Source organism: Saimiri boliviensis, chromosome 9 (assembly GCF_048565385.1).
Source record: "Saimiri boliviensis isolate mSaiBol1 chromosome 9, mSaiBol1.pri, whole genome shotgun sequence".
Classification (NCBI taxonomy): domain Eukaryota; kingdom Metazoa; phylum Chordata; class Mammalia; order Primates; family Cebidae; genus Saimiri; species Saimiri boliviensis.
In genome coordinates, this window is record NC_133457.1 from 125,802,444 (window position 1) to 125,871,513 (window position 69,070).

Here is a 69,070-nt window from a genome sequence, read left to right on the forward strand (position 1 = left end):
ACAAATGCGAATCTTGACTTCTGTGAATCACTTAAGTAACAACCAGAATGTCAAAAAGGGCCCCTGGCCCTCGGAACGTCCGGAGCCCCTCACCCCATCTTCGCCCAGGAATCTGCTGGAATGTCCGGAACCCCCTCACCGCCACCCCCGCCCCTCTCCCTCACGCCCAAGGTGATTTTTTATGAGTATAAAGGGGTCTTGACACCCTCCTTTGGGGGCCACGGGTTGGAGAGACGCGAGTCCTCCATGGCCGCCGGCAATGAAGACCCTGCAGTTTGGCACACTTTTGTCTTGGTGTTGACATTTATGCTCGGTCCAGTACAACACGTCCACCTCTGGTGACTGTCAATATTGCTGCCACGAGCAGGGGCGGGCGAACAGTCCTCCTGTCCTGCTTTCCATTTTGGGAGGTATACACCCAGAAGTGGAACTGGCTTTTGAATTTTTTGAGAAACAGCCCTACCGCTTTCCACAGCAGCTACGGCGTCGTGCGTTCCCACGGTGCGCAGGTGCGCTTTTAGGAAGTCCCTGGAAATGCGAGCCCGAAGCAAAGGCAGCGCAAACAGACCCCGAGAGTCATCAGATCAAACAGCTTCACACGGCGAGGCCACAAGCGGGGGGAGAGGGGACCGCCGGCGGGGCGGGAGGAAATGTCTCCAGTCGTATCCGACAAGGAACAGACACCCAGGTAGATGTGGGATCACACGGCGAGAAAACAAGGAACTCGATTTTCAGAGGGGCCCGTGGCCTCCACAGGGATTTCTCCAAAGAAGAGAGGCCAGCGCGCAGCAGGCGGAGGACGAGTGCTGCCCTCAGCTCCTCAGGGAAATGCAAATCACAACCAAATGGGGGATTGCCGCCCGCCTGTTCCGAGGGACAAAAGGCAGCTCGCCGGGAGGGCATGGAGAAAAGGGACCCTTGTGCGGTGCGTGGAAATGAAAATTAGGGCAGCCATTATGGAAAACACCATGGGAGTCGTCGAAAAGTGAAAACGACGCCTCTCCTGGGATCTGGCAGCCCCTCCGCTGGGGGCGCGCCCGCAGGAAGTGGAGTCTGCACCTCGCGGGGACACCAGCACCCCGGGTTCATTGCTGTGCTGCTCACAACAGCCGAGACGTGAAAGCAACGTGAGCGTCCGGCAGCAGGTGGCCGCGTCTCCCACGTGCGGCGTCTCCCACGTGCAGCATGCACGCACGGCGGAGGCCTGCTCGGCCGCGAAAATGGACGAGATGAGGCCGGGTGCAGGGCTCACGCCTGGAATCCCAGCACATTGGGAGGCCGAGCGGGGGCCTCACCTGAGGTCGGGAGTTTGAGACCACCCTGGCCAACATGGTGAAACCTCGTCTCTCCTAGAAACACAAAAACCAGCTGGGCGTGGCGGCGCGCTCCTGTAATCCCAGCTACTCAGGAGGCTGAGGCAGGAGAATCGCTTGAACCCGGGAGACGGAGGTTGCGTTGAGCCGTGATGGTGTCTGGAAGACAGAGCGAGACTCCGTCTCAAAAAAAAGAAAAAGAAAAAGAGAACAGAATGAGAGAATGAGGCTCAGTCGTTGGCAGCAACGTGGATGAACCGCGAGGGCGTTATGCCGAGTGAGATGAGCCGGGCACAGGCCGACAAATGCTGCAGCAGCTCACTTCCACGTGGACTCTGAAATTCAAGTTGAACTCATACAGCAGAGAGCAGGAGGGTGGTTACGGGGCTGGAGGGGCAGGAGAGAGGTGTCGGCCGGAGAGCACGGAGTTTCAGTCACAAGATGAGTCAGTTCTGGAGCTCTGGTGCGCAGCGTGCTGATGAGAGTTAGTAATGTATACTTAAAAATTGGAAAGAGTGGATTTTAAATGTTCTCACCACAAAAAAATGTTCTTAAGTGAGGGATGACCGTGCTTATCCCTTAATCTAGCTGTTTCAGAGCATACGTGCTTCGAAACACACGTTGAACGTTTTATGTAGCATTTTTATTAGCTGATTTTTAAAAAATGAATTAATTCAAATTTGAAACCTTAAGTTCCCCGAAGGCAGGGAGTCGGGGGCCGTGGGGGCGGGCTGGCGGCTGCCCTCACTGGCCCCTCTTCCCAAATTCAGGCTTGAGAGAGGCTGCCGTGGGGCCTGGGAACTCGCAGTGCCCCAGCACCGGCCCCCGCCTCTGCAGCTCTGGCGCACACAGCGGCCACTCACGTCATTTCCTAAGACCAAGAGAATGTGCGGTCAGAACAGGAGGGGAAGAAACCAAGACCCTCGCAGCTCTGTGGACAAGTGGGAGGGGCTTCCGGGCCCAGGGAAGGGCTCCTGGGGGAGGGGCAGAGGCAGGGCTGGGGCTCCACCGAATGCCAAGTGTCCCAGCCTGACACCTGGGAGCAGCCCAGGAGAACGGGAAGTTGGCTGAGAACAGCGAGGCCCGGCCATGGCCCCCAGCCCCCACCCCAGCATACCCCCTTCTTCTCTCCCGGAAATTGTCCCATGTTGCCCCGCCGGCCCAGTGCCCCCCGATCCTGGGACCCCACTCCCATCCAGATGCCCTGCCTAGAGCCGCAGTGGGAGCCGGGGTGGGGGGGACGCCTTCTCTGGGGGCTCCAGGCCTGGGTTGGTGGGAAGCAGGGGTGCTGGGGCCTGGAAGAGAGGGAGGGCGGAGGCCTGTGTTGGATGGTGACATCTCTGATCGTGCGGGGGGAGGGGCGGGAGACAGAGAGAGACAAAGGCGGAGCGTGAGGGTGGAAGGAGCTGTTGGGAACCCCTGCTGGACCATCCCGGGAGACGCCTGGCGTGGCTCAGGGCAGAGGTGCCCTGGGTGGTGACTGAGGTGATACCTGCTGGGTGCCAGGGGCCACTCAGGAGGCCGGCACCCACCCAGGAGGAACGTACCCAGCCTGGGGACAGTCCTGCCCAAAGAGACGCCGTCTCCCAGTGGCCTTTTTGAGACAAGGAAATAGGTGCTCTCCTCTGGGTGCTGCATGGGGAGTGGGTTTTGACGTTGGCACGGGTGGAGGCCAGGAGACTGGTGGGGACACGAGGGGACGGGGTGGGGGTGGGTGACAGAGAACGCAGAAGTGGGGAGCGCAGGGCTGGAGGTGCGTTCTGGAAGCAGACTCGACTGCAGCCACAAAACAGATGGGGCGCTGGCAGAGAACGGGGAGCCCCGGGCTCCGGGCTCACGCTCAGATCGTGGGGCGAGATGGGACAGCAGGAGGAGGAGGCCCGGGGCCATGTCCTGGATGGGGGGGTGCCCAGTTCAAGAGGGCAGCCCCCGGGCACACGGCAACTGTCTGGCACGGGCCTCCGAGGGCAGAACTGGGAGGACGCCTCGTTGCAGACGCGGCCTGGGGCTGGGCAGGGCACAGATGGCCACAGAGGCCAGGGTGCGGCCAGGCTGGGCCTGCCCTGAAGCTGGTCTCCCAGGGTCCCTCCGAGGAGGCAGAGCAGATGGGGCAGGACAGACTGAGGTCTCCACATTTTAGGATGGGGACCGGGGTTGGGGGCTTGGATGGGAGCTCAGGGAGCGGGATTAGCCCTGGGGAGGAAAGGGGGGTGTGGCTGCCTCTTCAGGGCCGAGGTGGGCGTCTGCCCAGGACGGTGGCAGAGGAGGGGAGGGTGGTGTGGGCACGAGAGGAGGCAGCCGGACACGGGGATGACCAGGTTTTGTGGCAACCTCAGCGGCATGGTCAGAAGGCCTGGAAGGATTTGTGGGAGCATATCTGGGGGAATCAAGCCTCCGTGACGGCACGGAGGGGCGCAGCAGGCCTGGCTCCAGCCCCCAGCAGAGGAGGGGCCGGGGGATGGGAAGGGCCAGGGAAGCACGCAGGAGGGCACAGTGCAGAGGCCACTCAGCCCAGCCGCGAGCAGGGGCCACCCCCTTTCTGCAGATGGAGCGAACCATCTGGGGTCAGGAAATTGAGCTGACTCTTCTAATCTCCTCTGGAGCTCCACGTTCCTGGGGTTTAAGTAAAACATCCAGGCCTCTCTGTGAGCCAGAAAAATCCCATTTCTACCCTGTGATGGGAAAATGAAAATTCTCGCAAGTGGGAAAGGGTCCGGCTTGCCTGCAGGATGCTGATTGCGTGGCACCTAACCACAGAAAGTTCTGGAAGATTTCCTTGCTCCTACGTAGGCTTAAGTATTGTTCACTAGCTCTGACAGGTCACACAGCCCCTGGCAGCATGTTCCAGGGTAGAGCAGGTCAGCACCAGATGGACGTGTGGTCATGGTGCCTTCCGGAGTCACGGGCCCTGTGGACAGCAGTCACCAAGCAGGAAGGAATCTCAGGGACCTGCGGCACCCCTGCTTTTGTGCCTCTGGGTTCTCTCGCCTGGCCTCCCCCTTTAATGAGCTCTACACACGACCAGGGAGCTCTGAAAGGGCAGGGCAGGTCACCCCCAAGTGAGTGAGGCTGCTCAGGGGTGTCCAAGTCCTCAAGCTCCAAAGCTCCTAGCTCCTCTGAGGTGACAGCTTGGTGGGGAAGGTGCCAGGACACTGGATGGGGGACAGGGACTGCCCACTGCCATTTGCCGAAGTCCCAGCAAATGAAGCATGAGGGAATGAACACCCAAAGAGGGCTGCAAACGATCGCCAACGATGCTCACGTTTGTGCGTAATGTTTTTAACATGAACACCCTCAATGCAATGTAGTCCTGCCAGTCACACTGGGCGGGCCGGGACGAGAGCCAGCGGGAGATCTGATGGGGTGTGTGCCCCAGCAGGTCCGGACCGCACGCACAGTCGTATTGGAAGCTAAGGTCATCACTTACCTAACTCAAGGCCCTTCCAGACGGTGAGATCCCAGCCAAGTGAACCCTGTGAACACCTCCACCCCCAGACCAGGGGGCAGGCTCAGGAGCCAGGCAGACCTGGGCAGCTCCAGACGCCCTCAGGCCGCCAGGCGGTGCCTCTTCGTAAGAGTGTGGGCAGAAGACCACACAGGCAGAGCCCCCCAGTGAAATCCAGATGACCCTTCTAGAGAGGCTGTGGGCAGCCACGGCTCTGCAGGTGCCGGGAGCCAGCACGTCTCTTCCTGCAGCTCCACGTGCCCGTGCCACGGAGCCACTGGCATTCAGTAGCCTTTTCCCCAGTTGGCTGATCTGTGTCCCCTGGAACCTAGGGCATGCCAGGTGTCCTCAAATCACATCTCAGAGCTCAGACCATCTGCCAGGCAGGGAAGTCCAGACTCCAATTTTTTCTACCCCAAACCTAATCTCTAGTAGCAGCCTCTGAACACAAAGAAATTAGAAGGTGGCTTCTAAGACAACATGATAGCGTAACGAAGCTGCCTGCCCAGAAGCTGAAGGCTAAGCGTCAACGGGCCCTGGTGCTTGTGAATGATGGTCTTTGTTCTACCGGATCAAAACTTCTGTCCCCACCACCAAGAAGGCCGCCCTGTATCAGCAGGTGAAATGCAGCTTACTCGCATGTGATTTATCCGGCCGTCTGTAATCCCAGGGAGCATTCCCACCATCCGCCAGCATTTTGGAAGAATGCCTGAGACCGGAGGCCAGGTGCAACGGAATCACACTCCCTGGTAGCCACTTTCAATGGTGACAGATTCTCTGAAACAAAGATTGAATTGAGTCTGTTTCCCTGGAGTCACTGTGCTCTGGGAGACGCAGAGGGAGGACGTCAGGAGGGAGGATGGTGGGAGGGAGGATGGTGGGAGGGAGGGAGGAGGGCGGGAGGGAGGGAAGATGGCGGGAGGGAGGGAGGATGGCGGGAGGGAGGGAGGAGGGCAGAAGGGAGGATGGCGGGAGGGAGGATGGTGGGAGGGAGGGAGGACCGCGGGAGGCAGAAGGGCAGGAGGGAGGAGGGCGGAAGGGAGGAGGGCGGGAGGCCTCTGTTGCTCTGGATTGCTAGGCTACTGTTCCCAGACGGCGGACGGCGTTTGTTAGGAGCTGGCCCAGCTCAGTGGGGCCAGTGCCTCAGGTCACGTCTCATGCCAGCAAAGGGGCGTGGATGGAAGATGGAGATCTTGGTCCCACGGATGGCTTGCCGTATGCCCCGCAGGACAGATCACCGGGAAGAACAGGAAGCGAAGCTGGGGAAAGTCCGTGTGTTGCCTGCAGCATGGCCGGCAAGCTGGGCTCTCCAGCTGCACCCTGCTCCAAAGGGGCTCCCCACAGGATGGACTGACGATTTCCAAGAGAGAAAATGCTTTTTATCATCCATGGAATTTTGCTACCAAAGAGCCTCCCAGCCACCAGTGGCCTTCCCTAACCTGACAATCTTAATTCTCCCACAAAGGTTCTCCATCCCAGACAACTGTGCAGCTCTGGGCTGGGTTTTTTCCTGAGGCCACTCTGACCTTGTGCTTCTCTTCTTTCCAAGCTGTGTGCCAGCCGCCAGCCCACATGTGGGCGGCACCATGATCCGAACTCCTCACCTGAACACAGAATTTAATAGACTGAACCGTGTCTCTCTGTAGCTGGGGACTTCAAGCCACGTCTCGCCTGCCTGCAGCCCGATCGCCTTCAAGCTTCAGCAAAACCCTCTTTCTCATGCAAAACAGTGCAATCATAACTTTAAATATTTTTTAGAAACTTCCTCTAGAGCCTCCACCGCATGGCCACAGCCTGAGACTTTGAAATCTTCATTTCTGAGACTTGTCCATATCTGAAAGGGCCATTTGTTTTGGTAAGTCAAGGAAGAACAGGTAGTCTCAAATGAGTCAGCTAATACATATGCAAAATTCATAGAAAATAGAAATGAAATACGACCACATAACAAAAGCAAGCAGAAATGCGTGAGCAGGATTTTAGGTGTTCTAAACAAGTGCGAATCGCTAAGTGAGGTCAGTTTTTGGGTGCCGTTCCTGGTCAAAGCCGGGAATGATGAGCTCCTGGCTGGACCCCCGGGCAGAGATGCCGGGACCCACCTCTGTTTCTTGGTTGGCCACTGACCGGCCCCCGACCTGACCACGTTTCTCTCTCTACACTTGTCTTCTGTTCTTGAGATTGATTTTCCTCCAAGTGACAATGTCCATAAAGAGAGAGGGCTGGCACTTCTCAGCTATTTGGGAAGCCCCTATGGAGGATGTCAGGGAACAGCCATTGGCGGTAAACACAGGCAGCATGTGTTCCGAGTCTCCTGAAGCCACCCAGACAGGCAGCAGTGCGGCCCCACAAGGCCACAGGGGAGCCAGAGGGCTCACTCTCTCTCTCCTTCCTTCCTTCCTTTCTTCCTTCTTTCTTTCTTTCTGAGATGGAGTCTCACACTGTTGCCCAGGCTGGAGTGCAGTGGCATGATCTTGGCTCACTGCAACCTCCACCTCCTGGGTTTAAGCAATTCTCCTGCTTCAGCCTCCCAAGCAGCTGGGACTACAGGCACGTGCCACCACGCCTGGCTAATTTTTTGTATTTTAGTAGAAACGGGGTTTCACTATTTTGGCCAGGCTGGTCTCGAACTCCTGACCTTGTGATCCACCTACCTCAGCCTCCCAAAGTGCTGGGATTATAGGCGTGAGCCACCTTGCCCGGCCCCTTTCCTTTTCTTTTGTTTTCTCTTCAAATAAAAGAAAAAGAAAAGGAAAAGAAAAAGAGCCCTCCTGGGATAAACTTACTGAGTTCAGAACATTTCAGGGCACGTGCTCAGGCAGGCCTTGTTCCAATACACTGCTGTGCCCTGAAGCTGACCCCGATCCGCTAGGGCAAGACGGAGGACAGAGTCGGCTCCCGAAAGCTGGTACCGATGAACCCCACCATGGGCCAGACCTGCAGACAGACCCGTGGATGCCCTGCACCAGGACCCTTCGGGCAGCTCGCACAGGTGTGGCCTGGGTCAAGCCCTCCTGGCGCTCTTGGGGGCCTCTTGGGGATCCTGGGCACCAGGCTTTGCCTGTGAGGACAGGACTGGGGACCAGCATTTTGCATTCATGTACCTGAAATGTTTGCTCTGGATTTACTTTTCCAGTGGTGCCTACGCAGGAATCCCACAGAATGCCTGGCGGGGTCTGAGGCAGGGAGGCCGGAAGCCTCCACGGGCAGCAGTATTTGGCTGGAATTCAATACTACTTTCTTTCTCTTTCTGTGGTAACCTCTCTATAGTAACTGACACTGACCCACTGACCTTTTTAAAACTAAATGTACCCTTTTCATAAAATACATGAATTTTTTTTTTTTTGGGGGGACGGAGTTTCGCTCTTGTTACCCAGGCTGGAGTGCAATGGCGCGACCTCGGCTCACCGCAACCTCCGCCTCCTGGGTTCAGGCAATTCTCCTGCCTCAGCCTCCGGAGTAGCTGGGATTACAGGCACGCGCCCCATGCCCAGCTAATTTTTTGTATTTTTAGTAGAGACGGGGTTTCACCATGTTGACCAGGATGGTCTCGATCTCTTGACCTCGTGATCCACCCGCCTCGGCTTCCCAAAGTGCTGGGATGACAGGCTTGAGCCACCGCGCCCGGCAACATGAATGTTTAAAGGAAAAGCATTGTGTAAATAACGGTTTCAGGGGATAGAAAGCAGAAGCAAGTTCTGAAGAGTCTAATCCTGCCTCTGACCTTTGGAGTGCTTCACCAGCATCATCACCAGAAAATGGACGACCTCTGCTTGCATGCCTCCTGTAACAGGGAGCTCACTACCTCCCAAAGGCACCTGCTGCCAGATCCGCTTGGAAATGCTGCTCCCTGCAGACTCTGCACTGAGGCCAGGTCTGCAGCGAAGCCCGGCTCCCCCCTCCCAGGGGAAGCCCTTCCAGTGTGCGTCTTCCACTCCTGGCAGGCCTTGAGCCCCTGTAGCAGCGCCTCACCCTCTGGGAGGGACCCTCTCCATCCTGGAACAATGGCGGCTCATTTCTTTCTCTTAAAGGACAGCGTCAGGAATGGAAGTAGATACCCAAAAGCAGTGGGTGAGAAGTGGAGGGTGGCCTGGGGACAGCGGGAGCCGTGAGGACACAGCAGGGGGGTCCCAGGACCAGGCACGAGTGGGCGCCAACCCCAAGCCCGGAGGACAGAAAACCATTTCATAAATAACCGCGTGGGGTCGTGGGCCTTTTCCATAAGCTCCAGCACCTCCGTCTCCCGTCCACGGCGAATGCCCCCCATGCTACAGGGCCAGGCCAGGTCCTGCTGGCACCGCCTCCGTGGCTCCATGGGGACCTCCTCACCAGCCTGGGGCCGTTGAGGGGTCCTTGCTCCTTTATCCGACTTATCTCGGGATTCACACATACACACACACACACACACACACACACACACGACTTTCGGAAACTTTTAAAAAATAAATAAATTTCACTGACGCTAAAAGGGAAGCTTCGTGGAGGGTGATTGTGGTGACCTGTGAACACTCAGACAGTTACGAGCTCTGACATGAGCTATCATCTTCCGTCTCATCCGTCATTGCCCTCATTTTACAGACAAGGAAACTGAGGCTCGGAGGCCTGGAGCAATGTGTCGGGGTCACATGGCAGGGAGCCGGGCAGGAATTCAAACGCGGCCCGCCGCAGAAGGGAACGTGGCCAATGTGGCCGACACCTCCCTCCCCTCGGGCCTGAGGGCTAAAAGCGAATAAGAGGATGGTGTTATGGAAACGGCCACAGGCCAGAGATTCCCTGGGTTCCCAGGCAACCGCGCCGGCTTAGCCGAGCGCGCACAGGTGGGTCAGGCGGGGCCTGGCGGGGACCGTCACCAGAGCTGCCCGTGGCGCCCCAGCCCCTCCGCCGCCGGCCCCACGTGGCCCCGACACCGCGGCGACCTTTCCGAAGGGCGGGGCCGAAACTCGGCGGCTCCGCTCCACCTGGTCCCACCGCGCCCGGGAGCGAATCCCGAGTCCGCCCGGAACCGCCTCGCCGCGTGGCCCGGGGCGGCGTCTCCCCTGCGCGTTCTCGGCTTCCCGGCGGCTGCGGCGATGCCGGCCCTGGGGCTGGAGCGGGGATTCAGGAAGCGGCGACCGGTGCCCGCTCCGAGTGGCGGCGCCCGGGAGGGAGAAGCCGGGTCCCCGCCGCGCCTCCGCCGCGCCTCCGCCGCGCGTTCCCGCCGCTGCGCCCTCGTGGGCGGCCCGGACGGCTCAGCCATTGGCTGTGGGGTGAGGCCGCGAGCCCCGCCCTTCCCTCTGCGTCGGGGGCGGCCCGGGCGGATGAATGAAGCGGCGCGGGCGGCCGGGCGGTCAGAGCGTGGAGCGCAGCACGGCGGCCGGGCCTCGGGACGGGGACGGTGAGTGCGCCGGGAGCGGGAGCGGGAGGCCGGGAGCGGGGAGCGCAGGGCCGGACCGGCTGGCGTAGGAGCGCGGCAGGTGCCCCCATCGTGGCCGGGGCTGGCGCGCCGCGGGGATGCGCGCGGGGGCGGGAGGCCTGGGCACCGGCCGAGCGCCTGGAGCCTCTCCGCGGGGGAGGGCAGGACCGGGCGGGATCGGAGGCGAAATTCGCCGCCCGCCGCTGTCAGCTGCGCAGGTCGGGCGCTCCCCAGTGGCCCGCGGGCGGAGCGAGGCGAAGGCGCCCCCGCTGCACGGGTGCGGATCGGGGGCGGGTGCGGATCGGGGGCGGTGAGCACCGGGGGCCCAGCGGGGCCTGTCGGGGGGGCCCTGGCGGGGGACCTGGGCAGGTGGCCGGGAGCACAGTCAGGCGCAGGCCCCACGGGTTCGGCCGGGGACGAACGCGTTTCCCCGGCGTCACCCACCTGCGGCCGCAGACTTGGGGAGGAAATCCTCAGGCGCGGAAGTTTCTCGGGGACGGCCGGGCTTTGTTTGCGACAGAGGCGCTCAGACACCTCCGGGGGGAGCGGGGAGGAGCGCGGGCCGAGAGGCCCCTGCGGCCGGACTCACCCGGCTGGTCCCCGGCAGCGGCGGCGCCCCTCTCCCTGCGCCTCCACGCGACGTCCTGGCCGTGGCTGGGGGGACCCGGGCGCCCCCCGGTGCAGGCAGAGGGTCGGGTGCCGCTGGGCGCCCCCGCCCAGGGAGGATGGAAAGGAAGGCGCGGGCAGCTTAGCTCCCTAGACCGGGAATCCCGGAGCACACCCCGCTCCACTTGCCGGGGAGAAGCCGCCTCCCCCGGCGCCCCGAGGGAAGAGAGAGGCGCAGCGAGGTTTCCGCGTGGTTGGTGAACCCTCGGGCTGGGGGTCCCCCGCCTGGCGGGCTGGGCCCTCTGGAGCCGCCGCCGTGGGAACTGGCTATGCAGCCCGATTCAGTCTGGAGACGCTGGAACGCAGTAGTTTTCCACAGCGAGGCAACCGGCTTGTCGGCCGCTGCTGCTCAGCTGTGATGTCTGGAACTCGGGTTACCTCGTCTCATCAGAAACTGGCTCTGTGCAGCCCGGTGTCTGCCAGGTTTTCATTCCCAGCAGCGTGGGGCGCGTGGATCTCCGGGGACTGCCCCTTGGCCTCCGCGGGCTCCGCTTGTGACTCTGGTAACAACAGCGAGGGCAGTGACAGCGGGGGCTGGGGCTGAGCTGGAATGTGCCCCCCAGCAACCCAGGAGGTGACCGCTGTCACTCCCACTTCATAGATGAGTAAACTGAGGCACGAAGAGGTGAAGTGACTCGCTCTGGGCCACACAGCTCGTGAGTGCTGACAAGGTGTGACTCCGGGTTCGTCAGATCGGGGCTTGGGCTCATCACTGTTCTACGACTCTGTTCTTAAAGAGGCAAAAGGCAACTACGGGGGGTGGAGGGGCAGGGCGGCTGCGGTGACCGTCATGGTCACGGGGCCAGAGTGTCCGTTATGGGTTGCAGGTAATCTCAGGGCACCAGTAGCATGTCCCTTGGGCAGAGACCACCTAGCCCGACTTTCCCCTTGCTGCTGGAGGGAGTGAGAGAGAGCCCTGGACGCTGACTGCCCTTGGCAGGCTGTGCCCTGCTTTCCTGCTGGGCAAGGTCAGCAGGTGGTGCCTGGAAAATTCTTCGTGAGGGAGCCTCCCTCCCGAGTGGCCGTGACCTAATCTGTGGCTCACCGGGTGTGGCCCCTGAAGCAGGTGCCTTCCGCAGTGGAGAGCCGGCTGGGCACGAGGCGGGCACAGCAGGCTGGGCCGGGCAGATGGACGTGCTCTCCTTGCTGGACCAGCTGACTGCAGTGACGGAGCGCAGCGAAGGGCTCCTCCAGGCTCTGACGCATCCCTTGGCTGATCAAGCCCCGTTACGGTTTTGGTTCCAGGTCGGTCTGACGGCCAAATAGCAAAGCTTTTCTCAGCCCATTGTAGAATGAAAAGTTAACTGATGGAGCTTAGTACTGTGCCTACACATCCTTGATCTAGCTGTCTCCATGAGTGTGAAACCGTTTCCCGGTGGATGCTGCTGATGGCTTCGTGGACTTGTAGACTGAACGTGTCGGGTCCTGGTGCTCTTAGGTGGTCAGAGACGAGCCACAGAAAGGCCAGCGTGCAGCCTGGTGCTGGCGGCAGGAGGGAAGGGGCCCTCAGAGCACCCAGCCAGGAGGGAGCCACGCCAGGCCAGCCCTTCTGCTTCCTCCGGTGGGATGTGGACAGACCACAGGACGTTCTGTCACAAGCCACTTGACCACGTCATTCGTAAGAATGGCAAGGTGCACACTGTTGGCTTTCGGACAAGGACATGGGACAGGCCTCAGACCCTGCCACAGCTCTTGTTCTGGGACACAGGCTTCTGTCTGGCACCCTCGAGCTTGCTGAGTGTCTGCCAACTTTGGGCAAGTTTGGGTCTCACCCACTTGTTGAAACCACGGGCACGTGGGGAGTGCACTCCCCGAGCAGGGAGGGAGGCGCCAGCGGCTCACATGCCAGGTTAACAGGTTCTGGGTGACTCAGAGCCTTGGCCCTGCTCGGGGTGTGTGGAGGAAACTAGCCCTGCTTCCGGGACACCAGACTCCCAGCGTGTCCTCCCGTGGGTCGCCGCAGAGGCCGCAGCCTAGGGCTGCAGAGAACGGCCTGGTCCTGGGGACTCCGCTTCCTCCTCTGGCCCCTGCCGGCCCTTCAGCCTGTCGGCTGTCCTCAGATGCGTGTGTCTCCGGCTGTCCCGCACCCTTCGGTTCTTTTCAGTAGCCTTCTTCCTGCCAGCATCGCACAGAATAGGACCCTGGGACCGTATTTCTGGGGGAAGGAGATGCTTTTCAAACCTCATGCCTTTTACAAAAGCCCCTCCCCACGTTGCCCAAGTGCAGGGTGAGACTTGCCACCACTGGCTGGTGCTGAGGGTGCTGAGAGCCCCGATTCCTCTCCTTCCTGTGTGTGCCCGGCCCCTCCTGCCCACAGGCCCTACCTTTTCTTGGTGGTTTTTAGAATCTGGCAACCTTGGGGGGCACCTGAGGCATCGCCCCTCTGGCCCAAGCCGCAGGGAGAGCTTGGGATCCTCTGGGTGGCGCGTGGCAGTCATTCTGCCTCAGGCTTATTTGGAGCCCTTCGTTTGCCACTGGGCTCCGCCCTTTGGGAGACACTGTGGGCCTAGGAGGCCACCCGGAAGGAGACGGGCCGCAGGTAGGTCCCTCATTTGGACGGAGCCGGCCCCCCACAGCCTCTCAAGCCCCCCGAGGACCCTTCTGGGTCATGTCTCTCCCACAGGCTGGGGGTCAGGTTAGAGCCCTTTTGCTGGTGGCCCCTCTGAGCCGCCCACTCTTCCCTCCCGCCGCCCGCCCTGCCTCCTGGGGTGCACAGGGCCCTCCTGGAGCGGGGAGGTCGTGGCTGCCGCCTCCTCACCTTTGCCCTCACGAGTCCCAAGGCCCTGGCTGCTCTGCACAGCAGGCAGGGGAGCAGACCCTGTGCCCACGGACTAGCCTGAGAACTGGGAAGGTCCCTTCTCTTCCCCAGAGGACAAGGAGAGCCATGAACACCATGGTCTGTAACGGACCCCCCCAGGCAGGAAGGCGTGAGTGTGGCATTACTTAAACCTTCGCTCACCAGCAACCGAGGCACCGTGGGGTCCTGAGCACGGGCAGGACAAGCCACTTTCACCCCAACCGTGGGAGGAGGCTGGGGAGGCCCGGCCAGCCAGGGCCTGCAGTGGGCAGGGCGGATTTCCATTCTGAGTCTGCCTCCCATGAGCTCCCGGTGCTGGCTGGTCCCCCTTTGAGTAGGACGCTCAGTGGCTCATTCCATTCCCGTGATCTCTCTGTTATGGGGGAAACTGAGGCAGAAAGAGGCCTGTGACCGGCCTGGCTTGGAGCCAGCCTCTTCTTCTCAAGCACAGCCTCGGATGGCAGCAGAGCTTTCGGCTCCACGGATGGGACGATGCGTCTGAGGGAAGAGAAAACCACACACGCGCACTGCGTCCATCCTCCCCACGCCCCCGGGTTCAGTGGGCGAGGGCCGCGGCCGCAGGCTGTGCGGGCGGAGGGAGGGCCTGGTGCCGCGCCCCGGCTCCGTTCTGCTCAGACAATCCTTCACTGTCGGCCCCATGCAAAGCGGTAGCTTCCTGCCTGCTCGCCTGTGCAAGGTCACCAGGTATGCAAATTGGGTGCACCAGGCAATGCTGCTCCCGGGGTCTGTGCCTCAAGCTGAAGAAGTGAAAGCTCCCTTCATTCATTCACCTGCTCGAGGAAGAGACCCCAGGGTGAATTTGGAGACAGAGGAGAGAGTCCCAGGTGTCTTGAGGCAGGCAGGTGTGGCTGGTAGGTGGCTGAGGATGATGTGGAGGGCAGGTGGGCGCTCAGGGGGGCTGGGTGCCAGGCAGGCACGTGGTTGTGGCTGGCAGCCTCAGAGCCGTCAGGTGCCAGGAGGAAGGACTCGGCTTTCCCCAGGCAGGGCTGGGACGTGAAGAGAGAGGAGAACCGAGACCCCGGGGTCCCGCCTCCGAATTCTGCGTCGGGCCTGGGAGCCAGGCCTGGGGCGTCCCCTCAGGTTGAGGGAGTGCCACCCGGGCAGCCCGGCTCCAGGCCTCCCTGCGGACGCTTGCTGGGCCACAGTAGGTCAGGCAGGCCAGGGGCTGGCAGACTCCAGATAGGTCTCTCAGAGATCCTGCGTCCTTTCTATGCAGCGCACTGAGAACCCGCGCTTTTCAGAGAGCCCTGCTGAGAAGTGGGTAAGTGGATAGGGCCTAGGGAAGTCGGTGGACGGAAGTGGCACACGGGAGGCAGGCTGGCACCCAGTTCCCACAGGCTGGGCTGTGTCAGCCGCCCGCACGCGCCCACTGGCTCCTCCCAGGTCCCTGTCCTGGCTTGAGAGCAGAGGAGGCCAAGGGTCAGCTGGATTTGCCGCTAAAGGACCTCCTGTCCCGGAGACGCAGCCGATGGACCCGGCCAGCACGAAGCGCTCGGAAGAGAACTCTGGGCCCGCAGCCTCCTCCTAACGGTGGCGGAGGCCCAGACGCAGGTGCACACGCACACGCACACCTCCCCGGCCTGCCCTCAGCTGGAGGCTCCAGGGACGCGTTATCCCCCAGCTGATCGCCTTGGCCTCATTCACGCCCCGGCTGCCAAGGCCTCTGGCAGCGCCTTCACCCCCCTCCCCTGCGGAGTTGTTGTGGGTCAGAGCAGGGACAAGGCCGGAGGGGGCTGAGCTCCCAGAAAGGGCAGCTCGCGCTCTCTCTGCACAGGAGGAGCCGAGGGGTTCGTGCTTTTCTCGGCTGAGAGACACCTGTGGCTTCGCTTCGCTTCTGGACTCAGATGTTCTCCCAGGGATGGAGGATGGGTGGGGGGAGGATGGGCCCGGAGGTGAGTGGGTGCCCGGGCCTGGAGTGGCTCACAGGCAGGGCCACCAGCCAGGGCTCTGGGCTCTGCTCATGGGCTCCTTCCCGCCTGCCGGCTGCATGGAGCAGTGTGGCCGGAGCTCCAGGGGAGACTTGTCCCTTGTTCTGGAGCAGCCATCAGGAGTGCCAGGCCATGGGAGAGGGCCCTGCTCCGTGGAGGTGACGGACCCGCCTCCCTCGATGGGGTGCATTTCAGTGGCTGTGTGGGCACAGGAGAGCTCAGCTGGTTCAGGCCTCCAGAAGGTTCCTGGACAGCAATGGCAGAGGTGTGCAGTCAGAGCCTCCTCCCCGAAGCCCGGCTCCCGGGGCCCTGGACGGTGACTGGTGTTGACTCTGAGCTCCAGGCCTCTTGTCGCTACTGGCTCTGCAGCCCACGCCATTCTGATTCGCAGCCACCGGCAGCCTGTACCCAGCTCTTAAGTGACTGCCCTGGGCATAGGGGGCCGTGGGATCCTCATGGGTGAGACGGTGCCCTGGGAGTCCCTGAAGCTCAGGACCCTGCAGAGGCTCCCACACAGCAGACGTCAGGAAGTGGGTGCCTGGGAACCGAAGGACGGGCCTGTGTTAGTCTGAGTTATCCAGAGAAGACACGGATGGTAAACGCCTGGCTCAAGCGCCTAGGGAAGCGGCAGGTCCCAAGGTGTTGCTGGCAGGCTGCAGGCCCAGAAGAGCTGCTGGTTTGAGTCCAGCCTGAGTCCGAAGGCTCAAGAACTAGAGAAAAGCCACTGCAGGTTCCTGCCGAAGGCTGAAGACCCAGGAAGACCTGGCATTTCAGGCCATGCCCAAAGGCAGGAAGAGACCAGGTCCCAGCTGAGGCAGTCACAGGAGGAAGCCTCTCACTCGCCTTTGGCCCTAACCAGGCCCCCAGCTGATTGGACGAGGGCAGCACACCGGGCAGGGCCGCCCCTTCCCGTGCTGATCTCACTGGGAAGCAGCCGCAGCTCACCCAGAACCTCATCCAGAACTGTGTCTGCCCGATGTCTGGGCACCCAGGGTCCCCTCAGGTTGGCACGCGAAATTCACCAGCCCCATGCTCTTGGCCTGACCCTGAGGCCATCGCGTGTGGCGGGAGAGGCCAGGAAGCAGATGGTGTTAGATACAGTCAGGTGTTTAGATGGGGGTGACCCGGGGTGCTGACAGGAGCCAGGGTGCCCTGGGGGCCGGCTACTGGCCTGTCCCTCCCACAGGGTGCAGTCTTCTGCACCCCACAGCTGCCCCATCCCTGCCCCGGGTCGCCCACACCCTCCCCTGCCACGTGGCTGCTGCGGCCTGGCCTTCCATAGCTGCCTCTCAGCGTCGCCCCCACCTGCAAATTCAGTGCCCACCTGTAGCGCCTCATCGGCAGGTGCAGTCTGATCTGTGTAGAAACCAGCCCACCCCATTCAGCCAGTTTGGGATGAGAGGAGAGTCAAGACGTCGCTGTGGCCCTTGGAGGGGGACCTTTGGAAGAGGCAGGTCCTTTGAATTTGGCCTGGGGCTGAGGCCGCCTGCAGCTCCTCCTCAACCCTGGGTGTGGGCTGCACCCATGCCTTGGAAGAAGCCACCGCGTTTGCTGGGCGGCTGAGGGTGTGGTTCTTGCATGGAGAGCCACACGTCCCTCACCACTGCAGGGACCAGCTGGGGAAGCTAACACACCTTTTTGTCAAAACCAATCCAAGTGGGAAGAAACTACGCACACGTGCATATGTACGCAAGTATACACAGCAGACATGCACACGGACACGCAAATACAGCAGATGTGCACACGGCAGACAGATGTGCACACGCAGGCACACAGCAGACATGCACACACAACAGACATGTACACAGACAGCAGACGTGCACACACACAGTAGACATGCACATACAACAGACATGCACACACAGGCTCACAGCAGATGTGAACACAGTGGACATGCACACACACATGGACATGTACACACAGCAGACATGCACACACAGGCACACAGCAGACATGCACACACAGCGGACATGCACACACAGCAGACATGCGCACACACAACACATGCACACACTCAGGCACACAGCGGACATGCACACACAGCAGACATTTGCACACAGGCACAGCAGACATGTACACACACAGTGGACATGCGCACACACAGTGAACATGCGCACATACAGCAGACATGTGCACACGGGCACACAGCAGACGTACACACCTAGCAGACATGCACACACAGTAGACGTGCACACACACATAGCGGACACGTACACACACAGCAGACATGCGCACACTCAGGCACACAGCAGACCTGCGCACACACACATAGCGGACATGCACACACAGCAGACATGCGCACACTCAGGCACACAGCAGACGTACACACACACAGCAGACATGCCCACACACAGGGTGCCGGAAAGAAGAGTCAGAAGGACGGGCCTCCTTCTCTGAGCCAGCTGCAATGTCCTGTTCCCCTTGGCGGGGCCGGTCCAGGAGCCAGGCGGCCCCTACCTGGGGTTTGTGAGGCTTTTCCAGCCCCTGAAACGTCCTTGCCCCACGAGCTTACCCATATGGGCCTGAGCCCAAGAAGCTAAAGGAGGGGACCACCGAGCCGCTGGCCTCATCATGGACCAGACATCACTACTGAGGTACCATTCGCAGCGAACACAGAGGCAGCAGCGTTTACCTTCTCACTGAGCCACGTGGGCGTCTGCCTTGGCTGTCTCGGAAGCTAGTGGATCCCAGAAGGAGAGCTGCGTGTGAGTGGCCTGGGTGGTACTCGTGGGCCTGGGCAGAACTGTCCTTGAGGGAACTGGCGACTGAGACCAGAACAGGGGCTGGCTGCACCCCCCACGTGCATCTGGCCGTCCACATCGCTGGACTCGGCAGCTGCGCTCAGACGCTTTCACGTCCCATGTTGGGCTGGCTTTTGCGGCAGACGTTAGCCCTGAAACCTAAGTCCTGCCCGGCACATTCGGCAAGGCTTCCTTCAGGTCCAGGCCAAGCACGGACGTACCTGCTGGGCGCCCGCTTCTCCAGGCAGAGTTCTCATCTCCCTGGCTCACCAGCTCAGCACGGCACGCTAAGTAAACGTCACTGCTTGGGACGCATCCACCTGAGGTCTTGGTACAATCTGGGAAACTTCCTTTGGAAGTCTGCCTGAATGTGGGACCATCCTCGTCGCCCTGAGAGTCCAGGGTGTCGCCTGCCCAGCCTCACTCAACAACCCATCTGTCCCCTGGCAACGGCAGGACCCCGGCCAGACGCCCCCCTGGAGCCAGCTCTCATACTGCCCCCGTGCGTCAGCCCCTGAGTCGTGGAAGCCCAGCCTCCCCTTTCCAATCCAGGCCCCGCTGCTTAAGAGGGAAAAGGCCTCCCTGAGAAGATTTCCAGCTTCGGAAGAGAACCCGGAGCGGAAACCCTCGGGCATGGTTGAGATGAACAGGCACCGTCACACGCGTGCAGCTCACACGAGGGCAAGTACAGATTCAGATACGGGGAGGCTGGCTGGGTCCCAGGCCCCGACGGAAGCCCCTGGAGGCAGCACAGCTGGTGAGCTGAGTGGCGCCCATGATTCTCATCGGGTACGGCCGTCTGACGGGCATGTCAGAAGGCCACATGGCTAGTGTTTAAAACAGGATTTTAAATTAGCTGATTTAAATGTGCACGATAGGTAACTTTAGGCGGACTTTACGTCTTTACGTCAGACTTGTAAATTCAGGTGAAACGGCCATCAGCTTGGAGCTGTGTGGACGCCTAGGTGTACCCGTTCTTTCTTAGCTGCGGCTTTCATTTTCAAGTAGGAAGTCCCTCTATGTCTCTGCGGCCATTGCTGACCACGAAGCTTAGCAGTCTGGCTTCCTTTCAGAGCTGTGCAGAAGGGATCCTCCCCTGTGTCTGATCCTGAGGCCAGGGCTGAACAGACAGCGTGCGTGAGGGAGTGGAGTGGGCGTTTCATGGCAGCCAGGGTCTTGGTCCGCGATGTTCTATGTGGTTGCCTAGCACTGGGCGTCCCAGGGACCCAGCACAGGCAGCCTTTGCAGAAGCGCTGGTGAGTCCGAGGCTCCTGTGCGCAGAGGTGGGGCCTCGGAGCACTCCCCCGCCCCGCTCAGGCTGTTCTCGGCCCCGTGGAGGCTCATCCCTTGATGTTCTGGCTCCGCCCTGAAATGAGGTCACGTTTCTGCTCAAGTGTGTGCCTGTGCATGTGTTTGCGTGTTTGTGTTTGCACGTGTGCACGTGTGTGTGTGTGTGTGCATGTTTCCGTGTGTGTGCACCTTGACCTCCAGGCAGTCCTCAGGGCACTTCTTGGCTCCGTGTTCGTGCCCTAAGAAAAACCACGTGAGGGAAACACACCCAAACGCAGCGTCGGGGAGTCCGGGCAGCTCTGAGCCTGGCCTGTCCTTCTCCAGGTCTCTGAAGTTGCTTTGTTTCAGCAGTGACGGAGACCCTCCGGGCAGCTGAGCGCAGAGCCATGCCCTCCTCGCCTGCCCCGCCCCGGGGGCTCTTGCTCTGCCCTCTTTTCCGCTTGCTTCAGTGGCAAGCCTGTGGCTTGTGAGTGGCAGTGGGCTGCCTGTGCCCCGCGGGGAGGCGTGGAGCACTACTCTTAAATAGAAAAGCCTCTCCTTCCCCACGCACTGCCTTTCTGATATAGCAGGTTCCAAACCAGCCTGGCCTGCCAGCTTGCAGAGAGGTGTTGGCGCTGTAAATAAAACCCCACGTGTGCTGTCCGAGGCCTCCAGATATGGCCTTAATCAGCCTCACCACACCGGCCTCCAAGGTCAACAGCGGCCGCACCTGAGCGCCACGTGTGTGCACGGTTCTTTCAGTACAGATGTCCCCAAACTTTTTACACAGGGGGCCAGTTCACTGTCCCTCACACCGTTGGAGGGCCGCCACATACTGTGCTCCTCTCACTGACCACCAATGAAAGAGGTGCCCCTTCCTGAAGTGCGGCGGGGGCCGGATAAATGGCCTCAGGGGGCCGCGGTTTGGGGACGCCTGTTTCAGTGTGTCAGAGGCAGCTGCGAAGCAGTCACTTGGCTCTGGGCAGACTGCAGGGACCGCATGCTAATTGCCACCGGTGGGCTGTGTGGCCTTGAGCAAAGCACTGACCCCTCTGGCCTTCGTCCCCTTCTGTGAGACCCGGGACAGTGCCTGGGACGCGGCTGGTGCTCAGTGTGCACCGTGGGTGTTGGCGCCCCGACACCCAGCGGGATTCTTCACACACGCTGCCTGCATTCACGCCAAGGAGTCTGGGGCCAGGGTCCCCATCCGTGACAGGGCGAGACCCCTGATTCCACAGAGGAGCCGTGCGGGGCCTGAGCTTCGGTGGAGAACGTGGTGGGAAGAGCCGGAGCTGGCTTTGGGGGCTCGGTCCTAGATCCGCGTGGCCCCGAGGAAGGGATGCTGTGCTGCCAGATGTCCTCAGACGTAAAACAAACGGTGCCTGGACCTGGGGGGGGGGGGTCCCACAGCCTGGTCCCGCCCGGCCGTGCCAGGTCCGGCCTATCTGCCCTCACAGATGAAGCCATCCCCTTTATTTAAAGAAAAGAAGGAAAAAGTCCGCAGTCTGTCATTCCCAAATGCGGAGGTGTCTGTCAGCATAGGCCTGCCCCGGGGGCTGGCGCCACTGAGGCCCCGTGTCCCCTCAAAGCCCCGGTGGGGGGATCAGCAGCTGCGCCTCCACCCCGCCCACCAGGCGCCCCTCACAGCATGTGTGTCCAGCTCTAACTCTGCCTCCACCCCAAGGCCATCTCTCTGGCCCTTCCCCAGCCTCTGTCATCTCTCAGATTCGGGGTTGCATGCGACACCTCTTTGCCTCCGTGGGGATGCTGTAAGAAATGAGCACACACCAAGGGGCTGAATAAATAGAAATTGATTGCCCCAGCTCTGGGCCCAGAAACCCCAAATGCACACGGGCCATGCAACCCCCGGGGCCCTGAGAAGGGTCCTTCCTGTCCCAGTTGCTCCCGGAGCTCCAGGTGGCCCTGGCAGCGCCATGCCCGCCTCTGTCTGTCTGCAGGTGGTCTTCTCTAAACACCTGTCCTGGGTTCAGGGCCACCTCATCCAGGACGAGCTCTGCTCAGCTCGCTCAGCACTTCTGCCAAGACGCCCTTTCCAAATAAGGTCACGTGCACAGGTTCCGGGGGAACGTGAACGGGGGAAGGTTGGGGGCTCTGGTCCACCCACCCCAGCCCCAGCGCGGGTCCAGCGAGCACTCTGTAGGGAGCTGCCAGGAGGATCCTGGGTGTCACCCAGCCCGGGTCCCCATGGAACCGTCTGCCGTCCCTGTCTCTGCGCGTCTCTGTGTGTCGCCAGCTGTGGCTGGAAGGACACCCTGCGGCCGGACACTTGGGGCTTTGGACTCGGCAGAGCCCTGAGCACTACTGTGTGGCCCCGGCCCCAGGCCGACGCCAGCGGGAGCAATTCTCACACTTGGTGTTTTTGGAGCCTCCCAGGGTGTGAGGTTTCATGGACTGAATGAGCTTCCTGAGGCACCGGGGTCCCTGTTGAATGTGATACAAAGTGGCTCAGTAGGGACCCGCCACCTCCCACCCCACCCTAGTTCCACAGTGAAGACAAAGGACCCCAGACTTCAGACTTAGACAGCAGAGACAGCGCTCTCTGACCCCTGAGGACGGGAAATCAGGAATCATGGTGTCCCAGGCCGGCCCCGTCGGAGGCTGTGAGGGAGGAGCTGTTCCCGGCCTCCCTCCGGGGCGCAGGATGGCATGTCTTGTGCACACAGCCTTCTCCCTCCTGGAGCGGGTGTTCGCATCCCCTTTTTATGATATGGACCCCAGTCTCATCGGGTGGGGGCCCACCCATTTCCCTGTGTAACCTTAGTCACCTCTTTAATGGCTGAGTTTCAAAACCTGCCACATTCGGAGGTATTGGGGGCTAGGGCTCCGAGACAGCTTCTTTTGGGGTCACAATTCAGCCATAACAGGAGAGCCCCCGATGGGAAGCACCTCGAGGCCTGTGGGAAGGACCCCCCCAGGGCTGGGGCAGCGCAGGTGCATGGATCACAGCAGCCCGTTTACTCACCAGTTTATTTCTGGTGGGAAACCCCTCAAGATGCAGAGAGGCTGCAGCCTCCAGGGTCCCCAGAAGGCCTTGGGCAGTGGGGGGCTGTTTATCTGGGAACTGGGGTGGGTAGTGAGGAGGTGCCCTGCGGAGCCTCGGGCTGGTGGGGAACGGGCTGGGGAGGGCAGCGTGGCGTTCAGGAGGAAGCTGGCACGTGGCACGTTTGCCTGGTAGCTGGTCCACGCAGCTGCCGGCCATGGCTCCTGTTAGCCACAGGCAGCAGTGGCAGCAGACCCAGGCCGACCCAGCACTGGCCAGAGCTCAGCGGCTGGGGCGTCTCCCCTGCTGGGGGCTCACGCACCCGGGAGGCCGTCTCCACCTCATTCCTGCACCTCCCGAGGTCAGCACCAGGAGAAGTCCTTTCTCATGCCAGAGGGTCCAGAAAGCTTTCGGGGCGTGAATTTAAGGAAGAATAAGGTCAGGCTCCAAAACCAACACGCACACCCCCTGCGGAGCCCGACAGGGCCGCCCGGCTGCAGATGGCAGAGAACAAGGCTGACACTGTGAGCGGGGGCGGGGTGGGGGGCGTCAGGGTGACCCGGGTCTGGCCTCTGACTCGGCCTCTGTGTCTCCGCCCCTCTCTCCCCCATGTGGACCCGTCCCGGTGGGCCCTGCAGCCGCGTCGCTGAAGCGCCAGCTTCTCCTTCTAGCAGTCATAAAAGTGCAGCAGTCGGGTCCCTGTGACCAGGCCATGCACAGCCCCCACCTTCCCGCGGCGGAGCCCGAGTGTGGGTCTGGCCAGATGCCGCCTGGATTTGGGAGACTCTTGAGACAAGACAGGCAGAGCTTTCGGCCACCCCCATGGGGGGTGTGTTGGAAGGTTCCTGCCTGGACGTGCCGTACCCACGGAGAGACGTACTCTTGCTAACCAGACATTCTTCTCTCAGGACTCACAGGCCCCTCGGACCAGACGTTCTTCTCAGGACTCACCAGCCCCTCGGATACCACTTGGCCACGCCCGCTGTGTGGCTGAAGCCTGGAGGTCCCCACACAGAGGCACGGAGATGCCCCTGCACCCGCTGGGGGACAAGCCCTTTGTCCGGGGGCCACCACTCACCTTCCCCAGCCCCACTTCAGCCATGGAAAACGGATTTGACCACACCCCGGCCGGCAGGAGGGCGCCCCTGGCCACGGCCCTGAGCCCCGGCTCCCTGCACTCCGCTGCCCACAGCCCCCTGGACACCAGCAGCCAGTCCCTCTGCCAGCCCCGGGCCGAGAAGCGCGGCGCCCGGGGGGCCCACGAGGCACGGTACGTCTCGGCCAGGCAGAGCGCGGTGTGCGGCTGGTGGGCCTTCGCGCCACGGTGCCTGCAGGTCCTCAACACGGCCAAGGGTGTCCTGTTCTTCCTCTGCGCGGCTGCCTTCCTGCAGGGCATGACCGTCAACGGCATCATCAACACGGTCATCACCTCGCTGGAGCGGCGCTACGACCTGCACAGCTACCAGAGCGGGCTCATCGCCAGCTCCTACGACATCGCGGCCTGCGCCTGCCTCACCTTCGTCAGCTACTTCGGGGGCGCCGGGCACAAGCCGCGCTGGCTGGGCTGGGGCGTGCTGGTCATGGGCGTGGGCTCGCTGGTCTTCGCGCTGCCGCACTTCACGGCCGGCCACTACGAGGTGGCGGCGGACGCGGGAGTCAGGACGTGCCCCGCCGACCCCGGCGCAGTGTGTGCCAGCAGTGCCTCGGCTCTGTCCCGCTACCAGCTGGTCTTCATGCTGGGCCAGTTCCTGCACGGCGTGGGCGCCACACCACTCTACACGCTGGGCGTCACCTACCTGGATGAGAACGTCAAGTCCAGCTACTCACCTGTCTACATCGGTGAGTGGGGGCGGGGGACCCAGGGCGGGGCCGCCGAGGGCGGTGCTGCAGGAACGAGGGTGAGCGGCGGAGCCAGCGCTGCCCCGCCTTCCCGTGGCCCTTGTCTGCGTGGCGGGGGGCTGCCACGAGAGGTGGTGGGGGAGGGGGTCCATCCAGCCTGAGGCCCACAGCTGATGCAGGGGACCCCAGCGTTCTTATGCAGACCCTGCTCAGGGCTCCAAGCCGCTGTGCCCGAGAGCGTCAGTGGAACCCCTGCTCGGCGTCCAGCCCCCCTCGCTAGGACCAAGTGTCACAGGGTCACCAGGTGCCGGGTAGTGCCCGGTCTACCGCGGCTGCCCTCATGCTCAGGATGGGAGCCTGGGACCTGACTGGGAAGGAGGGGCTTTCCTGTGGGATAAGAGCCCGAGACCACACCCACGTCTCCCTGACAGCGCCACGTGGGCTCCAGCAGCCACACAGCGGTGCAGAAAAGACAGAGCAACCCCAGAGAGTCAGAACTTTCAGGGAAAATCACACGAAGCAGTTCAGGCCACTTGACAGCTGCCCAGGAGTTAACGTCTGTGCCGCACCCCACGAGGCAGCCGCCGTGGGCCTCTCACTGGCTCCTGGCTCCTGTTTGTTGAGACACAGGAAGGCCCGTGGCCTGTCCCACGCAGCCAAGTTGACCCTGTGCACGGCCCGCCTGAGCCCACTTCTCCGCGTGCCCCTGCCTGGCATGGCTCTCCTGGGAAGGCCCTCGTAGGGACCGTCACAGGGAGCAGCGACCTCAGCCTCCTCCTGGCCTGCTGGAGCTCCGCACATCCCAGTCACTGGCAGGGGCCATCCTGAGAGCCAGGGCAGGCTCTGGGGTCTCACTCCAGTGAGGGGACGTCCACCAGGCCGGACCTTCCCCGCGGCTGGGCCAAGGGGCTGAGGCCTCTCTGGGCCCTTTCCCCACCCTGGGCCCCTCGTGCCTGCCAGGGTCAGCCCGTGCGGCTCCTTAGCCGCCAGATGGGGCTTCCAGAGCCTTTGCCCTTTCGTGAGGGCAAGACCACAGGGCACTTGACTTCGAGGGCATTTATAAAAGCTGACACTGACCCACGTCAAGCCGAATGGCGGCTGCATGGACCGACCTAACTTAAAATTGAGGTCCCGAGGGGAGTGGGGGTAGACGAGGGACGGCGGGGGGTGGGGAGATGCAGGACAGCGGGGGGGTGGGGTGCGGGAGACGCGGGACGCAGCAGGGGAGGAGACGGTGGGTGGCAGAGGAGACACAGGTGGGACGCTGGGAGACAGGAATAGTGGGCTTGGGGCTCCTCTCAGGCACGGGGCCCCACGTGACCCTCCGCAGCCCCGAGGTGGTGCCCGGGCGGCCCTGACGCCTGTGCCTGTCTCACAGCCATCTTCTACACGGCGGCCATCCTGGGCCCCGCAGCTGGCTACCTGATCGGAGGCGCCCTGCTGAACATCCACACGGACGTGGGCCGACGGTGAGTGGCCACCACCCTCCTGCCTGCCGCGGGGCCGCACCCACGGGAGCCCACCGAGCTGTCTGCACAGCGGAGAGACCTGCGTGTCTCTGGAAGGGGGTTCTGAACCAGGCCTGGCAAGGAGCAGGTGCTGGGTCCCCCGGGTTGGAGGACTCGGGGGATCTGTGGGGGGCCTTGGGAGTCTGCCCCAGGGCAGGGGGCAGGGAAGACGAGGGTACCCGAGGCCCAGGCACTTCCAAAGCTCAGCTATCCCTGGCCACTGTTTCCCTGATGGAACTGAGATTCCTGTTTCCCTTCCTTCTTTTGTATCTTGTGTGTGGCCCTAGTTTCTGTAAATGTAAGCAGGAGAAAGCAAGGGGGGTCAGGGAAGGGGCAGAGAGAGACAGAGACAGACAGAGGGAAAGACAGGCAGAGATACAGAGAGAGAGACGGAGACAGAGAGACAGAGGGAAAGACAGAGACAGAGATACAGAGAGAGAGACAGAGACAGACACAGAGAGAGAGACAGAGACAGACAGAGGGAAAGACAGGCAGAGATACAGAGAGAGAGACGGAGACAGAGAGACAGAGGGAAAGACAGAGACAGAGATACAGAGAGAGAGACAGAGACAGACACAGAGAGAGAGACAGAGACAGACAGAGGGAAAGACAGGCAGAGATACAGAGAGAGAGACGGAGACAGAGAGACAGAGGGAAAGACAGACACAGAGATACAGAGAGAGAGACAGACACAGAGAGAGAGACAGAGACAGACAGAGGGAAAGACAGGCAGAGATACAGAGAGAGAGACAGAGACAGACAGAGACAGACACAGAGAGAGACAGAGAGACAGAGACAGACAGAGACACAGAGGGAAAGACAGAGGCAGAGAGACAGAGAGAGAGACAGAGACAGAGAGACAGAGGGAAAGAGAGGCAGAGAGACAGAGACAGAGAGACAGAGATGGGGCTTGTGTCCTGCATCTGGGTGCTTCTCTGGGTCTCTGCGCCCCGTCTGGCTCCTGGTTCTGGGCCTCCTTTGCACAGCGGAGGGAGGCGGGCAGGGTCTGGCCCTGGAGGCGCCACGGCATTTCCGCGCCAGAGCAAGCCGGTGCCAGGGTGTCGGTGCTCCCTGCGCTCTCCGTCTGTCTCCGCGGCTTTGCTCCTGGCCTTTGCTGGCCTTTTGCCCTCCCGCCTCCTTCTCGCTGCAGAGATGCGTCCCTGGAGGCCCAGAGCTGGGATGGGCTTCTGCCACTCACCGTGGCCGGCTCAGCCCACGCTTCTTCTCCACCCACCTTCTCATCTGAAAGCGCACTTACGTGCACATCGCCGCGTGCCTGACAGTGCTTTTGAGGGGAGCGGTCGGTGAGCTCCAGCTGAGCCCTCCGGTGTCCCCAGGAACGCCACCTGTCACCCCCCGCGCCGTGGGAGGGATGTCTCGGCCTGCTGTTGCCTGGAGAGCCTACCCCTCCTAACCTCCAGCGCCACTGTGGTCTCAGTCAGGACCAGGCCATGGAGGGCGTCTCCAGACTTGGAGCGTGGGCCAAGGCAGGGACCCGTCTGTCCTAGGGGACAGCCAAGCCAAGGTGGTGCTTGCTTTGGTTTGCAAGGAAGGGACAGGACCTGTGGCCAGCAGCCCCGGGGTCTGGTGTTGACCAGCGTGTAGGCAGACCCTAGAGGTCTGCCCGGAAGAGGGGTCGGGGCCCCCAGTGTGTGTGTGCCACGGAGGGCATGGGTAGGCCGAGCGCTGACCCAGGTTTGCCACTGCCTCTTCCACAGGACGGAGCTGACCACTGACAGTCCACTGTGGGTGGGCGCCTGGTGGGTTGGCTTCCTGGGCTCCGGGGCCGCCGCCTTCCTGATCGCCGTGCCCATCCTCGGCTACCCGAGGCAGCTGCCAGGTAGGTCTCCCTCCCCAGCCCAGCCTTCGCATCGGGAAGACCGTCCCTCAGTCCTGGTGAAGGGGGTCCCCGCCTCCCGCGCCGTCTCTTCCCACTGTGATCAGATCTGCAGCCCACACGCCTCATTCTCAGCCTTTGATCTTCATTTTCCCATCTGGGCGGAAAGACCCCTCCTGGCGGTGGCACAGGTCTTGCGTCCATCCTGTCCCCATCAGGCCACGGAACAGGCTTGTCCCGGTCAGGGCGGGACCTCTGTCCCTCCTTCCCGCCGGCGCTGCATGGGGCCCCAGCCCTCCCACGCCTCCGACCCCGCTTGCGACGTGTTCTCGCAGTTTCTGCTCCAGTGCCCCCACCGCGGGGCCGCGAGGGCTGCAGGGGTGTCGGACGATGACGTTCTCAGAGTAGGGAGGGCGGGGCAGTGGGCAGAGCCTCTCCAGAGAGGCCCCCGGGAGCCCCCAGCCCCAGCTGGCTCTGCCTTCTAGGCTCCCAGCGCTACGTGGTCGTGAGAGCGGCAGAAGTGCAGCAGCTGAAGGCCGGCAGCCGCAGGGCAGGCAGCAGCCCGGGGTTCGGGGCCAGCCTCAGAGACCTGCCTCGGTAAGTACCAGGCGCGCGTCCCTCGTGTGCTAAACCCTTGGAGGGCCCCAAAGGGGGGAGTCGGTGAGACCCTTCCGGATCCTGTGATACGGATGCAGCCCCTAACCTCTGTCGTGACCCACCGACCCCTGAGACCTGGGCTGAGAGATAAGGAGCAGGAAATAGAACCTCCCAGGCCTGGGGACGCACACCCGCCATGAGTCCCACAGAGCCGTGGCTGAGTCCCGTGGGGCTGTGGGTGAGTCCCACGGGGGCCATGGATTGCGTCCCTCAGAGCCGTGGCTGAGTCCCGTGGGGCCGTGGGTTAGTCCCGTGGGGCCATGGGTGAGTCCCACAGAGACGTGGGTGAGTCCTGCCATGCTGCAGGTGACTCCCACCATGCTGCGGGTGAGTCCTGCAGTGCCGTGGGTTAGTCCCGTGGGGCCATGGGTGAGTCCTGAAGTGGGGCCAGGGCCTCGGCCCGCACCCAGGGACCCGTCCCTCACACGGTGCGGAGGCTCCTGCGGACCGCGCCTGGCTCCTGATGGCTGCAGAGCAGATCCCTTCCACACCCGCGAGGCTCCCCAGGGCTGCGTGTCCCGGGTCCCCCAGGGAAGCTGCATTGGACTTGACAGCCTTCCCCAAGCGTAGCCTCCACTCTGACTCCTGTGCCCCGGGGTCCAGGATGCTGACCTCTGTCTCCCTCCGTCCCTCGGGGTCTCTGAGGACCGCAAAAGGGGCAGATTCCCCTGTGATCTCCCCTCCACCCCGCGCGTCCGCTCCGCCCTCCGGGGAGGTGGCCTGCTTTGCCGCCTGCCTTCGCTGCTGAGTGCGGTCCGGCTCCCTCTGCTGACTGGCTGCGCTGCTAGGGAGCACCCGGAGGCCTGAGCCGGCGGGGTCCCAGAGGGACAGCATGGGGCCCGGGGCCCACCGGTCTCTTCTGGGAATCATGCCTTCCCTGGGGGGGCTCTGCCCAGGGCTGGGCAAGGTGGCCCTCAGGGTGGTCAGCGCCCAAGTCCTCCGCCTCTGAGGTCCTAGCATGGGGGGGCTCTGTGCCCTTCGGCAGCTGGTCCCGCGCTCACCAATGGCTGCATCTCGCTGGCCGTAGTGGGAGGAGGGTGTGGGCAATGGGCGAGTCCCCACTGCCTGCCCTCAACTGGGACAGGAGGAAGGCTTCAGGGCCAAAGGCGGCCCCTCAGAAAGCCCCGGGCAGAGAGGCACCGGGCTGGATGAAGGCGGGAGGAGAGGCCTCTGGAGGGCCTTGGTACCCCCAGAGGAGCTGGAAGCTGCCTGCTGAGGAGGGTGACCCCATGGGCCAAGGTGACCCGGGGCCACGTCCACCGGGAGGTGGGCGGTACGGTGAGGCGGCGGCTTGCCCTCTGTCCCCCACCCGGCAGCAGACTGGCTCGGGGCTGAGGAGTGGGCGCCCTGTTCCCTGCGTGGTTGGCTGCGTGCCCAAGGTGCGGGCCTGGCCCTGAGCCTTTCGTTCATCGTGATAAAGAGGTTTGGGCCAGAGCTGGTTCCCTGAACCCGTTTCTGGTAAGACATGGGTTGTGGGACGTGCGCGCTGTATTAAAGTCATGACTAACTCTCTGGGCAAATTCAACACGAGAATTTCAGACAAGCAATCTGTGATTAAGAAACGAGGAAGTTTGCATAGCACCTCGGAGAGTCGTGGCCCTCCGGACACAGCCCCACTCCCCTGCCCTGGCCTGGGCAGGTCTGGGAAAGCCCCAGGAAGGGATGCCCCCAGGACCCCACACAGCAGGACCCCCGAGGGTGCCCCCCCAGCCGTGTATCTCCATATGCCAGGACCCCCCAAGGTGCCCACCCAGCCTGTCACCCCACACACCAGGCCTGGCTGGGGAGGGGGTGGGGGGGGCCGTGGCCCAAGGTGTCCTGTGCCCTGCATCTTGCTTTTGTCGAGACAGGGGACCCAAGTGGTTAACCAGAAAGAAAGGCGTCTCGCTCCTCAGGTCAGGAAATACGTGTTGAAAGAATTCGGCTCTCCTACTTTCATCAGGGCGGGGGACAGAACGCGCCCGTGTTCCTGCTCGGAGGCCAGCCCCGCGCAGCGGCAGTGTCTGTGCGGCTGGAGTGCGGTTTCTGTTGCTGACATCAGCTCCTCAAGGCCCCTGTGGGCCTGCTGGGGCTCAGAGGCTACCGAGGGCCGCGTCACCCCGCCCTAATTCTTCGGAATCTGTTTACATTTGGCCGCGTCCGCAAACACGAGCATTTGAATGTTCCAGGCATTCAGAGGTGTATTCATCCGAGCCAGGTTCTAGGTGGGGCCGCAAGGAAGGGCCGCCCTCCTGCGAGACAGGAGGCCAGCGTCTGCTCTGGCGAGAGGCGGGACAGCGTCGCCAAGGTGCAGACGCGGGGTCAGGTCAGCAACACCGCGGTGTGAGCAGAGGTGACCCTGCAGGCCCCTCCCAAGTGGTAGACGTGTCACGGATTGTGAAAATTTGCACGACTGTAGGCTGCTGTGAGAGCGAGGCTACTGTGCCAAGATCTAGGGCTTCAGGGAAAGTCTCTGCCCCTGGCCCCTGTTACTCATGAGTTCCGGGGACGGGCCAGTAGCTGCGTCTGCAAACACCCCCGTCTGAGGCCAGGAGTCCCAGTGTGGCGGTGAACAGGGCGCAGCTGTGAGCTGGGATGACATGGGCTTTGCCCAGTCTGGGAGGTCTGTGCATTTGCAGAGGCAGAGTCGGGGTGAGCTGTGCACTGGAAGAGGCGGAGTCGGGGTGAACCGTTCACTGGAAGAGGTAGAGTCTGGGTGAACATTTCACTGGAAGAGGCGGAATAGGGGTGAACCGTGTACTGGAAGAGGCGGAGTCGGGGTGAGCCGCGCACTGGAAGAGGCGGAGTCGGGGTGAGCCGCGCACTGGAAGAGACGGAGTCGGGGTGAGCCGCGCACTGGAAGAGGCGGAGTCGGGGTGAGCCGTGCACTGGAAGAGGCGGAGTCGGGGTGAACCGTGCACTGGAAGAGGCGGAGTCGGGGTGAGCCGCGCACTGGAAGAGGCGGAGTCGGGGTGAGCCGCGCACTGGAAGAGGCGGAGTCGGGGTGAACCGCGCACTGGAAGAGGCGGAGTCGGGGTGAGCCGCGCACTGGAAGAGGCGGAGTCGGGGTGAACCGCGCACTGGAAGAGGCGGAGTCGGGGTGAGCCGCGCACTGGAAGAGGCGGAGTCGGGGTGAACCGCGCACTGGAAGAGGCGGAGTCGGGGTGAGCCGTGCACTGGAAGAGGCGGAGTCGGGGTGAACCGTGCACTGGAAGAGGCGGAGTCGGGGTGAGCCGCGCACTGGAAGAGGCGGAGTCGGGGTGAACCGCGCACTGGAAGAGGCGGAGTCGGGGTGAACCGCACACTGGAAGAGGCGGAGTCGGGGTGAGCCGCGCACTGGAAGAGGCGGAGTCGGGGTGAGCCGTGCACTGGAAGAGGCGGAGTCGGGGTGAGCCGCGCACTGGAAGAGGTGGTTTCCTCCGTGTCTGCCTCGCTCGCTGCACTGGCCACGAGGGCTTCGCGTGGCTGACATGACGCAGCACGTTTTCCGTCTCAGCATCTGTGTGCATAAGCAGCAGTCAGGAGTTTGCCCTACTCGGCCTCCAGTGCCAACAGAAACAGGGAGAGTCCCCAGCCACCCCCAGGACCCCGTGCGCGGGGACTGGCAACCCCGGCCTGCGTCCCACCACACTGCTGTCTGCTGCCTCTCGGGTTAGAGCTTGCAAGGCATGATGTGGGGCATTCCCAGCTTCCACGCGTCACAGCCTCATCCTGAGACCTCACAGCCAGGACCGTAACAGGCAGACATAGAGGCTGAGGCTGAGCCCACAGGGCCGGACAGGGCTGCGGGTCCCCACAGTTCCCCCAGGGCTCCAGGTTCATGCCCCAAGGAATCACCCTGGATGAGGCCTCACCACTCCCAGGGCCGCTGGCCCCCAAGTGTAAACCAAGCCAGCCAGGTCCACTGGGTCCCATTGCAGAGGCTTCCTGTCCCACTCCTCCCAGGGGCCGTTGGTGGAGGACTGGCCGCATCTCTCAGTGACTCCGTTCTGCTACCCCAAGGTCCGTGCTGTCCTGGACTTGGTGGCCTCTGCCTCCCCCAGTCAGCTCCCGTTTTCAGTCCCTGCTGCTGGCTGGTGATGGAACAGGGTCCTGGGTCCCTTGGGGTCTCTCCCCACCTAAGCTGAAGCTCTGGCCGAGGCACTGATAAGGTTTCTCCCTAACCAGGGACTGCAGCTTTCAGGACGAGTGGGCCAGTGGCTCAGGCTGGAGGCATGGGTCTCCACCTGCCAAATGCAGCCTGGCACCCCCCGGGCTTTCTCTGGAATAATGTGGGTGTCCCATACCTGCCTGCACCCCACTTCACTCCCTGTCAGAATGAGGCCCTTTGTGCTCAGGGCGAGGTGACAGCCTCAGGAACAGCAAGCTTCTCACACCCTGGGTCTGGCCCACTCTGACCCTCGGTCTCTTCTCCACCCCCTACCTCTGCCCAGCTCCATCTGGCTCCTCCTGAAGAACCCCACATTCATCCTGCTCTGCCTGGCTGGGGCCACTGAGGCCACACTCATCACCGGCATGTCCACATTCAGCCCCAAATTCCTGGAGTCCCAGTTCAGCCTGAGTGCCTCAGAAGCTGCCACCTTGTTTGGTAAGAAAACTCCGAATCCTGGGGGTCCTCTGCTTTTAGGTCAGTTCTCAGAGAAGCGGAGAGTCTTTGAGGGTGTCTTCTAGAAAGATCCAAACAGGGCACGTGGCGGTGAGTGCCCCCCCACCAGAGCAGGCTTGAAGAGCGCGGGTGTGGAGACTGCCCTGGGGCTCAGCCGCTCGGTCCACAGGCCCTGGGGGGAGGGGGCGGTAGTCCCGCCCCCTTCATGGGCCACGCTCCCGGGTGGGCTCTACCCGCTCACCACCCAGCCTCGGCCTCTGTGACTTGGTGCAGGAAGGGTTTGGACCTGGCTGCCCTGTGAGCCGGGCGCTGGTGCCTCAGGACCTCCTGGGACAGGGTGGCTGGAGCCCTGGGGCCTGCCTGGGGGTTTCTTGGTGCCAGAGACAGGCTGGCCTTCCCAGGCTGGGCAGGTCTGCAGAAGGTGGGGACCCCTCTTCAGAGCCCTTCCTCCTGCCGACCTGTCCCCCCACATGGCCCCTCCGTGTGTTCTTCCTTCCCCCCCCCACCTGCCGCCACCCACCTCCCCTTCCTATGTGTCCCCTCCCCACCTGTCTCCCTACCTGTTCCCTCCATGTGTTCCCCCGTTCCCCTCCCCACCGGTATCCCCCACCTGTCCCCTCCCAACTTGGCGCAGAAGCCAGATGCTGGCTAATCCCACTTTTGTACTGGATGGTGGCCATTTGGGCTTTGACAAATGTCCTCGTCACTGTTAGCCTGTAGGGACTTGGCAGAGGCCTCTGGGGGAGGAGGGGTGTGGCTGCCCTGGGGGGCACTGGAGGAGTCAGTGGCTTCCCCTGGAGCAAGGGCCTCTGACCTTGCAACACTGTGGGCTCTCCTTCACCCCCAGCCCTGCCCCTGCTCCCGCCCTGCGTCTTTCGGCCTCTGAGGCGTCCCCCCGAGGGCCCTGGACAGAGGTCCCTCCTTCCTGGGGCCTCACCAGGACAGCAGCTGAGTGCTGAGGCGTGGGGTCGAGTGCTGCCAGGCAGACAGGAACGGATCCCTCTGTGCCTCAGTTTCCACACCTGTAAAGTGAACCTGGCTGATGCACCACCCTCCCCGACCCGGCCTCCTGCCTGAGTCTCTGGCTGAGTCTCTCCCTCTCCCCAGGGTACCTGGTGGTGCCGGCGGGCGGTGGCGGCACCTTCCTGGGCGGCTTCTTCGTGAACAAGCTGAGGCTCCGGGGCTCCGCGGTGGTCAAGTTCTGCCTGCTCTGCGCTCTCGTCAGCCTGCTGGGCATCCTCGTCTTCTCCCTGCACTGCCCCGGCGTGCCCATGGCGGGCGTCACGGCCAGCTACGGCGGGAGGTGAGGGCCCGCAGTGCCTGGGTACGGGTCTGGGCCCTGAGCAGCCGTGGTCCTTGGGGGTGGCCGAGGAGGGGCGCAGCCCTTGGGGGAGGTGGTGTCTGGAAAGGGCTGCGGTGCAGGACCGAAGCAAGGACAACACCCACTCAGCGTCCACGTGGAAGGGCATCGCGGCAGCCTCGGACACGCCTGTGCTCGGGACCCGGCTGGGCCCCCAGCAGTCTCGTGCCTCTCTGGGGCTCAGCCCTCTGCTCTGTAGCTCTGTCAGCTGGAGCCACAGCCCCAGATACAGGGTCCTCGAGGCTGTTCTCTCCCCGTGACATAAAAAGTGTCCCAGGCTGGGCTCCCAACGTTGCCACGTGCTGGGAATGGGAGAAGACCTGCTGGTCAGGTGGCAATTAGGGAATATCCCAAATGCACACGGGCCGCCTGTGCCTCGGCGCCGCCGCGCGGGCCCCGGGAGGGCACCTGCAGGCGCACAAAGCGGCCGCCGTGTCCCTGTCGGGAGTGCGAATGCTGCAAACAGCCTCAGAGTCGCGAGGGTGGACAGGGTCACCACGCTGTCCTCACAGCAGAGGCCCTAAGGAATGGAGGAAGCTCGTCCCGGGCCACCTCCAGGACACGTGGTGAAGCGGGAAAAAGGAAGGAGTTGGACAGTGGGCGCAGCGTCCTCCGATTTGAGGGGGAAGTGCACACGTCTGTGACGGCCGAGCAGGTGTGTGCGTAGCGACGCCTGCGGTCACACGGCCGGCCTGTGCTGGAGAACCGAGGACCAGCGTGGGGCTGGGGCCGAGGCTGCCTTTGTCCGCCCGGCGCTGCTTCTGTCGTAACGTACGCACTTGATCGACATGAACGTGTTGCCGCCCAAACCAAGCCGACGAGCCTGAGGGGCCTGTGCGCCCGGTGGACCGCAGGGGAGGGCATGGGTGGACCCCGCGGGAGAAGGAAAAATTCTGTCACCAGAAGGCAGCGCCCAGCGTGCTGGGGGTGGCACAGGCTTGGCAAGTTTAGAGACCCAAAATGCCGGCTGGGGGTGACGAGACCCGAGGCTGACCCTGTGCCTGCCGGGCGCCCGTGGCCCTGGCCCCGGCCCCACCACCCTGTGTCCCCTCTGCAGCCTCCTTCCCGAAGGCCACCTGAACCTAACGGCTCCCTGCAACGCCGCCTGCAGCTGCCGGCCAGAGCACTACAGCCCCGTGTGCGGCTCCGACGGCCGCGGGTACTTCTCGCCGTGCCACGCGGGGTGCCCTGCGGCCGCCCAGACCAGCGCGGATGGCCAGAAGGTGAGCACGGCTGCCACCCGCGGCCCTGCCCTCGCGCAGACCTGGGACGGGGCCCGGCCTTCCCCTTGTAATCCGCGCTGTTGTTGCGCTCCCCAGGTGTACCGAGACTGTAGCTGTGTCCCTCAGAACCTTTCCTCTGGTTTGGGCCATGCCACTGCAGGGAAATGCACCTCAACTTGTCAGAGAAAGCCCCTCCTTCTGGTTTTCATATTCGTTGTAATTATGTTTACATTCCTCAGCAGCATTCCTGCGCTAACAGCGACTCTACGGTAAGCCGGGGCCGGGCGCGCCTGTCCACAGCCTCTCTCCACAGCCTTGCCAGTCGGAGCTCCGCGGATCCTGCTCGGCGGGCCTGCCCGTCACTGGCGGCAGGAGAGACCTCACTGTCTCTGACCTCCGGCGAGGGGCTTCCCACTTGGGGAGGTGACGATGTGGCTGGGGGCTGGGCCAGGAGGCCGCTGGCCTGGGGGCTGACTTGGCACGCCTCCCCACTTCTGCGGGCGCTGACGCCGCGTTTGGGTTTCTATTGCAGGTGTGTCTGTGACCCTCAGAGATCCTTTGCCCTGGGAATCCAGTGGATTGTGGTCAGAATACTAGGTACTGTGCAGTTAGGAAGCTGTGGTCGGTTGCACAGTGTGGTCACTGCACAACGGCACGGGCAAGTGTGTAACCACCGGGCAGCCGTGCCTCGCAGTAGGAGGCTGTGCCCGCCTGGGAAGGGTTCTATTCCCTAACTGTCCACTAGAGGGGCCCATCGTCATTTATTTGCCCAAAGACTTTCCTGGGAGATCAGGGGAAACTCCCAGCCCCAATACCCCGAATACCCAAACAAAGGAATATTTGACCCCCCCTGAGAACTCTGACGGCCAGTATCACCTTCCCAGAGCCCAGGATTCCAGGCCTCTTAGCTGCTCGCACCTGCCTGGTCCCCTGACTGCCAGGAGTGTGGGTGCTGAGTGAGGGTGCTGAGTGTGGGTGCCGAGTGAGGGTGCCAAGCGTGGGTGCTGAGTGAGGGTGCTGATTGGGTGCTGACTGATGGTGCTAAGTGGGTGCCGAGTGTGGGTGGTGAGAGAGAGCGTGCTGAGCAGGTGCTGACTGAGAGTGCAGAGTGGCTACTGAGTGAGAGTGCTGAGTGTGAATGCTGACTGAGGGTGCTGAGTGTGGGTGCTGAGAGTGCTGAGTGAGTGCTGAGTGTGGGTGCTGAGTGAAGGTGCTGAGTGTGAGTGCTGAGTGTGGGTTCTGAGTGAGGGTGCTGAGTGTGAGTGCCAAGTGTGGATGCCGAGTGTGAGTGCTGAGTGTGGGTGCTGTGAGGGTGCCGAGTGTGAGTGCTGAGTGAGGATGCTGAGTGTGGGTGCTGAGTGTGGCTGTTGAGTGAGGGTGCAGAGTGTGAGTGCTGAGTGTGAGTGCTATGTGCATGCTGAGTGAGGATGCTGAGGGTGCTGAGTGTGGGTGCTGTGAGGGTGCTGAGTGCTGAGCAAGGATGCCGAGTGTGAGTGCTCAGTGAGGGTGCTGAGTGTGGGTGTTGAGTATGAGTGATGAGTGGCTGCTGAGTGTGAGTGCCGAGTGTGGGTTCTGAGGGTGCTGAGTGTGAGTGCTGAGTGAGAGTGCTGAGTGAGGATGCTGAGTGTGAGTGCTGAGTGAGGATGCTGAGTGACAGCACTGAGTGAGGGTGCAGAGTGAGGGTGCTGAGTGTGGGTGCTGTGAGGGTGCTGAGTGAGGATGCTGAGTGTGAGTGCTCAGTGAGGGTGCTGAAGTGTAGGTGTTGAGTGTGAGTGATGAGTGGCTGCTGAGTGTGAGTGTTGAGTGAGGGTGCTGAGTGGGTTCTGAGGGTGCTGAGTACGAGTGCTGAGTGGGTGCTGAGTGTGAGTGCTGAGTGTGAGTGCTGAGTGAGGATACTGAGTGTGAGTTCTGAGCATGCTGAGTGAGGGTGCTGAGTGTGAGTGCTGAGTGAGGGTGCTGAGTGTGAGTGCTGAGTGAGGGTGCTGAGTGAGGATGCTGAGTGTGAGTGCTGAATGAGAGTGCTGAGTGTGGGTGCTGAGTCAGGATGCTGAGTGAGGGTGCTGTGTGAGAGCGGTAAGGATTCTGAGTGTGGGTGCTGAGTGAGGGTGGTGAGTGAGAATGCTGAATGAAGATGCTGAGTGTGAGTGCTGAGTGAGGTTGCTAAGTGTGAGTCCTGAGTGAGGGGGCTGAGCGTGAGTGCTGAGTGTGGGTGATGAGTGTGGGTGCTGAGTGTGAGTGCTGAGGGTGCTGAGTGTGAATGCTGAGTGAGTGCTGAGTGAGGTTGCTGAGTGAGCGTGCTGAGTGTGAGTGCTGAGTGAGGGTGTTGAGTGAGGATGCTGTTACGATGCTGAGTGTGAGTGCTGAGTGAGGGTCAGAGTGGGGATGCTGAATGTTGGTGCTGAGTGTGAGTCCTGAGTGAGAATGCTGATTCAGGATGCTGAGTGTGTGTGCTGAGTGTGAGTGCTGAGTGAGGGTGCTAAGGAAGCTGAGTGTGGGTGCTGTGTGAGGATATTGAGTGTCAGTGCTGAGTGAGGATGGTGAGTCAGGATTCTGACTGTGAGTGCTGAGTGTGGGTGCTGAGTGAGGATGCTGAGTGTGAGTGCTTAGTGTTGGTGCTGACTGTGAGTGCTGAGTGAGGGTTCTGAGTGTGGGTGCTGAGTGAGGATGCTGAGTGTGGGTGCTGAGTGAGGGTGCTGAGTGTGAGTGCTGAGTGTGAGTGGTGAGTCAGGGTGCTGAGTCAGGGTGCTGAATGTGAGTGCTTAGTATGGGTGCTGAGGGAGGGTGCTGAGTGTGGGTGCTGAGTGTCCGTGGTGAGTGCGAGTGCTGAGTGAGGGTGCTGAGTCGGTGCTTAGTGTTGGTGCTCATTGTGGGTGCTGAGTGAGGGTTCTGAGGGTGGGTGCTGACTGGGTGCTGAGTGAGGGTGCTTAGTGTGGGTGCTCTGTGGGTGCTGAGTGAGGGTGCTGAGTGTCGGTGCTGAGTGGCCCTCTCTCCGCAGGGGGCATCCCGGGGCCCATCGTCTTCGGCTGGGTGATCGACAAGGCCTGCCTGCTGTGGCAGGACCAGTGTGGCCAGCCGGGCTCCTGCCTGGTGTACCGGAACTCCGACATGAGCCACTACATACTCATCATCGGGCTCCTGTACAAGGTGAGCAGGGCCGGGACCGAGGGCGGCTGGGGACCGAGGGCGGCTGGGGCTCCGGACCCCCCGCAATCTGCCAGCAGCTTGGGCCCCAGCCCCGGACATCACGGGCGTCCCGTGGCGGGTTTCTAGAAGGGGCCCTTCCCGCGTTCCTCACGAGCTGGTTGTGGGGGGAGGCGGGCCAGCCACGGGGGCTCTGGGGTTCACCGTCCGGCCCCCAGCAGCTCCAGCAAAGCCCAGGCTCGGGCGCTGCCCCCTCCCCTCCCGGCGTGGCCTGGCACTGGCCTGCGGTGCCTGTTCGCTAAAAGCTTTGCAGAAACGAAAAGGGCCCCCCCACCCTGTCACAGCGGCTCCGCTGGCGTCCGCGCTGGGGCCTGGGCTGGGGGCCGGCGGGCAGGTCGCAGCCTCTCCATGCTCGGTGCCTTCAGTTCCGCTGGATCTCTTAGCCCGACCCTCATTTTTCAAGCGCACAAAACCTTTTTGTTGTGACTCTTGGCGTCTGCAGCCTGGGAGGAAGCTCAGGATTGTTTGGAATTTGCCCCCATTAGAGGATAAAGCACAAAAGCTTCTAAAAAAAAACATTGCGGTCCCAGGGCCCGCTCTTCAGAGGATCTTGACGCTCTTCCTTGGGTGACAGACCCGGGAACGTGCAGCCGTCAGGAGCCCCTGGCCACAGGTGCCAGGAGGGAGGTTGGAGAAAGGGAGGGAACCCAGCTGGTTCACCTCCCCTGGGATTAGCAGAGGATCGGCCAGTCTGCATAGGGTTAATTTAAAGACAAATGCCTCAGTTTCCCCTCATCTGAGGTTTCACTTTCCACGGTTTCAGTTACCGGAGGTCAACCACAGTAAGAATGTATTAACTAGGAAATTCCAGAAGCAAACAGTTCCTAAGTTTTAAAGCATGTGCCGTTCCGCACACTCTGGTGGAACCTTGATCTGTCCTGCCCAGGACTCAAATCCTCTCTGTCCAACTTTGGAAGAAGGTCAGAAATTACTCTGCAGGGAGCTTTCGGGATACTGGACATGAAGGCACAAGCCCTCTGTGATATGATTTTTGCTTTGGCGTAAAATAACCGATGACAGGCTCATGCCTGTGATCCCAGCACTTTGGGAGGCCGAGGCGGGCGGATCATCTGAGGTCAGGAGTTTGAGACCAGCCTGACCAACATGGAGAAATCCCGTCTCTACTAAAAATACAAAAAAACTAGCTGGGCGTGGTGGCGCGTGCCTGTAATCCCAGCTCCTCGGGAGGCTGAGGCAGGAGAATCACTTGAGCCCAGGAGGCGGAGATTGCGGTGAGCCGAGATCGTGCCATTGCACTCCGGCCTGGGCAACAAGAGCCAAACTCCGTCTCAAAAACTAAAATAAATAAAATTTATTTTAGGACCTTAAAATTTATATCAGGACCCTCTGATAGGCGTGTCTCTGCTCAGGCTTGGGAGTGGTGACATCTGGGGAGACCCAAAGGCATGTACACGTCAGGAAATTCACGAAATGACTTCGTAAGACATAACCGTGCCCAGCGTGTGCAGGCCGTCCACACCACGGCCTGTTAGTCGCTTCGCAGCCAGCCTGGTCACCACACCCCCATCATCGTATCGCAGTGCCGTGTTCCAGCCGCACCCATTTTGCCTAATCATGGCCGCAAAACGCCAGAGCGTTGACGCCACCATTCAGCTCCGCCAACGGGAAGCTGGAGGTGCTTCCTTCAGTGAGAAGCTGTGGTTTCTTGGCTGGGCTCAGTGCCACACTTGACTCACGGGTCCACAGGGGTCTCAGTGTCTGCGGATGAGGGGTCTGCGGTACGTTCCCAGGGAGCCGCCCAAGAGTCTGCTGTGTTGAGTGCATCCCCCAGCCGGGAGCAGCAGGCATGGGCCCTGCACACAGCCACCCCCGGGCCCAGCACAGCCAGCGGGAGCCGTGTCCAGAGGGTCAGAGCTGGCCTCAGCCACGCATGCGTCCATGTTCATTTTAGCAGGGAGCACACAGTGTCTCCTATAAACCCCTACACGTTCCGCTTCGTCCAGTGCCGAGTCAAAACAGCCTCCCTCCACGAATGCAGCCTCAGGGCCGTCAGTCAGGCTGACGCTGCTGGAGGCACCATGGGTGTTTCTGGGCCACGCCCAGCGTGGAAACTGTAGTGGTGCATGTGCCCTCTGCATGTGCATGGTGGCAGCATCCGAGCTCAGACCGCGCTGTCTTCGGGGCCCACATGGGATTCCTGCCACGTCATCCTCGTGCAAGGTCAATGCGGCCCCTGGTTGCTGACAAAGAAACCAAGACACTGATGGTTAAGAACTAACCATCGTGACGGCGCCAGGGCAACCAGCTCTGTGTGAGGTTCCTGTGGCCGCCACAACAAGGGACCGCAAATGGGTGGCCTAACCTGGCAGAACCAGATTCACTGGCAGGGCTGGCGCCAGAAGTCAGAATCAAGGTGGGGGCAGGGCTGGCTCCTCCCGGGCTCCGGCTCTGCCTGCAGCTGCACGTGGCCTTTCCCTCCGTGTCCCTGCCTCAAGCCTCCTCTCCTTTCTCTCCTGAGGACACCAATCATTGGATCTGGGGCCCTCAGATCCAGGATGATCTCATCTCAAATCCTTAATTACAGCTGCAAACACCCTGTTTCCAAAAAAGGTCCCATTCACAGGTGTCGGGTGCTGTTCAACCCATGACAAGCCCCCAGTCCTGGGCCTCTGTTTGCAGTCAAAGGCATGTTTCACTGTCTCCTTAACACTGGTGTCTGCTCTAGGAACCGGTTATATGGGAAAGGTACCCTCAGAGCAGGTTGGGTTCCGTGGACCTGGTGAGGGCCCTGCAGGCCAGGGGACAGAGACAGGACTGAGACAGGCCCCCAGTGTCCAGAGGTTCCGGCCGGGCTCCCCACGAGGTCAGCGGGCTCCTCCTCTCTCCGCAGGTACTGGGCTCCCTCTTCTTTGCTACAGCCTACTTCCTATATAAGCCTCTGTCGGGGTCTTCAGATGGCCTGGAAGCTTCTCTGCCCAGCCAGTCCTCGGCCTCTGACAATCCTGCAGATACCCAGCTCCAGAGCAGCGTCTGACCACCACCCACAGCCACGGCCACGGCCACGGCGGCCACTCAGCATTTCCTGAGGACGGGAACAGTGCCCTTGGGTGACGCAGTCACATGGAAACTTCAGTTTGACCTGTGGCTGAAACTCTGCTGTGACCTTCTGTCCTGGAGCTTTGCAGCCCTGCCGTGGGTGGGAGCACCTTGCACAAATTGATATTTATGGACACATTTTGCATCAGAATGTATTTATCGAATGTGTTTTATACCTGATTGTGTGTGGTGTGCGTGAGGGCACGCTCCGCAGGGGCTGTGAATCCCACGGGGAGGATGTGGGCCTGCAGCCAGAGGAAGGCTCGTACGTCCTCAGTTCAAACTGTGCATCTGTAAATATATTTTGTTACTTAAGCTTGCGTCCCCGGACTGTGTGCTTTATTTCTATGAGTTTGCAGTTTGCTGGTCCCACTGTCCTTGGCCTGACCTTTGGGACTCTGCTCCAGCAGAGGGAGGCTCCCGCCTCCAGTCCAGCCGCAGGCCCCAAGCTTGGCTGCCTGCCTCAGGCACATCTGTGAATGACCTGGGCTCTCTTTGCACATCGGAACTGAGGGCGCAGGTGGCCGGCCACTGCTGTTACCACAAAAGTGTGTGTGTGTGTGTGTGTGTGTGTGTGCGCGCGCGCGCGCGTGCGGGCGTGGGTGCATGTGGTGTGTGCGCCTGCCCTCGGTCACCCGTTTGACCTCATCTCACAGAAAGGAAGTGTAGGCCCAGAGACATGAGGGTGCCTCCCTCATCCCCAGGCCCCGCCTTCCTCATCCCCAGGCCCCGCCTCCCTCATCCCCGGCCCCGCCTCCCTCATCCCCAGGCCCCGCCTTCCTCATCCCCAGGCCCCGCCTCCCTCATCCCCGGCCCCGCCTCCCTCATCCCCAGGCCCCGCCTTCCTCATCCCCAGGCCCCGCCTCCCTCATCCCTGGCCCCGCCTCCCTCATCCCCAGGCCCCGCCTTCCTCGTCCCCAGGCCCCGCCTCCCTCATCCCCGGCCCCGCCTCCCTCATCCCCGGCCCCGCCTCCTTCATCCCCGGCCCTGCCCCCTCATGTCCCCTGCGCCTCTCATCCCTGGGCCACCAGCTGCACTTGGACTCTGCAGCTGGCCCTGGGCATCCTCCAAGGATCGATTGGCTCCAGGAGCCCTCCCCAAGCCGTCCTGGAGTCAGCCCTGTGGAATCTGTGGATGTGAAAAGCCAGCCCTTCTTATCCTCCCCACCTGAGGATGAAAAATTCAACCCACCTTGGATGGAAAATGCAGTTTTTGCGGGAGATGGAACCGGAGGGCACGGAGGGCAGATATACGTACGTGAGTGAAAATACACCTACCCGAGTGTGCCCGTGTTCTTATGAAATAGAGCCGTGTTGCATCACATCCCCCTCCTGATTCATGAACGGCTGGCATCAACTGCTTGGCATCCCCCAGAGCCATGGGTTAAAGCCCCGGCCCCGATGGCTGTGTTTGGGGGCAGGGCCTTTTGGGAGTTGGTTATGCACAAGGTCGTAAGGGTGGGGGCAGACCCCCCAGGACTGGTGTCCTTAAAACGAGAGACCCCTGCCATCCCTCGCTATGGCCGAACCCTTCCCGGTCACTGAGCCCTGCAGCCCCAGGGCCTCTCTGAGAACTGACCTAGTTTCAGCCGGGACAGATCAGAACCCACAGGTGGTCCCAGCACTGAGGACAGACGCCACCATCGCCCTCCGCCTGCCAGTTCTCAAAACCGCATAATACCTCAGTCAAGACCTCCCCAAATTAAGGTGCAATCTGGTGCTGGTGACATTTTGATCTGCCAAGTAAGGAGATAAAACACAGACAGCCATAAGGAGAGGGGACCTGGGCTCACCGGATGCTTGTGCAGAGCTCACTGCTGTGGCTGCGGGGCCAGGGAGGGGCATCAGGGAGCAGAAGGCGCCAGCCATCTCCCAGAGTCCCAGGATACTGTTTCAGCGGACGCCTGCCCTCATGCCCTCTGCTCAGAGCTACGTCCCAGTGCGTGGGAGGGAGGCAGGAACCAGCCCTACTCCCAGCTGAAGGAGGCGTTCTGGTGCCGGATGTGAGTGTTGGGTCACAGCCGGCTGCACCTGTCAGAGACACATGGCACTGAGCGTCCATGTGGAGGTGTCCCCGGGGCCCTCTGGGAGATTCATGGAAGCCGTCAGCCTGCAGGGTGAGCCGAGCTTGGTCAGGGGAATCATTCGGGAAGACTGGGCAGATCCAGATGGGACCCAGGGACCCCAGGACAGAGCGGGTGGAAGAGGCCGCGTCCTCACATCAGGGAAGGGGAGAAGAGCCCGGGGCACTGGGTGAAGGGATGGGAGGGAGACAGCACGTGTGGCCCAGCCAGCAAGGGTGGTGCATTCTCTCAGCTGCCAGTGGTCAGGATGGTCTCTGAGTCACAGATGACGATCCCAAGGGTCTGAGTGGCCCTGTGTGTTCCCCGACGTCTCACAGTGACAGATGGGCAGAGGCAGGGGCTGGACTGCCAGCGTCCCTCGGTTCGTAGGTCGAAGCCCAGCCCCAGGTGTGATGGTGTTAGGAGCTGGGACCTTCAGGGGGTAACTGGGGCAAGATGAGGGGCGGAGGGTGGCCCCACGATAGACTCAGCCCTGCACGAAGAGGAAGAGACCGGGCTCCTCTTCCTCCGCCTGCGGACACGGCGAGAGACAGCTGTCTGCCGACCAAGGAGCGGACCCTCCCAGGGATCCCAGCCTTGCTCGTGGGCGTCGGGGCTCTGGAGTGTGAGCAAGGCTCAGGCAGTGTAGGAGCCGCCCAGCTACGGTTCTGTGACGGCCGCTGAGCTGATGGAGGCCACGGAGTAACGACTCCGGTCTGGGGGCCCCAAGGGCTGTCCCGCTCCAGTGCCCTGCCCCTACCCTGGATGCCAGGAAGGAAAAGAAACGCCCTGAGCTGCAGAGAGGACAGAGAGAGGGAAGGAAGAGGACCAGCGTGTTTACAGAGGGTATAGGTAAACCCTAACACCGCGGAGGCTCCGGCCAGGAGGGAGCTCGCGTCTTCCAAGGAGCAGCTCTGGAAGACACGGCCTCACCCACCATCCCCTGAAGCGGCTGGGTGTGCGCCGGCCCACTCATCAGTCACTGGCATTGCGAGCATCTCTCTCCCTGCAGGCATCAAGAGCTCGCTGTGCGTGATGGATGAGGCCACCAAGCCCAGATCCCCTTCCTGGGCCCAGGAGGGCCCCTCCCGTGCTCGGGCAGTTCCCAAGAGCCTCGAGGTCTCTGCAGCTCTTGAGCTCCACCGCCCTCACCTCCATCTAAGCTCCCTCATTGACATCGGTCTGGCTCTGACTCAGATCCAGGGAAGAGACAGGAGCAGACAGCTCACGGGGACAGCTGGGACACGGGGCAGAGAGGAGTCTGGTTGCAGCCTGGTCCCGGCCCCAGCCCCCCAGGCCTGGTGACGCAGCCTCTGCGTGACTCACAGTGCGGGGAGCATGCGGCTCCTGGCCCTGCCATGGAGGCCAGAAGGCATCTGCAGACCCACACACAGCCCACCCGCTCCTCTGGGGTCACAGGCGCATCCAGCCTAGCAGGCTCACGGGCCCTGGGCACGCCCTTGGCTCCGCGCTGGCCCGGGTCCTGGCTGGCTCACATAGCTGGCCCCTGCCCTCCCATGTCCTGGGAGGAGCCCTTGGGATTAGCCAGGAAGGTTCGGCCACAGGCCTGGCTGCTGGTGGGGAGAAGAAAGAGATGCGTCCTGGGGAGGGCGGGGTAGGCAGGAGTCCCACGAGCCCACTTGGTTTTCCATAGAGAGATTCGCCATGGCTGCTGGGCCGGGAGCTCTCGGGACCTCGTGTGTGCTGTGCATTAAATGCGCTCTTCAGGACTCAGATGCCAGTAGTGGCTGGAAATGTCAGATTTTCTGGTTGTTGCACCAAGTTCCTTGTGTTCATTTTAAAATAATCATTGAATTTGGCCAGGCACAGTGGCTCACGCCTATAATCCCAGCACTGTGGGAGGCCGAGGCAGGCAGATCCCTTGACGCCAGGAGCTTGAGACCAAACTGGGCAACATAGTGAAACCCTATGTCTACAAAAAAAAACTAAAAAATCAGCCAGGCATGGTGCGTGCACCTGTAGTCCCAGCTACTTGGGAGGCTGAGGAGGGAGGATTGCCTAAGCCTGGGAGGTCAAGGTCGTAGTGAGCCCTGATTGTGCCACCACACTCTAGCCTGGGTGACAAAGTGAGACACTTTCAAAATAATAAGACGAATTGAATCTAGACTATAAGAAGAATTCCTACAACCCAACAATTCGAAGATGATCCAATTCTAAAAATGGCAAAGAATTTGAATTTTATTTCCTCATGTAGAAAAGGCCAACAAGCCCAGGAGTAGACACCCAACATGTTCCCAGACACCCAGGGAGGTGCAAACCAAAGCCACAGTGCTGACTTCACCAAAAATGAAAGCATGCACACAACACCAGAAAGCGCCACGTGTCAGCAAGGATGCGGAGAACCCGGAATCCTCGAGCACTCCGGCGGGGAATGCGGAGAACCCGGAATCCTCATGCACTGTGGGCAGGAATGCAGAATAGTGGAACAGTGCAGCCGCTTTGGGAAACAGCTTGGCAGTTCATCGCAAAGTTTACCATGGAATTAGCAGATGATCCTGCAATTCCACTTGTAGATATCTACCCAAGAGAATTGAAAACATACGTCCACAGAAAAACACATACACAAATGTTCACAGCAGCATTGCTCGTGATAGACAAAAAGTGAATCAGCCCAAATGTTAAGTGACTGATGAGTAGGTAAACAAATGTGGGCTTTCTACATGGTGGACCTCCCTTGGCCATCAATCAAAAAGAATGAATCATCCGTGGACCTTGAAAACGTTGTGATCAGTGAAAGACGCCAGACACAGAAGGACACATGTTTTGTGATTCCTTGTATAAAACATGCCTGCCGGGCACAGGGGCTCACGCCTATAATCCCAGCACTTTGGGAGGCCAAGGCGGGGGGATCACCTGAGGTCGGGAGTTCGAGACCAGCCTGGGCAACATAGCGAAACCCCGTCTCTACTAAAAAATACAAAAATTAACCGGGTGTGGTGCAGGCACCTGTAGTCCCAGTTACTCGGGAAGCTGAGGCAGGAGAATTGCTTGAACCTGGCAGACAGAAGTTGCAATGAGCCAAGATTGTGCCATTGCACTCCAGCCTGGGCAGTAGAGTAAGACTCTGTCTCAAAAAAAAAAAAAGAAAAAGAAAAGGAAAGGAAATGTCCAAAATGGACAAATCCACAGAGATGGAAAACAGACAGCGGTGCCTGGGGCTGGGGGAGGGGAGGTCGGAGCGGCGACCGTGGGTGCGGGGCGTTTTGCTGCAGTGATGAAAATGTGGAGTTGAATCATGGTGATGTTTGCACAGACAACTCTGAACATGCTTGAAAAACCGAACTGTGCACTTTAAAGGGCGAGTATTTGGGATGTGACCTAATCTCAGTGAAGCTGTGGTTAAACACACACACCCGTGCGCTCATCGTGGCGTGCCTGGCCTGTGCTCTCACCTGTTTGGACCCTGGAGATGCACCAGTGCGCGACACGAGGTCCTGCCTCTGTCACTTGCTTTCTGGCGTCTGTGCAGTGACCTCAACTCTGCCAGGAGAGCACGTGCGGGCGGCGTGTTCAGATCCTCCACAATCTCCCTCCGTGCTCACTTCCCTAGGATGCCAGGCGCAGGAAGGAGCCTTGGAGACCCCACTGAAGCAGGTGGTGTTTTCCTCAAGAGCCACAGTACGTCCCATTCCCTCTGCTGGGGGTGGGGTCCGTGCACCCTCTCTTTGACTCTGGCAGGCGGTTGGGACTGCCTCAGTGGCAGAGGTGACACAGCTTCTACCGGCAGCACCTTCTGGGCACGCCGACCCTGGGAACCCAGCTGTGAGGCCGCAGGAGCCCCCGCTCTGTGCCCTAGCTCTCAGCCCGGCCTAGCCCGCCACGATGCGGGTGCCATCTTGGGTGCTCCGGCCCCCAGCTGGGCTCTCGGCCCTCACCCACCCTGTAGGGGAGAGAATGAGCCCTCCCCCGCCAGCCACACCGCACCTGCAGATCTGGGAAGGAAAGAAGTGACATGCTGTTTTACGCCTGAGACCGCTGCTGTCAGTAAAGACTTGAAGGACAGTGAGGCCAAGGCTGCTGGAAGCTGGAGGAAGGAGAGCCTGAGAGGCGGCAGCGGGAGCTCCTGCGGCACCATGGCCTGCGGGGACACAGGGGCAGAAAATGCGCAAATGCCCCAGGCGAGTGAGCGGACGCCAGGCAGGAACGCAGGCAGGATGGACTGCAGCTGCGCAGGATGAGGAGAAGAGAGGGTTGTTGTCGTTAACTTTAGTTTTCAAGCAAAATTTAGATAAAATGGAAGAAGTCAGGGCTTCGCAGGATTTAAAAGAAAGCCGTTGACAGTGCCAAGTGCTGCCCGTGGGTGCGGAGCGGCTGGAACGCTCGGCACGGCTGCTCGGGAAAGGCGCTGCCGTCCGCACGCGGTGAGACCTGCACCTTTTCATAACGCAGAGCTCCCACTCGCAGGGAAACGCAACATTCAGTTCACACAAAATCCTGTACGCAAATGTTTCTCTTTAAGACCGGGTTCTGCTCTGTCACCTGGGCTGGAGTGCAATCACAGCTCAGCCTCTGCCTCCTGGGTTCAAGCGAATTTTCACAATCAACAAAATTGGAAACCACCCACACGTCCTCTGGGGAGGGGCAGGATAAACAGTCGCACAGCCACGCAACAGCCTCAGCCGTGAGAGGGAGGCACTGCTGGTACGCCACGAGACGAACCTGGAAGGCCCCGCGCCGAGTGACAGAACAGGCCCCGGAGGTTAGTAGTGTGTAGCTTCATTTACACGACGGCCTCCCAAAGGCACAGCTGCAGGGGTGGAGGAGAGCCCAGCAGTTGCCAGGGGCTGGGGTGGAGCGGAAAGTGTGGCTTTCAAAAGTAGCATGGGGCTGGGCGCAGTGGCTCACGCCTATAATCCCAGTACTTTGAGAAGCCAAGGCAGGCAGAGCACTTGATGTCAGGAGTTCGAGACCAGCCTGGCCAGCATGGTGAAACGCTGTCTCTACTAAAAATACAAATATTAGCGGGACATGGTTACACATGCCTGTTGTCCCTGCTACTCGGGAGGCTGAGGCAGGAGAATCGCTTGAACTGGGAGGCAGAGGTTGCAGCGAGCCGAGATCACACCGCTACACTCCAGCCTGGTGACAGATGGAAGCTCCGTCTCAAACAAACAAAGCTCCTGTCGGAGCTGCCCAATACCCCCCAGGCTGGAGTGCAGTGGTACAATCACGACTCACTGCGGCCTCGACCTTCTGGGCTCAAGTGATCCTCCCACCTCAGCCTCCCAGGTAACCGGGACCACAGACATGCAGCACCACGCCCGGCTGATCTTTGTATGTTTTGTACAGATGGCGTCTTGCCGTATTGCCCAGGCTGGTGCTTTATAAAGGAAAGGTGTGTAATCGGCTCACGTTCTGTGGGCTCTACAGGGTTTCGCTTCTGGGAGGTCTCAGGAAACTTACAATCTTGCTGGAAGGGGAAGAGGAGGGAGCCCATCTTCACATGGCAGCAGGAGAGAGAAAGTGAAGAGGGAGGCGCCACACGCTCTCAAACCATGAGACTCGGGAGAACTCTACACGAGGCAGCACTCAGGATGGTGCTGAACCACTAAAACCACCGCCACGGCCCAGGCGCCTCCCACCAGGCCCCACCTCCAACACTGGGACACAGAACCAGACCGTGACCCCAGCCGAAGAGGCAGACCTCTCCCCAGCAATCAAAACTTAGAATCTGTGGACTGGCAAGATATGCGGTGAGTGGAAAGGGCTGCCACGGTGGGCCTCGTGCCCTGCCCTCCCCCAGTGGCACTCTCCACCGTGGCAGCCCTGGCTGGTCACAGGCGTTGCTCGTGTGCCTTGGAGAGAGCTGTGCCCCTTGAGGGTTCCCTGGGGATGCCACAATATTGGCCACGTAGCTGGGAGCCCGGAGCAGAAGGGTCATGGACATGGGAAGAAGGTAGGTAGGTCTGTGGCCCCCGGGTCCAAAGACTCTACAGGACTCAGATGGGGGTCCCTGGGTCCCGTGAGCATGGTGACCACAGAGAGGACAGATGAGCTTGGAGATCTCTTCCGGGACAGGCTCACTCTCCCCACAATTTCTCACCTCCAATTTGGGGAGGGTCTCCCCACTCAGGGAGATGGTGGGACATTCCATGAGTCTACAGGGCATCTGCCAAAATCCAGGCATCATCCCATCAAATAGCAGCATGTGTGTGCATGTGAACATGTGGCTATACACACACATGCAGTTGTCCTGCTGTTCCCAGTGAACGGTGGCTCCTAGCCCATCCGATCTGAAGTTGGGGTCAGATCCAGGCTCTGCCACTTGCAAGTCAGCTGAACTTCAGGGGGTCATGTCACCCCCCGACTTTGTGTTCCCATCTGTAAACGGGGCCCACACAGGGACCCCCATCACAGGGCATGGCGAGGGTTAACTGCCGCACCTGTGCGGAGCTCTGTGGGCAAGCTGGCCACAGCGTGAGGATGTCCGCCATCCCCGCCAGTCCAGGGCTGCACAGCGGTCCCTTTCTGCACTGAGCTGGGGGCTCGAGGCTAGTGGACCCCGAAGCTGCGCAGGCCATGGGGGCACCTGGTGCTTCCTTTCCGTGTCAGCTCCTTGGGGGACACAAAATACGAGCCATAGGGAGCGATTACTCAGAACCACAATTTGCACGTAGATTTGTTTTAATCGGCAGCGCATTAGAAAGGCACATGTGATCACCACTTAATGAGTGCGATATGCATAATCCATTTTACTCTCAGCTGGCTCCTGGGGTAATTACATTTCTCTAGTGTTTAATTCGTAACTTGATCATTTATTCCAGGTCCTGTTGGGCTTGGGCCGTGGGCTCTCGGAACGGCTGCTGAAGGAGCTCAGACCCAGCGCTTCTCCCGCGGGGCCGGCGCTCGGCACTGGCTGTGCCTGCAGGTGGCGAGGAGCCTTCTCCATCGCTTGGTCGGTGCTGGCCATGCCTGGAGGTGGCGAGGATAGATTTTTCTGTTGCTCTCGGTGGGGGCGCTGGCCGTTCCTGGGGGTGACAAGGACAGACTTCTCCGTGGCTCTCGGTGGGGGACGCCAGCTCCGGGGCAGCTCCATGGGTGCTGGCGGGACAGAGCCTCAGGAATAGTGACGGTTCGGTTGGTGGCGATAGTGACGATTGGGAGGCTACAATTGGTGCCCGCGGAACCAGTGTTCAGGGCCAGCGATGACCCCATCGCGCCACAGTGTCCCCTGTGGTGTCAGCCCTGTTGTTGCTGCACCCCTTCTGCGTTCAGGTGTGTTTAGAGACACAGATGCCCACCGCAGCGTTAGCTGCCCCCCATATTCGGCACAGCGATGCACGGCGGGGGTTTGTGGCCTTGGCACTGTGGGCGGCACCGTGTGGGCTCAGGTGTCGCAGGCGGCACGTCTGGGCTTCTGTGGGGGCTCTGCCGTGTTTGCAGCCAAACGCCGACATTCTCAGAACTCTCTCCATCAGAGAGTGACGCACCCACCGCTGCACCAGACACAAGTTCACATGCCCATGCGCTCCCCGCTTGTGCACGCAAAGATCTCACGTGATCACACACTCCCCACACACACGCACGCAAAGATAACACCTGATCACACGCTCCCCACACACATGCACACAAAGATATCACCTGATCACACAGTCTCTGCACACACTCACACAAAGATATCACCTGACCACACGCTCCCCACACACACTCATCCCCTAACAGCAGTGGGAGGTCCAGAGGCATGTGGCAGGCCCCACAGGCCCTGGGTGTTGTATTTAACCTTTCTGTGCCTCAGTGTTCCACCCTCTGAAATGGGCTGATACCATAGTCTCAGTTTCACTGGGGTGATGACCAGGGGTGCCTGGATTATAGGAAGTGCAGTACATGTGTTGATTAAATCACAGAAATCATCAATATCTTTGTCTGACAGGTGAGGAAACCGAGGTGCAAGGAGCTGACTGGCCCATGATGGCCTCAGAGCTCGTCAGCCGACCCCCACCAGGCTATGCTGCCTCTTCTGGGTGCCTCCGGTCTCCCCAGCACATCTGTCCACTGGGGTGAGATTTATCCAATGCTCCCACCAGAATCACAGGGGAGCCTGCTTGACAATGAGGGGCCGGCCACCCTTGCACCCTAGGGAGGGTCTTTCCCTGTCATCCCAGGGCTGGGCTGTTACTTAGTTTAGGCCACTGACGCTGCCCATTCATCCCCCCACGCCCTCCCTCAAATTTCCTGAGTGTGCAAGCAAACCACCCCCCCACCACTGCCCTGGACACACTCATTCCCACTAGAGTGGTCAGGGGTCCCAATCACGCATCAGGGCAGCCCCCGCCCCAGCAATCCCCCCACCCGTAAGTCGCTCTGTAGGACCTCATTAGCCCGCGTGCCGCCTCTCAGCCCATGGCCGTGGTGAGTTTAGTCTGCAGCAGCAGCAACCAGCTGGGCAAGGAGCGCAGCCTCAAGAGTGACGGCGCTGATCATTCTCCGCTGTCCCCAGGAAGGCCAGCGTGCACAGGCGGCCACGCCGGGGGCTCCCGCAGCACCTCACAGAGACCAGGAATGGGACACATTCGCAGAGGTCAGGGGGCTGGGGTCAGGCCACAGTGCATGGAGGTCGGGGCACATGTGACCAGCCAGGGCCATAAAACGCACACAGTGGGAGCAGGGGACTCAGCTGCCCCGGAGGGCGCGTGGGGAGGCACAGGCAGGCCGTGGGTGTGGTGAAGTGGACAGGCAGGGGAGGGTGGGAGCTGGGTGTGGAGGAGGGGAGGAGGGAGGTGGGGGGGAGGGGGGAGGGGGAGGTGGGGGAGGGGAGGTGGGGGAGGTGGGAGAGGGGAGGTGGGGGGAGGTGGGGGTGGGGTGGGGGGAGGGGGAGGTGGGGGGAGGGAGGAGGTGGGGGGAGGAGGGAGGTGGGGGGGAGGTGGGGGAGGAGGGTGGTGTGGGGGAGGAGGGTGGTGTGGGGGAGGAGGAAGGTGGGGGGGAGGAGGGAGGAGGGAGGTGGGGGGAGGAGGGAGGTGGGGGGAGGAGGGAGGTGGGGGGAGGAGGGAGGTGGGGGGAGGTGGGGCTGGGTCCCTGCTGTCCTGGCTGTCCCCACGCCTTCCCCAGCCTGCCAAGGGTGGGTTCCTGGGACAGCGGCGCCCGCCGTCACCCGCTGTGGCTGACGAAGTGGCCGTCTTCGTGCTCTGTTCTGTTGCCTTTTTCTTAAGGAAGAGAATGAATTTGGGAGGCCGTAACCCCGTCTGAGCCCTGCACACGGCTCTCCTCTAACTGGATCTTCACCAGGGCTGTGATGGATGTGGAGGCTCAGCTTTCTGACAGCGGCTCCAGAGCAGGCTTCCTCCGGGGCTGGACCGCCCTGTTCTCCTGGGAGAGGATGCCTTTGCTTCCGATGCCCAGGGCGCAAAACAGCTGGATGGAGCAGCGGAAGAGGAGGGGCAGATTCTCTACCTGGGAAACACAGCAGGGCACGTCCATGCTCGAGCTAGGGTCTATACCAAGTGTGCGATGCGCCTGTTCTGTCCTCGCCTCCTAGGAAACCCCTGCGAGGGACATGGAGATGGCAGAGCAGCCTCCAGGGTGCGTCCTCCAGGAAGCCTTCCGTCTTCCTCCCAGCTGTAGGCACAGGTCTGCTCAACAGGTAGCCGGCAGCCCCACGGCCTCGATGTGGTTCCAAGGCTGAGCGAGTCATCCCTGGCCACTCCCATCTCTGATGACAGAACGTACCAGAGAGCCGCTGAACTAGGAAGACAGTCAGGGGGTCGGAGCGCTTCTGGACTCTGAGGGCCCCTTTGTCCATCCCCAGTTACCTCGGCCACTGCCCGCCTGGGCCAGGCGGTCTCTGTGCCTGGGGAGCGGAGTCACCCACGCAGACAACTCAGAATAATGGACCGAGTGTCTCCGCGGAGATCCCGCCTGGTGTGGAGCTCCGGGCACAGGACGGCAGGTGGTGTCTAAACAGCTATTCACAGGACGTTATTTCCAAGCACCGGGTGGAAACCAGCCTTCCTCCCCCCGCAGCTGAGAAGTGACAGGCACTTCCCTGTTTACAAGGACAAGAGTCAACCGCTGAGAGGCGCAGAGCTCGCAGACTGAGCATCATGTCCCAAAGCTTCATGTCCCAAAGCAATCCGCCCCGCTGAGGGCAGGGGACAGAGTCGGAAGATGCCGGCACCAGGAGGGGAGAAGAGAGGAGGGGCCGGCCACCCTAAAGAGCAAGGCCTGCCGCCATTTCTGAGCCCTCGAGGGCCCTCTGACCCCAGACACCTTCCTGGGCAGCTGAACAGCACTCCAGAGTCAGACCTTGGTTTTTTTTTCTTTCTTTCTTTTCAAAATATTTTATTATAAGCTAAAAAGCAAAGGAGAGTACATTAAGCCTCAGCGGTCGCTGGCCCTTCGGTCTGAATTAGTGTGTCAGGTATTTTACCAAGGGCAGCGCTGGATGGTGCGGAGAGAGGCAGAGAGTATCAGAGCGCCTAGCGCCACGGAGGAAAGGTGGCTGGGCAGGGTGCTCACTGCAGGTGGATGGAGGGGGTGTCCCCACACAGGAGCTGGGACCTCTGAGGCCAAGTGTCCTCGGCTTCTTAATCTGGGCCTCATGTTGCTCCAAAGGTCCATGACAAAGGCCAAACAGCAGGAGAGGCGGTGGCCACCCTGGGGCTTCTAAACCGAAGGCCAAGGACTTCAGAGGAAGAGCTGTCTGAGCCGAGGCCTGGGGAGGAGCCAGCCAGCAAAGCAGGCAGAAGAAACCGTTCAGGGGTGTCCAGGGCAGGGCAGGGGCATCACCCAGGCTGGATGCAGAGACGCATCCCTTCCGCAGACCATCGAGGAGCCCTCTGCACCCGCATGATGAGCTGGGCAGGGGCCACGCCAGAATTTCTGGCAGCACACGGGTGGCGCAGAGCCTCCAAGCCAGAGATGGAGGGGGGACTCTGCACCCCAGGGGTGGGGCTGGGTCTAAGCCACACCTCGGGGTGTGCGTGCTGTGGGGGGGCTGCTCCTGGACACAGAAGGATGACACCGGCCTCCCCACACCTCTGCTGGGGCCCAGTGTCAGTCCCATGTTGTCGGCCCGTCCACTGCACTGCCAGCCCAGGGCGGCCTCCAGGGCAGCCGCAGCCCAGCCAGGCTTCCAGGCCTCAGGGGTATGTACCCCCAGGAGTCCCCACTCACCTCCCAGCCCTGCCCTGCCAGGCTAGTGCAGCGTGGCACCCCCCGCCCTGGGTCTCGCCCCCACCCACTCGGGCCCAGCACCACCAGCTTCATGGCCTTCCAGGCACTCAGCAGCACCAGAGACAGACACATATACACACACGTGCACACACACGCAGAAGGGCTGACACACACCACCACCCTACATGTAAGCCCCAGAAGCTGCGCGTCACTGAGCAGCAGAGATGGCCCATCCCAGAGGGCGAGGAGGAGCCCTGGGGTCTCTACAAGGACACCTCGCCCGGGTCCTGCCCACGTCCCCTCACTAGATCCCTTGAGGAGGGTGGCTGCCCCCGCACCACTCAGTGCCAGGGCTTACCCGTGCGCCCCCAACCCGTGCGTCCCCAGCCCTGTGTACTAATGACCCGCTCACCCCTGGCCGCACTCACCCCAACCCCACTCACCCCTGGCCCTCCCAGGTTCTTAAGCTAAAGCTCGGTCTCGCTGCACACAGCTCTGCCGGTATTTTCTGGAGGTTTTGGGCTCACGTTGGACACTGGAGGTTCTCTTGAGGGAGTCAGAGCAGCAGCTCAGGCTTTTGAAGGCAAAATGGAACGGACACAGGGCCCGGGAGACAGCAGCTGGGCGACAGCAGGGCTCCAGAGCTGGCAGATGCCCAGGGTGGGGGGCACTCGCTCCTGCAAACCTGGTCCCTGACTTGGGTTGTGACAGTGGAGCTGCCAGGAGGAAGGGCACCCCTGCAATGTCAGAAGCATCCAGCGCAGGGGAGACCTGACTTCCAGGCCCTGGGGGAAGCTGGGGTGGCCAGGCTGGTGGCAATGAGATACCAACCTTTTCCGAGAAGTCCTTTGATATAAACCGAACGAGTGCAAACCTCGGCATGGAAGCACATCTTTCAAGAAGATGGAAAATCAGACTCATCTCAAAAGCTCGAGTAAAGTTAATTTTCTCTGACATTTCCTCCTGTGGTTAGTCGGAGCCAGCAGGTGGCCGGAGGTGCCCCATTCTTCCTCATAAACGACGGTCTCTAAGGAACCAAGCCAGGCCCTCACCTCCAAACCCTCAGCCTGTTCCTCCCTGCCTGCACGTGGCTGGCTGCACCCCGCGCCTCACAGCCTGTCCCTTGGGCACAGGGTGGCTCCCTTTTTCCATCAGTTCTTCCTCCATCGCACCGGAGCTTGTGCAGAAGCGGGGGCTTGCAGACGTCACCCTAGTCACTGAGGATACCAGCTGCCCGAATGGACAGATGGACAGATGCTCGGCCTCTTCAGGCACTGGCCCGTGGCCTCCCAGGCTGGGTGAGCAGCAGGTCCCCACAGGAGACGTGGCAGAGGAGACCCCAGCCCCAGCTGGCCCCCGCAAGCCAGGCGTATAGCACACTGGTCCCTGAGCAGCTGTCTCCGCCCCGAAATGAGCCCCCTTTTCCAAAGACTCCGGGTCATCTTAGAGCCCCAGATGCTCTGGAAGGCAACCGCCAGGCCTTGAGAACTCGCGAGGCCGAGGTGAGCCGCAGGCACCCTGCCAAGCTGCCTGATTCCTTGTGTTCCTGGCAGAGGGGACCCACACCATCGTCACCCCACTCCACTTGTGGGACGGAGCACCCAGGAGTGTCCGGGGCCGAGGAAGATGGGCCTGAGGGCACTTCGACCTGCAGGAAGAATATGGAAGGAGTGGAGCGGATGCAGGGGGCCCGCGTCCCCACCCTCACCCCAGGGGCAGAGCCGGGGCCCGCAGCCAGCGCCCGCGTTTCTGTGCCCGTGGCTTCCCTGGCCTTCGTGCCTGCGCAGCAGGTGAGCAAGCTGGGCCCCCTGGCCTGGTGGGTGGGCCTGTCCGCCGTGGGTCCCCAGCTGCCCGGTGCCGCGAGCGCCCACGCTCTCCAGCCGGCAGCCTCCCTGCCCCTCGCGTCAGTGCTGTAGGATGTCATAAATTCCTCTTCAAAGGTTTTAGCCTGTAAATTGTTAAGTACGATGAGCTCTGAGATCCTGTCCAGAGAACCCATGTGTCAGCACGTTCAGCCCCTCTGGTCTTTGCTCATCATTTTAAAATTTAACCTCCTGATTCTCTTTGCCCGCTAACGTCTAGTTTTAGTGAACAACTTTCCCAGCAGTTCTAATCAGTGGTTCACACCTTTTCCCTGGTCACCTGCTTTGACCTGAGTCACCTTCAGCTACCTGCTCCGTAACCGCCCCTCCCGCCGAGCTGCTCACCCAGCACTCTGGCTCGTTCCCCTGCTCCCTTTAAAACAGCCTGTCGGAATCGGCTTAGACTGTGCGGCGCAACCCTGGCCAGCCGGGAACAAGACAGAGAGCGGGTGAGGGCGCCCGGGCTGAGAACCCCTCCTCCTCCCCCGGTCTGGGTGCGTTCCCCGTTGCTCCCTCTGTGAGACGCGCTTTTCTGTGGAAGTAAATCGCCTTGCTGAGAACATTCACACTCAAGCGCGACTTCTTTTGCAGCACCAGAAACCTACGTGGAACAGCGGCCTCCCTGCCCCAGCAGCGCTTTCTGGGCGTCCTCCCGGGAAGCCTCCTGCACCCAGCCCCAGGCTCCCCTCTGTCTCAGGAGGCCCACCGGGAGACAGGCAACCTCCGGGTGCCCCGACATCTCATCAAGTCTCTTGACACCCCACAGGAGTGGGGTCAAGAGTTTTCCACGGGAGGATGGAGCTCAACAGAGGGTGTCACCTGCACGAGGTCACCACGGGCTCTGAGCCCGCAAGCCGAGAGAGGTTCCGCAGGAGCGCTGGGAATCCCAACCGCAGAGCAGGAGGGAGCCGCGCAGCTCTGGCTCCACCCCCGCCCCTCCACCGAGCCACAGGCCGGAGCCCCCGCTCCGCTCTTACTCATTATTATCTCGGATTTGCCATTTATTTCACCAGGAGAGAAACTGCAAGAGGAAATTAACACTTCCATGCTCTGCGGTGAGATACTTTAATGGACGCATTCTGAGATTTATTATGAATAATGAAAAGGAAACACCCTACTGGTTTCCAATTCCCCGGCCTGACAGTTCATCCCGTTCCAGGCGGAGAACCGCAGATCCATAAATTCGCTGCCATCGGTTTCGTTTTATTGACTTTGTTGTGTTAACTTCGCTGCAGGAAACATCAGACGTCTGCAGAGCATGGGAGGATCGTGAGCCCCGCACTCCCGCGCCTGCTGGCACCGTCTCCACCCTCAGCCCCCGTCTCATCACTGGCCCGCTCGCAGTCTCCCCCAAATTAGAGTCCTAATATTATTTTGCAAAGTCAGGAGCTCCCCATCAATCTGTTGGCAGATTGAGAATGGAGGGTCGTGGTGTCAGGGTGGCTGCCCTCGGTGCTTCTGTTACAGGAGAAGCACCCCAGCCATGGGGGGGGGCCCGGGAATGACACCCCCACCGGGAATGACAGAGCCCCCAGGAATTGAGCGCAGCCCCCTCGGACCCCCGGCTGGGGAAGGAGCTGAACGCAGGGCTGTTGGAGAGCATTCAGCGTAGAAACCAGCTGGGCTTGCTGGGAGGGGCATTCCCAGTGCCCCAGGATGTTTTGAAAGAAGGGACACCAAGACCCCGGGATGACCGTCCCCCACACGCATTTTCTGAAGTGACTCGGCTGTGTAGACAAATCCGTCTGTGGCAGCAACGTGCTGTTACGAAGCTAATCCTTAGCTGTCGCAGGAAGCAGCAAATTATCTTGTCGGCTCTTCTCAGACGGAAGCGTCTCAGGAGCGAATGTGTTTATTATCAAGCCTTGAAATTTCCAGAGACAACCAGAACCTATTCGTGCATGACGCTGTCATGATTTTCTAAGCGGTCACAGAGGATGAAACCGTGGGCTGGGCCCCGCTGCTTGCTGGCCTTCACTCGCAGAGTAAGGGGCTCTGGAGCCGCTGGCAAGAGACCTCTCGGGGTGTCTGGGAGGGTCCTGCTGGCCACCTGGCCTCCAGTGCCCATGGTCACCATGGCTGAGTGCAGGTGACAAAACCCAAGTCAAACCAGCTTGAGGAAGGATGGGGGACAGGGCAGGCTTCAGGGACAGCAGGACTCGGGCCAGAGCAGCAGCCCCAGGGCTCTGTCCCCTCCATCCCCAGCTCTGCCCACAGCCACCAGGAACCCAGTCAGCAACCAGTGAGTGGAGCCACCCTACCCAGCCAGCCCAGTGAAAGAGCTCTTCGTTCCCCACTGGCCGATGCCTCCAGCCCAGGACCCACCCCTGGCGCCTCGGGAAGGGGGCCTCTGGTTGCTGGGGGAGGTCAGCCCATTCCCCAGACCATGTGGGATAGGCTCTTTGTGACCCCACAGAGGGTGCAGGGCTGGGGCAGGGGCTCCGTGAGTCTGGGAACCAAACCACCACGTGACCTCTCCCGCGCCTGGGTGCCAGCTGCCCACCGCAGCAGAGCTGCTGGCCAGCGGCGACAGGCAGCAAGGAAGCCCCAGATCCCCTCCAGAGGACACGCTCATCAAACGGAGCGGCATTTGAGAAGGATTACAGAGCCAGGCTCCGGGACTTGAGGGCTGTTCAGGATGTGGACAGCAAGATTCTTCGTTTGGCACCATCGGGCAGCCTCAGCCCTTTTTTAAAGAAAAATAAAATAACAGATCTTCTCTATTAGCCATCAAACCCATTATATCTGGGCATATATTTAATATATCATGTACGACTCGTGTGTGTGCGTGCGCGTGTGTGTGCCTGTGTGCGTGTGCGTGTGTGTGCATGTGTGTGTGCGTGTCTGTGTGCATGTGCGTGAGTGTGCGTGTGTGAGTGTGCATGCGTGTGCATGTGTGTGCATGTGCGTGTGTGTGTGCGTGCGTGTGCGTGTGTATGTGGAGAGGGAGAGGGAGGGAGAACGGGCAGGCGGGAGCAGCGTGCGGATAAACAGGGAGGACGCACATAGCAGGCCTGAGAGCAATGCCCGCAGGCGGCACGTGCCAGACTCCAGCCCCATGACCACATGCGTGTGCACAGGCCGAGTGTGTGTGCATTTGTGAACGTGGAGAGAAAGCATGATTCCGGCAGAGCCTGTGGGCTGCAGGGCATGTCTGTATTCTAACTGCTCATTTCTACTAGAACACATTTTCCTTAAGTTAATGCTTTTTTCCCTCCAATGATATTTTTAAAACCAGATTGCAGAGCTGTGCTGGTTGCTAGCACAGACTCCAAGCAGCCGGCACCCTCCTGTGCCAAAGGGTGCCAAGTTTTCGGGTCCCTGCAGAAGCACGTGGCTGGAGGCACAGGAATCTCACAGCCCCGCCCAGGCTTCCCAGGACTGTGACTGAGATGGGGTCCACACTGCCCCCAGGCCTATCGGGGCCACCCCCAGCTACCCTCAGGGAACCGGAGCGAGAGGCGCTGGGGCTGACAGTGCTGGATGTGGAGCCCCTGGAGAAGGGGTGGCCTCCTCCACACCCGTGGTTGGTGATGCTGACAATAAGCTTCTGCTGTCTTAAACCACGCGGCCCCCAAGCAGCAGTCACAGGGAAGCCCTGCTGTGCCCACTCTGGTCGAATGCCAGCCTGGGCTGCCCGAGACACACCTCCCATTGGCCTGAATATCTGGAACTTGTTTGCAACTGAGCCCCCCTTGGCCAAGGGCCCCTTAAACCCTGGGTCCTCTCCTGCCTGGTCATCTCATTGTCCCCTGAAGGACAGGGTGCCCTGTCAGCGAATGCTCCTGGTAGGAGCCACCGTCTCGGCTCCAGTTCCCCGGAAGCAGCCCCTTGAGTAAGTGTCCCCAAGGCCGAGATGAGGTCCCAGGGTTAAGTGCTGGTGCAGCCGCACCTCAGCTCAGATGCTGTCCCACCTCAGGGACCCGGGGGTCCTGCAGCAGGCTCTGCCCTGGCGTGCAGCACCCGGGGGGTCTCTGCTGTGCTCTGGGTTGGTGAAGCAGCTCTCAGCACAGGCCCCAAAGGTCCCGGCTGCAGCCTCAGCACCCTGCGAGGCTGAACATGTCCCGGCCTGGGTCCCTGACCCTGTAGAGGGCAGGTGTGATCAGGGTACAGAGCTCAAGGCAGCAGGGTCTGAGAGGGCGTGGGAAAACGAACGTGTGCTTCCTACCCACACTCAGCACTCCACACAGCACTCCACTCAGCACTCCACACAGCACTCCACACAGCACTCCACACAGCACTCCACACAGCACTCCACACAGCACTCCACACAGCACTCCCGACCTGGATTTCTCCCCAGCACCAAGCAGGCTTCCAGCAGATGCCAGCTGATGTGCTTTAATTCAATTCCATCCTGACACTGCCCACCTAGAGACGGTGTCAGACCCCACAGGGTGAGGGCTGGCTGCCCCCACAGGGCTGCTCCGGCTTCCGAGGCCAGGGTAAGCCCCAGGGTAAGCTTTGGTTGCACAGCTGTAAACCGGGTCCCATGATCCCTCCTCAGGCTGGGATGATTCCTGGAGCAGCTCCCAGGACTCAGGGACATGGGCTCGCCCGTTTATTATGAAGGATGTTGCACCGGACGCAGACGAACCACGGTGGATGAGATGCCTGGGAGGCCGGCGGTGGGGTGAGTGCAGGAGCCTCTGTCCCTGCGCAGCCAGGCCACCCTCCCGGCAGGCCGATGCGTTCTCCAGCCCCGAAGCTCATGCGCCAAGTCCTTTGGGGTCTCTTGGCGGCTTCGTCACATGCTGAATGACTATGTCATGGACGATAGTGACCAGCTCACCCTCCAGCCCCTTTTCCTTTCCTGAAGGTCAGAGGTTGGGGCAGAAAGTTTCCACCTTCTAATTACGTGGCTGGTTCCCGTGGCCAGTCCCCATCCCAATGCTGTCCAGGAGCCACCCATCAGCTCAAAAGACGCTCCTATCACCCCAGAAACTCCAAGGGTAGGCACAGCTATTCCTCAGGAAATGGCAAAGGATTTAGGAGTTCATTGTTAGGAATTGGGACCAAACACCAAATATCAGAACAACAGATTCTCCTGGGACCCCTGCTGGACAAGGGCTATAGTCTCTCGGGGTCAGGGGCCACTTGAATGTGTATTTATTCTTATATCACAGCCGCCAGGAGTGCTGCCGGATGGGTGGGCCGGCTCCATCACGAGTCCAAAGGAAGCTTGTAATTGGAAAATTCCGGCCTGGTGTGCCTCGTGCCGCTACCAGCCTCGTGCCGCCTCGTGCCGTCCACGGGCTGGACCTGAATCATCAGGACTTGAGCCTTCCACAAGTGGCACCTGGGCTCTCTTGGCCCCAGGATTTGGCCTGTGCTCACAGCCTCCCACAAGCGGCACCTGGGCTCTCTTGGCCCCAGGATTTGGCCTGTGCCGCTGCCCACACCCAGTGAAGTCCTGAACCCCAAGGCAGGCCATCTGCTTGGGGAGAAGCAAGTGCTGTCCACGCTGCCTGGTGGGGAAGCTACTGGGGAGAACCTGGGCTCTGCCGTTCCCTTTGCTGATTCTAGCCGGTGCCCTTCGCGATAAGGAGGGGCGACCGTGAGCCCAGGGGTTTGCGGCACTGTGTGAGCTGTCTGGAGAACTGCTGAGCCTTCTAAAGAGTGGTTTGGGGACACCAGAGCTGCAGGGTGTAAGGCGGTGAGTGAAGAAAAATAGACCTCATCTGATTTGTTCCCCCAGGGATTCAGGCTGTTTGACGAGCCCGACAGTCAAGCCCGTGTCTGGGGACTGTGCCGGTGACAGTCTGTAAGTGACTGGCAAAGCTGCTGCCTGCGGGGCCGGGTGTGAAGCCTGGGTCCCTGCTCCCCACCACATGGACTCTATTCCAAGACCGTCCTCCCTCGCCCGGCGGAAGGGCTGGGCTGCCAGGGGCTGAGTGCCTGGCCAGTGGCGGGGACGTGTCTTATGGGCAGCGCAGAGGCACCTAGGAGGCCAAAACCGCGCTGTGGTCTCAGCACCTGCCGAGGGAGCGGGGGTGAGAAGGGAAGAACCACCAGGAAAATTAGGGAGCTGGGGACAGGGGCTGGTGCCCACAGAGGAGCAATCTCGCATTTCCTCGTCTGGAAAGCACAGGGGGAGGCGGTGCTCAGGGCCCAGCACCTGCGTGTGTTATTTTTAGGAACGTTTTACGCTCAATTATCCATGTCAAGCGCAACATAATTCATTCTCTGAAAAGAAAATAAGCAACAATTTGGCACCCCGGCCCCTGGTCGGGCCCCAGAGAAGTCCGCGGAGATCAGGCTAAGCCAGTGGGATTGAGAGATGTCGACACACGGGGGCCGGGGGTAACCGGGTGCAGGGAGGGCTGGCCGGGCAGCATGCGTGTGACCAGCAAGGCACGGGACGAAACCCCGGGCACAGTGAAGGGCTCGCCTGAAGAGAGGCACCTGGTGACTTCCAATGGGGAGGGGTTGCAACCGGAGAGGGGCCCTGAGGGGAGACCCCACACCCTGTCCTGCAGGGCCCTGCCCGAGCGGCTGGCCTCCCCCTCGGGCTAGGCTGTTCTACTGTGCTGGGCCCTGGGTGCAATGCCCGTGCCCTGGTCTTCTGCCCACTAGACTCAGTTTCCCCTGACAGGACAGCTGGGTGTCTGGGCCTGCCCTTCAGGCATCCTCATCCCCTAGGAGGTGAATGAATGATGGAGGCATCTCCTCAATTCATGACTGTCCCAGGACACTGGGGCAAGTGGCAAAAACCCAAGTGAAACAGCTCCAGAGAATAAAGGTTTCATGGGATCGAAAGTCCAGCGGGGAGCAGGGGCTGGCCCAGGCCTCAAATGGTGTCCTCAGGAAGCTGCAGGTTCCTCTTGGGTCCAGGAATGGTCCCAGGAATGCAGGGGTCCCCGGAAGCCATGGGGTTCAGACCCAGAGAGGGGCTCTATAATCAAATGCTTGCCTGTGGCTCCTCCAATTCCTCTTGGGATCCCAGCCCCCCAGGCAAGGGTGTGAGAGGTGGGGCCTTTGGGATGGTATTTGGTGGTGAAGGTGGGGCCCTCATGAATGAGATTAGTGCCCTTACACAAGGCTCTCCAAGGGAAGAAGGCGCCCTCTGTGAACTGGGAGGCAGCCCCCGCGGACCTGGAATCTTCACTTGGCCTTGGCCGTGCGGCCCCCAGACTGAGGAGGGATTTCTGAGGTTTCGGGGCTCCACCCAGCCTCGGGGATTCTGTGTCTGGAGCACAGCGTCCTGAGACAGGCTTCCTTACTCTTGCTGAACTGCTTAAGGTTCTGCTTTTGGAACTCCTGGGAAGCCACTAGAACACGGAGATTTTTCCTGTTTCATGTGTCTAAGCATCTAGGACTCCTGACTGCGGATCGAGGTGCGCACTTTCGATCTCTGGAGATGCAGAAGTCGTGTTTATGCAAACTCCATCCTTAGCCCGAGGAGGAAAGGAGTTTGAGACACAGGGAAGAGATGGCTGAACCCCACGCCCAGTCCTGCCTCACCCAGAGGGCGGCCTGGCAGAGCCACGCAGGAGGAGGGGTGGGCGCCACAAGACCTCAGCCTCCTGCTCCAGCCCTGCCTTGGGTGTCCTGGGCGGCTGGGCTGAGAATTCACGAGAATCCAAGAGCCACCGGTCCCTTCCTTCCCTCCTGACAATAAACGGAAGGCTAATATTAGCCGAACGGGGCCCTCTTAGCTTTCCATCACTGAGCGTGCTCACGAGTGTGCCTGGAAAGTTCGTTGCAAATCGGCGCATTTACGCGAGCCGTCAGCCCGCAGCTTCTGGGTGAGAGCAGACAGAAGCTGCCTCTCCTGTGCAGATGGAGCAGATGGGCTGGCTCGGCCCTCGGCGTGGCGTGTGCTGCCTGTGTTGTCTTTTTCCCAAGAGCAAATTGCAAAAAGAAAATGGCTTTCTGCGGGGGGCGCGGCAGCCAGCAGCCTCCTTCCAGCGGGAGGAGGCAGGAGGGAAAGAGGAGGGTGTAGATGGGGCCGGGGAGGGCGATGAGGAGAAAAGGGGCCTGGGGGCTCCTGTTCACCAGCTTCAAACCTTCTGGTCCAGAGAAATCAGTGGGAGCGTCACAGGAACTTCTAAGGGCCACCCTTGGTGTCCAGGGACCTGAAGTGGGAGTCATAGCCAGCCCCTCCCAGGAACGATTTCTAACAAATGGGGCTGCCCCGAAACCTGTTTTGGAAACAGATCACCCTTCCTCGAAAAGAGAATCTCCCGCATTCCTCATTTCCTCCAGAACATCAGCTCTCTTCGCAGGACTCTGGGCTGATGCCTTTAAAGTCCTTAATAGGTCTCACAATCCAAGGTGACTCAAGGCGTTCTCTGCCTCACCCTTACACGCCATTCTGCTCAGCAGGCCTGGAGGGCGCAGGACGAGGTTGCTGGGCTAGACAGGAGACCGGGCAGTGCTTCCGTGAGGAGGAGCAGTCAGAGCCATGGTGATGAGTCCCCGCTCCCTCCTCCCCTCCTGCCACCCTACTTTTCTGTGGCCTCGGGCGGCGTCCCAGAGCCACCAGCCCTGGCCCAGGGCCCAAGGACGTTGGGGTGCAGGATGCCGGGGTGTGGGGATGTTGGGGTGCAAGGACACTGGGGTACAGGGATGTTGGGGTGCAGGGCCCAAGGACGTTGGGGTGCAGGATGCCAGGGTGCAGGTCGTCAGGGCACAGGATGCTGAAGTGCAGGGTGCCAGGGTGCCAGGGTACAGGATGCCAGTCCTTGCTCCTGATCACAGTCCAGCAAGCTGGGGAGGGACGTGGAGCCTCGTGGGCAAGGTTTCTCCCTGACTGCCAGGCCCTGCTCCACACGGAGAGCCGCTCTGCACGCCCACCGCCTGGACACCCACCTCCAGGTGCGGAGCAGCTGCAGCCACCTGGACTGTGGCCTCTGCCTGCTCTGTCCTCGTGCTGGACTGGCCTGTCCTGAGAGGCCCCTTCTGTCCTCACGCCCCACAGCATCGTCTGAGACACCAGAGCTGGATGAGGGGAGCCCCTCCTGCTGGGAGGTGAAGGCCAGCACGGATGCAGCCAGGGTGGGCAGAGGGAACCTGGGAGACCCTGAGCTCCTCGTGCTGTCTTGGAGGGGGGAGGTCTGGCACTATGGCAGGGACTGGGCCCCAGCGGCCTCTTCCAGCTCCCCAGCCCACTTCGGCCATCCTTGACTCTCTCATCATTCAGCCAAGCTCTCTGGACCTGGCCTGTGTGGGGTGCTCACAGCTGGCCTGCTCTGGGGACAGCACCCAGCTCCCTGAATGTCCAGTGTGCCAGACTCACCTCTGGATTCTTTTGGAGACATTTGGGGGACTCCAAGGACAAGCAGTGGCTTGGCGCTGTGGGGCCAAAGGCCTGGTTTACAGGGGGTCCCTTGAGCTCCAGGCTGGAACTGTCTCCCAGCATCCTCAGCACAGGAGGGGGCCAGCGGGTGAGCAGGGAACAGGGAACAGGGAAGGAGCCCCCGCCCCCCAGACACCCTGGGCGCAGCCAAACTGGAAGGCCCTCGGGTCGTGTGGCCGCCCTTCCCTCCTGTGGCCCTCACGGTGGCACCCCCCCTCTGCCACCGCCTGCCTCCCTCCCAGCGCTCTTCCCGACCCTGCATCCAGCCCTCCCTCCAGCCCTCCTGCCACGTGTCCCCACTCCTGTCCACCGAGCAGATGGACCTGAGTTGGGGCCCCGAGGGGCCATGTCTGCTGCATGCGTGTGGCTTAGAGTCCCTGCACAGAGCCACGCTCCCCACTGGGCTCCACGCCTCTTTTTTTTTTTTTTGAGATACAGTCTCTGCCGCCCAGACTAGGGTGCAGTGACTCAGTCTCGGCTCACTGCAACCTCCACCTCCCGGGTGCAAGCCATTTTCCAGCCTCAGCCTCCTGAGTAGCTGGGATTACAGGCATGCGTCATCACTCCCAGCTAATTTTTGTATTTTTAGTAGTGATGGAGCTTCACCATGTTGGCCAGGCTGGTCTCAAACTCCTGACCTCAAGTGATCCACCCTCCGCAAGTGTTAGGATGACAGGTGTGAGCCCCGCCCCCGTCTGCACCTCTTGTAAGAGTCTTTGTTCTGACAGCCAGCATGTCTGCTGCTTTCGTGCTTGGAGTGCCATGCGGAGCTCTGGAAGTGTGGCAGGTCCGGCTCCTGCCGCTGCTGCCGTGAACCCCACGTGATGACCACCTCGCTGCTCTGGAGATCAGGGTCTGAATGGGGCTCCCTGGGCTGAAGCAAAGTGCACGCACGGCTGCCTCCCTCTGGGGCTGCAGAGGAGATCCCGTCCTGTCACCTTTCCCCACGTGCAGAGCCACCTGAGTCCCTCAGGGTCTGGCCTCCCATGTGGCTGCTGCTCACCTCTTAGTCTGCCATCACTCTGGTTCTCCTTCTGCCTCTCTTCCTCATTTAAGGACCTTTGTGACTTCTCTGGGCCCAGCGCGGCCTCCCTATTTCATGGCTGATGAGCTGCCTTAACCCACCTGCCCCCAATCCCCTTTGCCAGGCACCCCAACAATATTCACAGGTTCTGGGGAGTCTGACGTGAACATCCTTAGGGGTCCTTACAATCCGCATGGCGTGGGCTGCCCCATCTCATCCACACCCGTGAACATTAGGCAGAATTAACATCCCCATATTTCAGACGAGGAAACTGAAGCTCGGGGTCACCTAAGGCCACTCACTGTGGAGGCAGCAGAGCCAAGATGTGAAGCCCCGGGTCAGACTGCAGATCCCGAGCCCTCTGGCTGGGCGGAGCAGTTTCATTCACGCTGAAAAACCAGCCCCAAGCAGGAGGAGAGGGTCCCTGGAGCTCCAGCCAGGAGACGGGGCTCTATGCATATGAGCAGAGAGAACACAAAGCGTGGCCGGGCAGGCGGAGGATACCCTCCTTCCTCCCTGCTGGGCACAGCTTTCTTTGCCAGGTGCGTGCCAGCCCTGGGGAGAGGCGGCAGAGCCTCCTACGGGGTCTCAGAGCAAGGACAGCAGACAAGCCTGGAAAGACCTGCTCCTGCCAGCGGGGACCCTCTGAGCCCCTGTGCCTGGGAGCCCGACATGCATGCGGGTGTCCACACATGTGCACACACAGACCATGTGGACAGCAGGCGGCTCACAGGGAGACTTGGGGGTGCTGGTGCCCAGGCAAGGGGAGAGGCTGAGCAGGTGAAGTGCCAGCTGTCCCCTCCAGGTGCTCACAATTTGCTCAACACACCTCCCTGTCCACCGGGTACCCGGCCTGTGCCAGATTCCCGCAGAGCCAGGTGGAAGGCAGATGGCTCTTGGGGCACACAAATTAAGGGAACTTGACTGTTTCTGCCCACTAGGTGTAAGCCCCTGAGCCGAGGCTCCCCGGGAGGCTCTGGCCTCCAGGCAGATGGCAGAGACACACTTGTTGATATATGTTTGATGACTGCATGAGTCAGACCATCCTGCTGAATCAGAGCCCAGAGGAAATGCGTGATTGAAAAGTGGGCCGGTTACAGAGCAGCCAGCTCTCCACGAGCCATGGCGGGTTTGAACTAGAAGATTCCTGGCTTCTTAGCCGTGGGAGGTGAAGGAGCCCTGGACGTTTTGGGATTTGGCAGGAGTGCTGAGACCTGGTCCCAGAGTGGGAGACCTGGGCTGGGGGTGGTCAGCAGAGCAGGAGAGAGCATGGGAAGGGAGGCGAGCTACAAGAGCAAGCTCCCACAGCAATGGCCAGGGTCACGTCAGCCCCTCCCACAGCCACAGCCACGGCCAGGGCCACCTCAGCCCCTCCCACAGCCACGGCCACGGCCAGGGCCACCTCAGCCCCTCCCACAGCCACAGCCACGGCCACGGCCAGGGCCACCTCAGCCCCTCCCACAGCCACAGCCACGGCCACAGCCAGGGCCACCTCAGCCCCTCCCACAGCCACGGCCAGGGCCACTTCAGTCCCTCCCACAGCCACGGCCACGGCCAGGGCCACCTCAGTCCCTCCCACAGCACCCGGCCAGGGCCACTCTCAACCCTTCCCAGAGCACCCAGCCAGGGGACCCTCAGCCCCAGCTGCTTGAAACTGAGAGAGCTCCAGCTTCCAGTCTCTGAACTTTGTTTTAAAGCCTTGAAAGTCTCAGGAAAACTAGAATGAGTTGTGTGTCCTACCCCGAGCCTCCCAGCCTGCCGGCGCCATCTTTCTCAGGCGACCTTCGAGATGGTGGAATGGCCACCCCGGCTCGCCTGAGGCACGGGACAGGATTGCCGAGTGTCTGTGATGCTGACAGA

At 61.1% G+C, this 69,070-nt stretch overlaps 1 protein-coding gene across 1 annotated transcript; it reads left to right on the top strand.

Moving 5' to 3' along the window:
• The first annotated feature begins 9,728 nt into the window (after positions 1 to 9,728).
• Positions 9,729 to 42,149, top strand: SLCO4A1 (solute carrier organic anion transporter family member 4A1). The gene is made up of 12 exons (XM_039479750.2): positions 9,729 to 10,126; positions 23,476 to 24,406; positions 25,785 to 25,875; positions 27,633 to 27,754; positions 28,237 to 28,348; positions 32,821 to 32,975; positions 34,101 to 34,296; positions 35,411 to 35,576; positions 35,673 to 35,845; positions 36,109 to 36,173; positions 38,572 to 38,720; positions 41,629 to 42,149. Exons 2-12 carry the CDS (start codon positions 23,593 to 23,595, stop codon positions 41,770 to 41,772), a joined length of 2,187 nt encoding a protein of 728 aa, XP_039335684.1. The 5' UTR covers positions 9,729 to 10,126; positions 23,476 to 23,592; the 3' UTR covers positions 41,773 to 42,149.
• Positions 42,150 to 69,070: the final 26,921 nt, after the last annotated feature.

Coding starts and splice junctions, on each gene's coding strand:
- SLCO4A1 (XM_039479750.2), top strand. CDS start 23,593: ATGCCCCTGCACCCGCTGGGGGACAAGCCCTTTGTCCGGGGGCCACCA. Junction 24,407..25,784: donor CTACTCACCTGTCTACATCG/GTGAGTGGGGGC, acceptor CCTGTCTCACAG/CCATCTTCTACACGGCGGCC. Junction 35,577..35,672: donor CCAGCGCGGATGGCCAGAAG/GTGAGCACGGCT, acceptor TGCGCTCCCCAG/GTGTACCGAGACTGTAGCTG.